Here is a 72,089-nt window from a genome sequence, read left to right on the forward strand (position 1 = left end):
GCATGTGTTACGTGTTTTCACAAAATGTATATCTTTTAAATTACATCAAGATTCAGGCAGGTTAGCGTGATCCACTCAGTCCAGAAACACGCTGCTGCTCCGGTCGCTGGTTCGAATCTTGCCTCGGGCATGGATGTGTGTGATGTCCTTAGGTTAGTTAGGTTTAATTAGTTATAAGTCTAGGGGCCTAATGACCTCAGATGTTAAGTCCCATAGCGATTAGAGCAATTTGAGCCATTGCCGTGATCCACGTCTTCTACCATGAAAGAAACCGTCAGAAGACCATCGGAGAAAAGACAAAAGTGCTAAAGGGCTCGCAAGACAATAGACTAATGAAATCACGTGAACGATTGTAGCTCATTAATTAATTACGAAATGGATCGCTTTTTGCGAATTCCGATTGACGTCGGCTGTTGGTGACACTTGAAAATTCGTGCCGGATCGGGAATCGAACCCGGTTTTCCTGCTCGACGCTAGCGTTCGCCTTAAATACTGTATTTCTCAACCAGTTCTTATGAACGCTTGTCTTAATCACGTTTTTTCCTTAATAACATAGCTTGTGTAACAGTCACTGCCATTACGGCTGTCATCAGGAAGATATCAGCCAGGTACGGTATTGTGGTTTCCACGTGGGTGTTAATGAAGTTGATTGGTTTGACCGTATCTAATGCTCGTAAAAAGTGCCTCCTGACACCCTTTTAGACTCCCTGTAGAAGGCGTGGGTGAAGAGAAAGCCCTCCTGGAGGCCTTTACCAATGTTCATCACCTCAGACTTGTCCGTCTTTGTACAATTACCCGCCGCCATGCCATATCGCGCGATTCATTCTAATGCCGACTTCACCTCATGGCCTGAACGGGCCAGAAAGACCAGATCAGTTGCGTATGCTGTGCAATGAAATGTGTGCCCCAGCAGCGTTATCTCCGATAGACAACGCTTCAACCCACAGATAAGCGGTTCAAGAGCAATTGCACATAAGATCACGGGGAGCGGACAACCCTGACGGACCGATCGCTAAACTGAAAGGGGGCCCGCCGCACGTCCATTAACCAGCACTGTGCATGAGACACCACGGAGAAGTCGTAGGATGACACTGATAAAGGGCAGGGAGAAAGCCATGTGAGCCATCACCGCTCCGAGGAAATCGTGGCCCACCCTGCCACAAGCGTAGTCAGAGTCCACTGTGATCAGGGTACCCCGAAGGCGACCAACTGGTGCGAGGACTATCAGATCCTCATAGTCACTAACTGCCTTCTGCACATTATTGTCTCCTCCTATGAAATTTTGTTCTGTAGAAAGTACTGGGAGCAAGACGCTGTTAAGGTGTGGCGCCACAAGCTCTGTGAAAATCGTTGGTGAGCAAGGTCAGCAGTGATAATACTCAATCCCTCGTCCCGCTGTTGGCTTGGGGTTGGGATAATCAGGCCCTGAACAAAGAATAGAGGCAGTGCACAGTATGTGTCAGCAGTTCTTGATACATCGACGTCAATATAAAAATCACCAGTTCTTGAAAGGCTTGGTAGAATTCCAAGGGAACACCGTCGGAAACAGGGCCTCATTGCTTGCATATTTTGCTATGGCTTCCTCGTTATCTGCACAGGTAATCGCCACCATAAGAGATTCTGATGACGAGCCGTCGAGGGTACCCGAGATCGACTGTGACTTTCACCAAAAGCTGCACAATCATAATGCTCAGAGGCTAACGAATACATTCACAGTGGCTGCCTGTGCTATCAAACAGCGAATATCAGGCACGTCAAGAACGTGGATCATCGTTCGTAGTCGCCTTTGTCATTCGCAAAGAATTTGGTCCATAGATGGAGGTTCACTATCAACTCGTTCTTTACACAAGTGTTCGCACCACGATACCTTCGAGACGACGCCGCGTCTGTGAGATGTTCGCCTCGACACGACAAATCTCTGCCTGTCGGTCGGAGGACGGTGGGCTTGCTATGATTTCTCGGAGCAACGTAAAATAACATTCCGTCATGTGGCGATACCAAAGGGACTGTTCTCTACCGCACTACATCATCGGGCGCCTTAGTGACGGTTTCACACATGCGAGCCAACATTTCAGCGTGCAGGGATACCTCAGCAGTCAACCTTCGCAAGCAGTCCATGTGTCTACTAAGAATCGACGACATTCCGGCTCCTGAAGGTGCACTAAATTCATTTTACAACTCCTTTGTACCTTCTGACGACGGAAGAAGACCATGAAAATGTATGCACTATGATAGGAAAACGCTAACGGCCATTTTTCTGCGCCCATTGTCGCTGCCGCTAGGTCAGGGGAGACATAAATGCCATCGAGGCGACTCTTAGAGTGAGTGATGAAGTATGTTTATCCTGGATGGCCGCCATACAGCCTTTCTCAGAAGGTGTTCTTCTTGCACCGACGGACAGAGTTGAGGACACGTGATGTAATGGGGGTATGATCGTTCGGATAAAGCACGCTGTTCAAGTCCCCACCAAAGATGCAGTTGTCAAATCGTCCCAGGAGCGGAGGCATGATCTCCTTCGAAAAGACACGCGACCCGTCGCATCTCTTTTCCGTGACAGAGGGGGCATAGATATTTAAAATCCGTGTAACTTTTATGGTTATCGCCAATCCTCTTGCCGGCAAATACGTCACCTCGTTAACTTCTATGCTATCTCGCTCCAGTATAGCTGTACCGCTACCTGGTATGCAACAGACGTAATGTACGAAGCATAACCATCGAAGTCTGTAAAGGTCTTCAAACGAACTTCTTGCACAGGTTTAATGCCCATATCTGTTATTCGTAATACTTCTTGCAGCAATTGAAGCTTTATCGATAGTATTGTCACAGCTGGAACCAATGAGCTAGGCCTTGTAGTGTCCTGCGGTTGGCAGGAAAGAACTAACAGTCAATAAGAACACACTTTATTACAATTAAAGAAAAACGCCTTCTTGGCATCCAGTACTTTTTAAACGCAGATCAAACAAGGAAAAATTCCCACAACTCTGTGGTAGCAAAACAGATAAGGAAACAACACGATGGAAGAAAATACGGACCAAAACTACCATACAAAATACAACGTGCTACTACAAGACTACGGCGAATGAATACAAGGCTAGGCCCGGCGTAAGTATTGACCGGAGATGTTCCTAGCGATTGGTAAACACTGCCGGTCTGATGGTCTAGGCATGCTATAAAGCCACGTGGGCAGAGTGCTACAGCAGTCATATGAGTTCCGATTGATGGAACACTGTCACATGTCGTCTGGCGAAGTAGTTGTTTGAAATGTCTGTTACTGCTTCTGTCCGCTGGCGATGTTTCTCTCCGCGCTGCTGAAAGTTGTTAGCAACCCATCTTGCGTGTCGATTGTACGGGCCCTCTAACAATTAGGGGCCGTTTCGACAGGCCTGCTACATCTTCACATGCTTCAGATATAAGACAATGTAATGTGAAGGTACAGGCGTAAGACACAGTGATGTGAAGATACAGGCACTGTGTGAACACAGACATTATAACCATCACCATCATGATGAATCGTTAATTGATTTGAATAGAGTGTTCTGATAGATTATGTAGAAATGGCAGTGATATTTACTTAAAACTAGCGTCTTATACATTTTTGACATTGCATGGCACAACGTGACTAAAACAAGTTTGGTTTTGAAGGGAAGCGAAAGGGGTAAAAAATTTAGATGGAGATCTAGGCATGAATACAATTAGCAGGTCTGGATGAATATAGGCTGCACTAGTTATTCAGAGATGATGCCAATCTTCGGAATAAAAACAAGAACAACAACAAAGCTTAGATGTCAGACGTATATGAATAGTCATGCATAACTGCCATGAAAAGACGAGTTAGTAGTAGTTTGCTACAGAACACCCATGAGATAAATATAATTAACTTAAGTGTTTTCATGTATCTGTCTTGTTAGGATGGAGAGTGAAATGTAGGTGAATATAAAGCAGTGGAAGACCACTGAGGAGATAATATTATTGTAGCATAGTATTTGAAAATAACTTAATAAGAAACTTCACTGCATCTAAGTTGAGAATATGTGCTCTGTGCAAGAAGTTGAGTGATTTTTATATAAGTAGTATAAGAAGAACTTAAGATGCTGAGTAAGCTTGGTTGATATTGTATAGCAGGAGAAGGGTCAAGAGATAGTAAAGGTGACGTTTATATACCAAACTAGGTCATTTTTTGGGGTTTCTAGGATAAAATGAGATGAGAAGGAATGCCGGGGAAGAAATTTTTTCTGTAATATAATGGGATTCATTTCATTGTAATTTGATGAGATGGATGATATAGAGCAGGTGGAAGGCGATAAGAGTAAGAGAGAGAGAGAGAGAGAGAGAGAGAGAGAGAGAGAGAGAGGGAGAGAGACGGGGGAAGGGGGGAAGGTAGTACAAGGGTTCTCTAAAAAGTAAGTTTCGATTGGTCGCGAAATGGACACCACAGTGAAAACCCGATGAAGCTTTGCACAGATGTCTTGCGTAGTGTCTCTAGCATGACCGTCGATCGGATCAAGACGCTCTTTTCAGTTATGAGCGCACTGTGAGCGAGTAAAGGTGTCCAGAACAACGATGTCTCCCGCCAAGTAGGAGGGCCCGCTGAGAGGCTTCGCCTTAATGAATGCAGCCCACCTAACACAACTGCCACGCACTTCCTTCTACATGGCAATTCTCAGCCGCACTCTGCAGGGGCACTGAAGACGCTCCTGCAGCCTTTTCGATGGGAAGTGTTCGACCACCCACACCGCAGCCCTAACTGGCTCGTCCTGAGTATCATCTCTGTTCACATGAAACGCTGGATACGAAGACAACACTTGGGCGCAGGCTACGTGCTGTAGACGAGCGTAGAGAATTATCGGAAAGCACAGGCGGCGGCCTTCTATGACGATGGTGTTGGAAATTTGTTATAACGCACTGACAAATGTCGAAGTCGGAGCTGTGACTATGTAGAGAAGTATCTGGAAAGTGTAGATAACTATTGAAAATAAAATGTTTCTGGTTTTCACTGTGGTTTCAATTTAGCAACCGATCCCTGCCGCCGTTGGATAAGCAGCTGCAGCAGCAAGTCGTATACTCCTAACTCACTCATTTGTTACATAGTTTAATTCTTAATTTCTTTGCGTGTTTTTGGCACTTGCATTGTTTAATTCATAAATTTCGGGCGTATTATAGTATTTGAGAGTTGTAGCATCGCGTTTTAGTACCTGAATAGTGTAAATTCACGTAGTCGTCTGTCTTCTGTTTTTGTTTTGAACGGCCACTGTCGGTTGGTCACAGTCAGTGTGCTCCCTGCCGCCATTGGATAAGCAGCTGCAGCAGCAAGTCGTATACTCCTAGCTCACTCATTTGTTACATACACTCCTGGAAATTGAAATAAGAACACCGTGAATTCATTGTCCCAGGAAGGGGAAACTTTATTGACACATTCCTGGGGTCAGATACATCACATGATCACACTGACAGAACCACAGGCACATAGACACAGGCAACAGAGCATGCACAATGTCGGCACTAGTACAGTGTATATCCACCTTTCGCAGCAATGCAGGCTGCTATTCTCCCATGGAGACGATCGTAGAGATGCTGGATGTAGTCCTGTGGAACGGCTTGCCATGCCATTTCCACCTGGCGCCTCAGTTGGACCAGCGTTCGTGCTGGACGTGCAGACCGCGTGAGACGACGCTTCATCCAGTCCCAAACATGCTCAATGGGGGACAGATCCGGAGATCTTGCTGGCCAGGGTAGTTGACTTACACCTTCTAGAGCACGTTGGGTGGCACGGGATACATGCGGACGTGCATTGTCCTGTTGGAACAGCAAGTTCCCTTGCCGGTCTAGGAATGGTAGAACGATGGGTTCGATGACGGTTTGGATGTACCGTGCACTATTCAGTGTCCCCTCGACGATCACCAGTGGTGTACGGCCAGTGTAGGAGATCGCTCCCCACACCATGATGCCGGGTGTTGGCCCTGTGTGCCTCGGTCGTATGCAGTCCTGATTGTGGCGCTCACCTGCACGGCGCCAAACACGCATACGACCATCATTGGCACCAAGGCAGAAGCGACTCTCATCGCTGAAGACGACACGTCTCCATTCGTCCCTCCATTCACGCCTGTCGCGACACCACTGGAGGCGGGCTGCACGATGTTGGGGCGTGAGCGGAAGACGGCCTAACGGTGTGCGGGACCGTAGCCCAGCTTCGTGGAGACGGTTGCGAATGGTCCTCGCCGATACCCCAGGAGCAACAGTGTCCCTAATTTGCTGGGAAGTGGCGGTGCGGTCCCCTACGGCACTGCGTAGGATCCTACGGTCTTGGCGTGCATCCGTGCGTCGCTGCGGTCCGGTGCCAGGTCGACGGGCACGTGCACCTTCCGCCGACCACTGGCGACAACATCGATGTACTGTGGAGACCTCACGCCCCACGTGTTGAGCAATTCGGCGGTACGTCCACCCGGCCTCCCGCATGCCCACTATACGCCCTCGCTCAAAGTCCGTCAACTGCACATACGGTTCACGTCCACGCTGTCGCGGCATGCTACCAGTGTTAAAGACTGCGATGGAGCTCCGTATGCCACGGCAAACTGGCTGACACTGACGGCGGCGGTGCACAAATGCTGCGCAGCTAGCGCCATTCGACGGCCAACACCGCGGTTCCTGGCGTGTCCGCTGTGCCGTGCGTGTGATCATTGCTTGTACAAACCTCTCGCAGTGTCCAGAGCAAGTATGGTGGGTCTGACACACCGGTGTCAATGTGTTCTTTTTTCCATTTCCAGGAGTGTAGTTTAATTCTTAATTTCTTTGCGTGTTTTTGGTACTTGCATTGTTTAATTCATAAATTTCGGGCGTATTATAGCATTTGAGAGTTGTAGCATCGCGTTTTAGTACCTGAATAGTGTTAAATCGCGCTGTCTCCTTCCGTCACCGAGCAGTGTGTCAGCAGTGCACAAGTGGCTGCAATACTGCATTTACTAGGCAATCTTGTATTTTAATAACCGTTTAAATTTTGTGTCGATTTGTTTGCGCTCTATGTAGATTAGTTCAGACGTTCTTTGCACAACAGTTTTTAGCATCGATAGGGACTGCAACTGCTGTGTTCGGATGCAGGCTGAGTTGGCATCCCTTCGCTCCCAGCTTCAGGCAGTGTTGGCTTCGGTCACACAGCTTGAGGCTGTTGCCAATGGGCATCACTGTGGGGGTCCGGATGGGGGTTTGTCGGGGACGGCCAGCTCGTCCCACGCATCCCCCGATCGGACTACGACTGTGGTTGCCCGGGATACTGCCCGCATTGATGCTGATCCCTCACCTGTGGTAGAGTGGGAGGTCGTCTCAAGGTGTGGCAGGGGGCGAAAGACATTCCGGAGGGCTGAACGGAAGGCCTCTCCAGTTTGTCTGACGAACCGGTTTCAGGCTCTGTCTCAGGATGATACTGATCTTCGGCCTGACATGGCTGCTTGTCCTGTTCCAGAGGTTGCCCCTCAGTCTGCAAGATCCGGGCGGTCGCAGAGGGTGGGCTTACTGGTAGTTGGGAGCTCCAACGTCAGGTGCGTAATGGGGCCCCTTAGGGATATGGCAGCAAGGGAGAGGAAGAAAACCAAAGTGCAAGCCGTGTGCATACCGGGGGGAGTCATTCCAGATGTGGAAAGGGTCCTACCGCATGCCATGAAGGGTACAGGGTGCACCCATCTGCAGGTGGTCGCTCATGTCGGCACCAATGATGTGTGTCGCTATGGATCGGAGGAAATCCTCTCTGGCGTCCGGCGGCTATCTGATTTGGTGAAGACTGCCAGTCTCGCTAGCAGGATGAAAGCAGAGCTCACCATCTGCAGCATCGTCGACAGGACTGACTGCGGACCTTTGGTACAGAGCCGAGTGGAGGGTCTGAATCAGAGGCTGAGACGATTCTGCGACCGTGTGGGCTGTAGATTCCTCGACTTGCGCCATAGGGTGGTGGGGTTTCGGGTTCCGCTGGATAGGTCAGGAGTCCACTACACGCAACAAGCGGCTACACGGGTAGCAGCGGTTGTGTGGCGTGGGCTGGGCGGTTTTTTAGGTTAGATGGCCTCGGGCAAGTACAGAAAGGGCAACAGCCTCAACGGGTGCGGGGCAAAGTCAGGACATGCGGGGACCAAGCAGCGATCGGTATTGTAATTGTAAACTGTCGAAGCTGCGTTGGTAAAGTACCGGAACTTCAAGCGCTGATAGAAAGCACCGAAGCTGAAATCGTTATAGGTACAGAAATCTGGCTGAAGCCAGAGATAAATTCTGCCGAAATTTTTACAAAGGTACAGACGGTGTTTAGAAAGGATAGATTGCATGCAACCGGTGGTGGAGTGTTCGTCGCTGTTAGTAGTAGTTTATCCTGTAGTGAAGTAGAAGTGGATAGTTCCTGTGAATTATTATGGGTGGAGGTTACACTCAACAACCGAGCTAGGTTAATAATTGGCTCCTTTTACCGACCCCCCGACTCAGCAGCATTAGTGGCAGAACAACTGAGAGAAAATTTGGAATACATTTCACATAAATTTTCTCAGCATGTTATAGTCTTAGGTGGAGATTTCAATTTACCAGATATAGACTGAGACACTCAGATGTTTAGGACGGGTGGTAGGGACAGAGCATCGAGTGACATTATACTAAGTGCACTATCCGAAAATTACCTCGAGCAATTAAAGAGAGAACCGACTCGTGGAGATAACATCTTGGACCTACTGATAACAAACAGACCCGAACTTTTCGACTCTGTAAGTGCAGAACAGGGAATCAGTGATCATAACGCCGTTGCAGCATCCCTGAATATAGAAGTTAATAGGAATATAAAAAAAGGGAGGAAGGTTTATCTGTTCAGCAAGAGTAATAGAAGGCAGATTTCAGACTACCTAACAGATCAAAACGAAAATTTCTGTTGCGACACTGACAATGTTGAGTGTTTATGGAAAAAGTTCAAGGCAATCGTAACATGCGTTTTAGACAGGTACGTGCCGAGTAAAACTGTGAGGGACGGGAAAAACCCACCGTGGTACAACAACAAAGTTAGGAAACTACTTCGAAAACAAAGAGAGCTTCACTCCAAGTTTAAATGCAGCCAAAACCTCTCAGACAAACAGAAGCTAAACGATGTCAAAGTTAGCGTAAGGAGGGCTATGCATGAAGCATTCAGTGAATTCGAAAGTAAAATTCTAGGTACCGACTTGACAGAAAATCCTAGGAAGTTCTGGTCTTACGTTAAATCAGTAAGTGGCTCGAAACAGCATGTCCAGACACTCCGGGATGATGATGGCATTGAAACAGAGGATGACAAGCGTAAAGCTAAAATACTAAACACCTTTTTCCAAAGCTGTTTCACAGAGGAAGACCGCACTGCAGTTCCTTCCCTAAATCCTCGCACAAACGAAAAAATGGCTGACATCGAAATAAGTGTCCAAGGAATAGAAAAGCAACTGGAATCACTCAACACAGGAAAGTCCACTAGACCTGACGGGATACCAATTCGATTCTACACAGAGTACGCGAAAGAACTTGCCCCCCTTCTAACAGCCGTGTACCGCAAGTCTCTAGAGGAACGGAAGGTTCCAAATGATTGGAAAAGAGCACAGGTAGTCCCAGTCTTCAAGAAGGGTCGTCGAGCAGATGCCCAAAACTATAGACCTATATCTCTGACGTCGATCTGTTGTAGAATTTTAGAACATGTTTTTTGCTCGAGTATCATGTCGTTTTTGGAAACTCAGAATCTACTATGTAGGAATCAACATGGATTCCGGAAACAGCGATCGTGTGAGACCCAACTCGCTTTATTTGTTCATGAGACTCAGAAAATATTAGATACAGGCACCCAGGTAGATGCTATTTTTCTTGACTTCCGGAAGGCGTTCGATACAGTTCCGCACTGATAAACAAAGTAAGAGCCTACGGAATATCAGACCAGCTGTGTGGCTGGATTGAAGAATTTTTAGCAAACAGAACACAGCATGTTGTTATCAACTGAGAGATGTCTACAGACGTTAAAGTAACCTCTGGCGTGCCACAGGGGAGTGTTATGGGACCATTGCTTTTCACAATATATATAAATGACCTAGTAGATAGTGTCGGAAGTTCCATGCGGCTTTTCGCGGATGATGCTGTAGTATACAGAGAAGTTGCAGCATTAGAAAATTGTAGCGAAATGCAGGAAGATCTGCAGCGGATAGGCACTTGGTGCAGGGAGTGGCAACTGACCCTTAACATAGACAAATGTAATGTATTGCGAATACATAGAAAGAAGGATCCTTTATTGTATTATTATATGATAGCGGAACAAACACTGGTAGCAGTTACTTCTGTAAAATATCTGGGAATATGCGTGCGGAACGATTTGAAGTGGAATGATCATATAAAATTAATTGTTGGTAAGGCGGGTACCAGGTTGAGATTCATTGGGAGAGTCCTTAGAAAATGTAGTCCATCAACAGAGGAGGTGGCTTACAAAACACTCGTTCGACCTATACTTGAGTATTGCTCATCAGAGTGGGATCCGTACCACGTCGGGTTTACAGAAAGAGATAGAGAAGATCCAAGGAAGAGCGGCGCGTTTCGTCACAGGGTTATTTGGTAAGCGTGATAGCATTACGGAGATGTTTAGCAAAACTCAAGTGGCAGATTCCGCAAGAGAGGCGCTCTGCATCGCGGTGTAGTTCGCTGTCCAGGTTTCGAGAGGGTGCGTTTCTGGATGAGGTATCGAATATATTGCTTCCCCCTACTTATACCTCCCGAGGAGATGACGAATGTAAAATTAGAGAGATTAGAGCGCGCACAGAGGCTTTCCGCCAGTCGTTCTTCCCGCGAACCATACGCGACTGGAACAGGAAAGGGAGGTAATGACAGTGGCACGTAAAGTGCCCTCCGCCACGCACCGTTGGGTGGCTTGCGGAGTATAAATGTAGATGTAGATGTAGACTTTCTGGACAATCCTCGTAGGAAGTACTTACGACAAGGTGGTTTTTGCACCTATATTATGTTATGGTGGTAACAGACCTAGTCTTCACAATATTTAAAAGGTGACTGATGAATGTTAGATAAGGCAAGCCATATACTCTCAGTGTGTTAACGCTTAATAAGAAATAGGAATAATGAAGGCATAATATGAGAAAAGATCAAACATGTTACCTTGCCATTCATTAATCATTCATTTGACTATCAGTATCATACATTGGTTAGGTAACATAATCCTTGAGCTTGTACAGAAATATGCTAGTACTCGCTCCCAAGTGGAGGACGAAAAGAATCACCACATATCGTACTTGTAATGTATAATAACTATTGTTGGTAATTTCATTTCTGAACTTTTAGGATACCAGTTAATCATAGTGCAAATGAAGACAGCGCTGTAATATTTCTATAAATTATGAATTTTTCGAAAATAGTAATAAGATTTAAATAATCAGCCCGTTGGAGGCAAGGGTTGCTGCGTTTGTGTATGTAAAGGCATTACAAGAGAACGCCTGTGATTAGTCCGCAGGCGTGGCGAATGTGAAAAACCACTACAGTTTGCTCACATTTATTTGACCTATTTTTTATTTACTTTTCTTTGTGCTTGCAGGATACGGCTTACCATACTAAATGTTTAAAACGATTTAGTTGTAAGGTAATTCATGTATCTTTGTCCTGTGTAAGAACTATAATAAGATATGGAGTTGGTATACTGAAGGGCCAAAGAAATTGGTACAGGCATGAATATTCAAATACAGAGATATGTAAACAGGCAGAATACGGTGCTGCCGTCGCCAACGCCTATGTAAGACAAAAAGTGTCTGGCTCAGTTGTTAGAGCGGTTACTGCTGCTATAATGGCAGGCTATCAAGATTTAAGTGAGTTTGAACGTGGTGTTACAGTCTGCGCACGAGCTATGGGACACAGAGTCTCCGAGGTAGCACAGGAGTGGGGATTTTCCCGTACGACCATTACACTAGCCCCTCTCCTCACGTTCGGTCTGTGGAATCGATTCGTCAGTATTTGACGTGGTTTACGAAATATATCCAGCGGTAACATTAGGTGACTCACCCTGTATATACACTCCTGGAAATTGAAATAAGAACACCGTGAATTCATTGTCCCAGGAAGGGGAACTTTATTGACACATTCCTGGGGTCAGATACATCACATGATCACACTGACAGAACCACAGGCACATAGACACAGGCAACAGAGCATGCACAATGTCGGCACTAGTACAGTGTATATCCACCTTTCGCAGCAATGCAGGCTGCTATTCTCCCATGGAGACGATCGTAGAGATGCTGGATGCAGTCCTGTGGAACGGCTTGCCATGCCATTTCCACCTGGCGCCTCAGTTGGACCAGCGTTCGTGCTGGACGTGCAGACCGCGTGAGACGACGCTTCATCCAGTCCCAAACATGCTCAATGGGGGACAGATCCGGAGATCTTGCTGGCCAGGGTAGTTGACTTACACCTTCTAGAGCACGTTGGGTGGCACGGGATACATGCGGACGTGCATTGTCCTGTTGGAACAGCAAGTTCCCTTGCCGGTCTAGGAATGGTAGAACGATGGGTTCGATGACGGTTCGGATGTACCGTGCACTATTCAGTGTCCCCTCGACGATCACCAGTGGTGTACGGCCAGTGTAGGAGATCGCTCCCCACACCATGATGCCGGGTGTTGGCCCTGTGTGCCTCGGTCGTATGCAGTCCTGATTGTGGCGCTCACCTGCACGGCGCCAAACACGCATACGACCATCATTGGCACCAAGGCAGAAGCGACTCTCATCGCTGAAGACGACACGTCTCCATTCGTCCCTCCATTCACGCCTGTCGCGACACCACTGGAGGCGGGCTGCACGATGTTGGGGCGTGAGCGGAAGACGGCCTAACGGTGTGCGGGACCGTAGCCCAGCTTCATGGAGACTGTTGCGAATGGTCCTCGCCGATACCCCAGGAGCAACAGTGTCCCTAATTTGCTGGGAAGTGGCGGTGCGGTCCCCTACGGCACTGCGTAGGATCCTACGGTCTTGGCGTGCATCCGTGCGTCGCTGCGGTCCGGTGCCAGGTCGACGGGCACGTGCACCTTCCGCCGACCACTGGCGACAACATCGATGTACTGTGGAGACCTGACGCCCCACGTGTTGAGCAATTCGGCGGTACGTCCACCCGGCCTCCCGCATGCCCACTATACGCCCTCGCTCAAAGTCCGTCACCTGCACATACAGTTCACGTCCACGCTGTCGCGGCATGCTACCAGTGTTAAAGACTGCGATGGAGCTCCGTATGCCACGGCAAACTGGCTGACACTGACGGCGGCGGTGCACAAATGCTGCGCAGCTAGCGCCATTCGACGGCCAACACCGCGGTTCCTGGTGTGTCCGCTGTGCCGTGCGTGTGATCATTGCTTGTACAGCCCTCTCGCAGTGTCCAGAGCAAGTATGGTGGGTCTGACACACCGGTGTCAATGTGTTCTTTTTTCCATTTCCAGGAGTGTATATACAGGGCTATTACAAATGATTGAAGCGATTTCATAAATTCACTGTAGCTCCATTCATTGACATATGTTCACGTCACACTACAAATACGTAGAAAAACTCATAAAGTTTTGTTCGGCTGAAGCCGCACTTCAGGTTTCTGCCGCCCGAGCGGTCGAGAGCCCAGTGAGACAAAATGGCTCTAGGAGCCGAGAAAGCGTATGTCGTGATTGAAATGCACTCACATCAGTCAGTCATAACAGTGCAACGACACTTCAGGACGAAGTTCAACAAAGATCCACCAACTGCTAACTCCATTCGGCGATGGTATGCGCAGTTTAAAGCTTCTGGATGCCTCTGTAAGGGGAAATCAACGGGTCGGCCTGCAGTGAGCGAAGAAACGGTTGAACGCGTGCGGGCAAGTTTCACTCGTAGCCCGCGGAAGTCGACGAATAAAGCAAGCAGGGAGCTAAGTGTACCACAGCCGATGGTTTGGAAAATCTTACGGAAAAGGCTAAAGCAGAAGCCTTACCGTTTACAATTGTTACAAGCCCTGACACCCGATGACAAAGTCAAACGCTTTGAATTTTTGGCGCGGTTGCAACAGCTCATGGAAGAGGATGCGTTCAGAGCGAAACTTGTTTTCAGTGATGAGGCAACATTTTTTCTTAATGGTGAAGTGAACAGACACAATGTGCGAATCTGGGCGGTAGAGAATCCTCACGTATTCGTGCAGCAAATTCGCAATTCACCAAAAGTTAACGTGTTATGTGCAATCTCACGGTTTAAAGTTTACGGCCCCTTTTTCTTCTGCGAAAAAAACGTTACAGGACTCGTGTATCTGGACATGCTGGAAAATTGGCTCATGCCACAACTGGAGACCGACAGCGCCCACTTCATCTTTCAGTAGGATGGTGCTCCACCGCACTTCCATCATGATGTTCGGCATTTCTTAAACAGGAGATTGGAAAACCGATGGATCGGTCGTGGTGGAGATCATGATCAGCAATTCATGTCACGGCCTCCACGCTCTCCCGACTTAACTCCATGCGATTTCTTTCTGTGGGGTTATGTGAAAGATTCAGTGATTAAACCTCCTCTGCCAAGAAACGTGCCAGAACTGCGAGCTCGCATCAACAATGCTTTCGAACTCATTGATGGGGACATGCTGCGCCGAGTGGGGGAGGAACTTGATTATAGGCTTGATGCCTGCCGAATCACTAAAGCGGCACATATCGAACATTTGTGAATGCCTAAAAAAACTTTTTGGGTTTTTCTATGTGTGTGCAAAGCATTGTGAAAATATCTTAAATAATAAAGTTATTGTAGAGCTGTGAAATCGCTTCAATCATTTGTAATAACCCTGTATATTAAAAAAGTTTTGGATCACCTCGGTTCTGAGCCTTCCGCAACCTGTAAAGAGAGTTGGAATAGAGATCAACATAAACATTTACCCCCTTTTTATTGCTCATGAAAACTACACATTGCATGTTGTACCACCATACAGCGAGACATTCAGAGGTGGTGGTCCAGATTGCTGTACACACCGGTACCTCTAATACCTAGTATCACGTCCTCTTGCACTGACGCATGCCTGTATTCGTCGTCGCATACTATCCACAAGTTCATCAAGGCAATGTTGGTCCAGATTGTCCCACTCCTCAACGGAGATTGGGCGTATATCCCTCAGAGTGGTTGGCGGGCCACGTCGTCCATAAACAGCCCCTTTCAATCTATCCCAGACATGATCGATAGGGTTCAGGCCTGGAGAACATGCTGGTCACTCTAGTCGAGCGATGTCGTTATCCTGAAGGAAGTCATTCACAAGATGTGTGCGATGGGGACGCGAATTGTCGTCCATGAAGACGAATGTCTCGCCAATATGCTGCCGATATGGTTGCACTATCGGTCGGAGGATGGCACTGACGTATCGTACAGCCGTTACGGTGCCTTCCATGGCCAGCAGCGGCGTACGTCGGCCCCACATAATGCCACCCTAAAACAGCAGGGAACCTCCACCTTGCTGCACTCCTGGACAACGTGTCTAAGGCGTTCAGCCTGACCATGTTGCCTCCAAACGCGTCTACGACGATTGTCTGGTTGAAAGCATAAGCGACACTCATCGGTGAAGATAACGTGATGCCAATCCTGAGCGGTCCATTCGGCATGTTGATGGGCTCATCTGTACCAGGCTGCATGGCGTCGGTGGTTGCAAAGATGGACCTCGCTATGGACGTCGGGAGTGAAGATGCGCATCATGCAGCCTATTGCGCACAGTTTGAGCCGTAACACGACGTCCTGTGGCTGCACGAAAAGCATTAATCAACATGGTGCCTTTGTCGTCAGTGTTCCTCCGAGCCATAATGCTAGGTAGCGGTCATCCACTGCAGTAGTAGCCCTTGGTCGGCCTGAGCGAGGCATGTTATCGACAGTTCCTGTCTCTCTGTATCTCCTTCATGTCCGAACAACATCGCTTTGGTTCACTCGAAACGCCTGGACATGTCCCTTGTAGAGAGCCCTTCCTGGCACAAAGTGACAACGCGGGCGCTTTCGAAGCGCGGTATTGACCATCTAGGTATGGTTGAACTACAGACAACACGAGCCGTGTACCTCCTTCCTGGTGGAATGACTGGAACTGATCGGCTGTCGGACCCCCTCCGTCTAATAGGTGTTGCTCATGCATGGTTGTTTACATCTTTGGGCGGGCTTAGTGACATCTCTGAACAGTGAAAGGGACTGTGTCAGTGATACAAATCCACAGTCAACGTCTATTTTCAGAAGTTCTGGGAGCCGGGGTGACGCAAAACTTTTTTTGAGATTATATATATATATATATATATATATATATATATATATATATATATAATCTCAGGCAACAATCGCTGCATGGCTAAGAATCACCTACCTATTATAGCTCAGGAGATACGAAGTCACAAAAAATGAGATCTCATGCGGTAACCGTAAGTGCCACTAAATGCACCTACATCATGCATGATGTTTTAATACATTTATTGTTTATTGCTCAGACACTCCTACAGTCGAGTCAACATACGAAATCCGTGACACCTGGCAGCGCTCTTGACGGCTTTCAACTGCGAAGCGCGAACGACTGTAGGCGAGAACAGTAGACATCCGTAGAGTTATGAAGACACGATGCCGTAGCAAGGTTTACAAAATGGCGTTTTAGACACGCGAAACAGCTGTAGTTATACAGTTGTGCACTAAGCGTATTTCTTTGTACTATTGTTTCAGAATTTCAAACGTGTTTTGACGAATAAATAGAAATGAAACTTTTTCGACACTTAACCATAGACGCAACTGATTTGTTATTTTCGTTTCTGATAGAAAACTGTCAAAATGGATATCCGGGAAATACCTGGTTTATCATCTAGTTGGAATTTATGAGAAGCCAGTATTCACTGATATAATTATTGGCTCCATTCACCGCACTTACAACAAGAAAAAAAGCTTTCTTACAGTCAGTGGGTCATCGATTACTGCGTCTGCCATTACAACAGGTTGGAATCGGTAAAGAAATTGCTATCCTTAAACAAACTGTTTTTGCCAATGGTTATAAAATGTCGGAAGCTACAAACTGTTACAATAAAACAAAATAAAGTAACCAGAAAATTACGTATTATAATAATAAACCTGCTCTAACAGTAATAGCATTCATTAAACAAAAACTAAAATACATCTGTGGCCTTCAGTTTCAGGTGACGCAAAAAATCGCGCTATTTTTCCGTAAGACTGACGTTAGGATTGGTTTTCAGACAACACAGTCGCTTAGGACACGCTAGCGAGACGGAATAGGTCCAAAACCTAATGTTTAATAAGACGGGTGTTTACAGCATCAATTGTAATTACTGTGACTGCCACAGCATCGGCCAGATGGACCGCTCCTTTGATTTACGCTTTACAGAACATACTTATCCCCAAAACAGAGCGGCCTCTTGTACGCACATCGCTGCGAAGAGACAACCGCTGCGTGACATTGGACACTATCTAGAGGTGTTGCACAGTAGACGTAAAGGAAGGAAGGTAGAGTTACTCGAGGACCTGGACACACACAGCTGTATAAAGAGGGCCCCTGATCGAGAAGCTAATGAGCAGCAAGAGATTAACCAGAATTATTTCTTTAGATTTTTTGGCAAGTTATCCTGATGAAAGACCGCAATATCTCCAGTCACACGACTGCGAGCTTTTGCTGCTGCCTTCCATAATCTGTCTTCGGCCTACGATTACGACCGCAAGACGGATCGCATTTACGTCGCTGGAGATTGCGCTCCATCGGCATCAGCTGTCTTATCGCCGTGGTTGATAACTTGATTATGTAATACGATATGTTGGCAATGTAATGATTGTAAAATCTTGTTATATTGTCCTTCCTGTACACAAATGTAACTATGTTATGTCTTGTTGCTTTTTACCTGTCGATCTATGTAACTGGATGTACTTGCGCGCCGCCTGCCGGTTCCTCTGTCCACTTTTGCTTCGGCCTGTGCGAGTGCCTGCAGAGGTCAGTTATGTTATGGCTTTGAATTGGTATTAGTCAAGTTAACCCAATTGGATACAAAAACTTATTATTTTGCTGTCGACGAATTACGTGGTGTAACGATGACACTTACTCATTTTACGTTTGACCAAGATTTTATTACCCATGATATGTTCTTCCTTTTCATTTTGTTACAGCTGTCAACTTCAAATTTGATGTTTTAGTTTTTACTATATATTTGTCTGGTTCGAGTGTAATCCGAGAAGAATATAACCACCGTCATTTTTGTTATGGTGTTACAACTAAAAATTTTTTCACTGAGATTTCTTCTTATACAAGTGCAACTTATTGTATGATATGGTTTTTACTGGTTCATCTGTTTTTTTTTTTCAACATGGCTCCTATACAATTAAGGTAAGTTCAGTATGGAGCCGCGCGACCGCTACGGTCGCAGGTTCGAATCCTGCTTCGGGCATGGATGTGCGTGACGTCCTTAGGTTAGTTAGGTTTAAGTAGTTCTAAGTTCTAGGGGACTGATGACCTCAGATGTTAAGTCCCATAGTACTCAGAGCCATTTGAACCATTTTTTCATTGCCTACGCTACACGCTGACATTGTTACAGTGAGTGTTAGGTTACCATCATTGTATTTGTTTCCTTCAGACATTCTAAGCTTGGAGATCACACTTTAAAAAAGGTCTTTCTAAGCAGTTTATTTGTACTTGTTCGTAGATCTGAGAATGGCTGATTGACAGCTGAAACTAGGCATATTTTAATTTTTGTATAGGGTCGCGATCTAGGCAATTAAAAGATTTTTGAAAAACACTTTTCCATTTTAGTAAGTTTTGTAAGTTCGTTTCTCGTTCCTTGGAAACGTCAGACATTACTAAACTTTACATTACTTAAATGGATTATGTAGCAGTTTCAACAGTTCAGTGTTCACTGGCACTGATCTGAGTTTAACTCTGGTCTAGCCCTGAATGCATTGAATAATAGTTACGATCACTTGAAGAACGTCCAGTTTACGTTTTATTGGCGGCAACTGTAGACAAGCTCCTGATGCTTCTTCAGGTACGGCTGATACTGTGTTTATACTCTCTTGAGTGGAGTCGTGTGTCTGCTTATATCCAAGTTTGGCGGATGGATGGCTACTTGTGAACTGTTTGTGTACCTTAAGGCAGAAGCATAAAATCGGTCTTGCCTTGTGCGCCCGCTGTTGGAGGCTGATCTTTACTCAGTGGCCCTGAGTATTAGGTAGCCCAGTGCTCTTCTATGTAGGCTGTGTTCCGTAACTTCCGGAGGATATAGCAATGACATTGTTGTGGTTCACACTCTAGATAGAAAGGGTGTCCAGAAATTCCAGTTAAAGATTCCTATGGGGCAGTAAGTACATAACATTCTGAATAGCAACCCAAGTCCGGAAACGTCATCCAAAGACGCTACAGAGAGTCGTAATTATAGGCGCCGGCACCTGAAAATGTTTGTATACACAGGATGATTCTGTGATGATGCTACAAACTTTCAAGGATGATGGAGACAAATAAATGTATGACTTTGAGGTAAGGGTTCCTGGTTCGGAAACGAACGAGTCGAAAATTACAAGCGTAAATCATTCTGATACCTCTAGGGGTGGAACACATGCACTGGTACTGTTGTTGCTAGGGATGTAGGGTATGCAACTTTCAGGGGTGGTGGTATGGTCCAAAACAAGAAAAATTGTCTAGTAAACATAGGCCCTAAAATGCATACCTGAGGAGGTATGAGCACTTGCTCGTCTTCGCTAATGTGAAACAGATCTCCTCTATTGAACAAATGCTCATAGCTCTTAAGGTACACATTTTAGAGCCCATGTTTACCATTCATTTTTTCTTATTTTGTTCGACAGTACCTCCTCTGAAAGTTGCGTTCCCTATAATCTTAGCAACAACATTACCGGTATGGTAATCGGAACGGTTTTAGCTTATAACTCTCGACTCGTTTGTTTCTTGTCCAAGGACCCTTATCTCAAATTGATACATTTATCCGTTTCCATCATCCTTGAAAATCTGCAACGCCATAGCGCAATCACCCTGAATAAGCACACGTCTATAGCTTTGACGCTATGTAGACGTTTCCGGTTATGGGTTTTTAGTCAAAATATTATGTACTGACTCACCTCTACAGGGCCTAGAAGTTTGTAAAGGGAATTTCCGAATTCCCTGTATAGAGATCGAACCCGCGACTCTCGTATGGCATTCTGCCACCCTGGCCACTCAGCTACGAAGGCTGCTTTATAAGCGGTAGAAGAAAGGTATAAGGTATATTTAGTTTTTCTTTTCGTGTTGTTGGCCAAAGCCGCACTTGAAAATGTACAGAAACAGATACATTTTTTGTACTTATCCATTACGGATATTTTAGAACCGTGACTGTATATTGAATGTAAATAAGTTATACAAAACTGCAACCAGTCACTTTTTTGAATAATTATGTTTTCTTCCATGAATTCCATGAACCGGTTTCCGAACCTTTTCAGGTTCATCTTCAAATGGTTTAAGGAGGTTACATCATTATTGCTAGCATGATGCTGGGTGCTGGTTCTATGACAAAAAGATGGAACACACTTAAATGTATCGCCATGGCTGTAGCTTATCTGTCGATATGGATGTAAATTTAGTTTTTTAATTACTGCGACAGTATAGGCAGCTTTTTCCGGTTAGTGTCCATCTGTCTACCTCCATTTTGATGCACAGTTCTTATATCACTACACACACTTCCACACATATTATTTTACACTCTGACAACGAGACTTTTCCAGCATCCAGCATGCGCTTTACAATTGTTGCTTGTAACAAAGATCTTGACAGAAAGATATGGCGTAGTCCGACTTTGCACAGAGATGTAATTTGTTCTTCTTGACATGTATTAAAGTCGATATAAGGGCAAATATTTTAATCAGACTGACGATAACATGAGAGCACAAAATAAAATAAATAAATAAATTACTACAAGAACAAACTTCAGGTGATCTGATATCTTATATCTATTTGTATATTACGTATAATACAGGCACTTTATAGCATTCCTTTTTTATCATTATTGGCATTAACATGAATACCCAGTAATCAATGATACAGAGTTATTGTATCTTTAATCGACTGTGACGTATATGACATTCCAGTCTGGAGCCAAGGCAAACATATAGAATCAAAGCGTCTGGTCTCACAACATTCTCAAAGTATTTGGTAATACAAACCTGGTCAATTTATTCTGGGTGAGCTAGACAGCCTCAATAAATTTTAAAATAGGACATTATTCCACCATACTGTTGTTTTAAAAAATGCTTTAGTTCGACTACTAATTTCGGACACTGTCCATTCTCAAGTGCATCTAAAAAACACAACAGCACATAGATCTGGTCGCTACAGTCAATGAAAGGCAAGTACCAGTGAATAATTACAAAGCATTGTCAAAATAAACAGAAAAATAAATGTGGTACTATGATTACTACTTAGTTGTTCTCTTTTCGATTGTGACTATCACTGAATACGACTAATGGCGACCAGTCTTATTTCTAATACTACTTTGTAGTTAATTGTCCTGACGACGAATTTTAGAGTACTAAATTTACGCTGTAGACTGTGAGCCGCTTTTAAGTAAGGGAATAATTAAAACATGGGAAAATAACAAAGCGTTGTCGGTTGGTTCCGTAACATCCAAACGTCTGTAGTCGTAACAGACAAAGAAATATGGACAGCAGAAAAGATTTCCAAACGATGGAAAGTCACGCTAACAAACCAACTGGACAAGAAACGTGACAACAATAACGTCAATAACTACAGAGGAATTCATATCCCACTAGATGCGTATAAAATATTTTAAAAAACGCTGATAAGTACTCAAAAGAGCTCTAGACAGGCTGCAATGAGTATTTTACTCTGTTCCTGTATCAACGTCTAAGATTTTTCTCTGTTCTCTGAGTTATATTCAGGCACATAGTACGAGAACAGTATCGGTCGCTGATAAGCGGTGACGTGATTCATCTGCGCGGCCATCGAACGAGACAGTCATCAAGAGGAATGGCGATACTACATTCTATCAGGTACGTGTGTATCACACAATTGGTAGAGTTGGCAGAAGTGTGAGTGCTTTTTACAGTCTAAGCACCTCTGCGTACTTACTCAGATACCCATCAAGTAAATGCCAAACAAATAAGCTGTTTTATCTGTGCCGACGAACGTTTCCTGAGCGCGTTTGTCAGTCTGCACCTGTAGTTATAAAAAACATTGGAGCAGAAATCTGAGGTTGGATGCTCTGTCCATACGAACACAGGTTTTTAATTATTAACCTCTCGGCGTTAGCAGAGTTACTTCTGCACTGGCTGAAAAGCGGGCTGTTTAATACAGAAACAGGATTGCCGCAGGAAGTTTTAATTACATTTGGAAAAATGAGACAATTGCCGCCGAGGAAATTTCAATTAAAGCATGTCGCGTCCCGAGTCCAGTGCTCCCGTAGCCAACGTCAGATTCCGGAGAGCAAGTATTCGCAATTACTGTCGGAAGCGTCGGCCAGCCTGTTTAACAACACGGCTTGCTCCGCAAAACCGTTACCGGCTTTCGCCCTCTCCGTGTTGCTCTGGCCGCTGCCGAAGTTGGACGACTCTCAGGAGGTAAAAGTGATAGTAGAAACAAAGGGGGCTCGGAACGTAACATCTCAGTATATGAAACCACTGACTTGATTATCCAAATAGACTGTGTTTTGCTGGTACGACTGTGCAGTGCCTCATCGTACGTGTCATGGTGTTTGTACAGGATGAGGCAAATATACACTATGTGATGGAAAGTATCCGGACACCCCAAAAAACATACGATTTTCATATTAGGTGCATTGTGCTGCCACCTACTGCCAGGTACTCCATATCAGCGACCTCAGTAGTCATTAGACATCGTGAGAGAGCAGAATGGGGCGCTCCGCGGATCTCACGGACTTCGAAGTGGTCAGGTGATTGGGTGTCACTTGTGTCACACGTCTGTACGCGAGATTTACACACTCCTAAACATCTCTAGGTCCACTGTTTCCGGTGGGATGGTAAAGCGGAAACGTGAAAGGCCACGTACGGCACAAAAGCGTACAGGCCGACCTCGTCCGTTGACTGACCGAGACCGCCGACAGTTGAAGAGGGTCGTGATGTGTAATAGGCAGCCATCAATCCAGTCCATCACACAGGAGTCTCAAACTGCTTCAAGATCCACTACAAGTTCAATGATAGTTAGGCGGGAGGTGAGAAAACTTGGATTTCATGGTCGAGCGGCTGCTGATAAGCCACACATCACGCCGGTAAATGCCAAACGACGCATCGCTTGGTGTATGGAGCGTAAAGAATGGATGACTGAACAGCGGTAAAACGTTGTATAGAGTGACGAATCACGGTACACAATGTGGCGATCCGACGGCAGAGTGTGGGTACGGCGAATGCCTGGTGAACGTCATCTGTCAGCGCGTGTAGTGCCAACAGTAAAATTCTGAGGCGGTGGTGTTATGGTGTGGTCGTGTTTTTTAGGGAGGGGGTTGCACACCTTGTTGTTTTGCGTAGCACTATCACAGCACAGACCTACATTGATGTTTTAAGCACCTTCTCGTTTCTCACTGTTGAAGAGCAATCTGAGGATGGCGATTGCATCTTTCAACACGATCAAGGACCTGTTCATAAGGCACGGCTTGTGGCGGAGTGTTTACACGACAATAACATCCCTGTAATGGACTGCCTGCAGTGAGTCCTATAGAACACCTTTGGGATGTTTTGGAACGCCGACTTCGTGCCAGACCTCACCGACCGACATCGATACCTCTCCTCAGTGCAGCACTCCGTCAAGAATGGCCTGCCATTCCCCAGGAGACCTTCCAGCACCTGATTGAACGTATGCCTGCTAGAGTGGAATGTGTCATCAAGGCTAAGGGTGGGCCAACACCATACTGAATTCCAGCATTACCGATGGAGGGTGCCACTAACTTGCAAGTCATTTTCAGCCAGGTGCCCGGATACTTTTGATCACATAGTGTAAGTCGTCCGCACGAGTGGTTACGATTGGGCGTGCACACCGGCTCAGAGCGTAGTGCGGGTTGTGTCAGTGTGAATGGAGCAGTGCAAAGGGGACGATGGTACTCGCAGAGGAGCTGCGGGCGTTCGTTGTGGAAAGTTACGTGACAACAAAGTCGTGGAAATGGTGTGGTCAGTTTTTTGCTGAGAAGTTTAATGGTGTCAAAGTGACAGCAAAGACTGCCGTGCAACGCTTTGTCCGAAAATAGCGTCAGCCAGAATCTGTTTTGTACAAGTCAAGAAACAATCCGAAACGTGCCCGCACACCAGAAACTGCTTTATCCCTACCAAAGCAACCCGAAGCTTGTCACAAGAGACCAGCATATTACGTCGACCATGCCGACGAATACTCCACTTAAACCTGCACAGGCATCACTACCGAGAGTCTGGTGTTGATACGTCAAAACCAGCAGATGCTCCTTAGGGCCTTCAGTTTCTTGTGTGCTGTTCACTGAGATAACAATGAATAGCTTGTACATTGGTCTGTTCTTTACGTCTGATAAAGCCTGGTTTCATCTGAGTGCTTGTGTCAACTCACAGAATCACAGGTTCTGGGCAGCCGAGAATGGGCGGAACTACCACGAAACACCACTGGATGATCAGTAGGCTGGAGTTCGGTGTGCAGTGTTTGTAAGCCGCGTTACTGGTTCCATCTTCTTTCGTCAGACTCTGACTTCGCCGCTTTACATTGCCAACGTTATGAAACCATTTGCGGCAGCATTAATGGAGGAGGAAAAGAGATACAGTTGCACTCTTAACGCCTGTCAGAGTTGTTAGCAGAGGCAAGACCACCTACAATACGTTTATTGTAGGTGGTCTTGGCAGAGGCCAGTCTGGTAGTGGCCCTAGCTGACCACCCAGGTCACCTGATCTGTCAGTGAGGGGTCACTTTATGTAGAGAGCCCTCAAGTCTAAGGTGCATCGCAACAACCCTCGTATTCTTCAAACATATAGCAGAACATTTCGGATTAGACTGCAGCAATTCCAACAGTCCAGTTTCAATCCGCCTTCATCAACTTGCTGATCAGGACCCAAAAGTGCCAAGAGATGAATGGTGGTCACTTTCACCATCTACTATAGTCAGGTTTTTACTTTATTTCCTTTTATCTACTGTGTTTCTTTCTACCCTGTTCTCTGGGCCACTTTTATTTGCCCGACACTGTATAAGGGCAGTCATAACAGACAATCTGCGCGATCGGTGGCCCTACTGTTGTTACGCTTCGATACTGTCACCACTGTGGTAGGGGAACGGCATAGTGCCACATCACAGGTGCACGCAGTTGTCGGATTATGACATTCGTTATTGGCGTTGTGGTCTTGTGTGTTCGCCCAACTGTGTTAGTAGAATATGGTAGAGCTAACGCCTACGATTAGGCTTGGCTACATACACCTGTGTACCACACGTGGCCTGTATTCCTCGTCCGCTCGCTGCACCGACTGGCTCAAATGACTCTGACCACTATGGGACTTAACATCTGAGGTCATCAGTCCCCTAGAACTTAGAACTACTTAAACCTAACTAATCTAAGGACATCACACACATCCTTGTCCAAGGCAGGATTCGAACCTACGACCGAAGCGGTCGCGCGGGTCCAGGCTGCAGCGCTTAGAACCACTCGGCCACCACGGCCGGCACTGCACGGACTCTGACGATAAGATGGAAACAATTTCCTCGGGAGTGGAACCACAATCGGACGAAGATATTCTTCAGCGATTTGGTTGGGAAACACAGCAACATCCTCCGCCCAGCCCTCGTCTTTCACTGTGTCATTTCCCATCTTTCGCGACCTGAGGAAAGACATGCGTCCACGTCGGTTTCTGTCGGACGAGAAGTACAGGAGTAGGAGCAGTCGTGGATCCGTCCGCTGCCGATCGCGTTCTACGAAAGAGGAATTGATCTTCTCGTCTCCCAGTCCGTGTGTGGTGATTCGTGATCCCGTTGTGGCGAGTGATCGGTTTTCACTTGACTGCCCCTCGTAGAAGGAATATTTGTGTTTATCATCAAGGCCTCTCCGAGGCAACTGCTAACGCAACACTAACTCAAGTTGACAAGGAGAGGGAAGGAAGTGTCGTAGACTGTTTCAAGAAACAGAAACACCTGAAAACGAGACAGATGAAAAGAAGTAAGTAAGCTGTTTATTATTTAAAATGTAATCTCCATATCTGTGATTACATATATTCGACTGTGAGACAAGACTCCGGTGCCTTCATGAAAAAAAAAATGTTTGCTGTTGCCTCTGGAGCCATGATTGTTCCCACGCGTGCACCTCTTTGTCCGAAGCAAATCGGAGGCCACGAATCTCTTCAGGGCTCCAAAAATACAGAAATTGCATTAAGTGAGATTGCGACTGTGCGGAGGATGTGTGAGAGCTTCCCAGCGAAACTTCTGTAGCGTACCCGAATACGTGGATGGGCCGATACGTTGCCAGTACTGTTTCCACTACGCTACAAAAGTTTCGCTGGTAAGCCATTACAAATCTTCCACACAGTGCCGGCCTCTCTTCATGGGATCTACATATTTTGGGAGCCCTGAAGAAAGATATTCGCAGCCATCGATTCGCCTTGGACGAAGAGATGCACGCCTGGGTACAGTATTGGTTCCATACGCAACAGAAAACATTTTTCCATCAATGCCTTGACCATCTAGTCCTACATCAAACTATTCACTTAGTTTTTCTATCTGTCCCGTTTTTATTTGACTGTCCCTTGTACATAAGCACATCTGGCGATGTGCAGACACCCGTAGCAGACATCATGCTAATACCGTGTAACGCCAACTTTACCACTGATAATGCTTTGAAGACGGCGAGGACGTGTGTCTAGGAGTTTGATCTGGTATGCTATATCCAGTTGTAAACACTTACTCATGACTAGCTGTTCCCGACCACACGCTGCTGTGCCTTTCTCTGGTTAAATGGAATAGGAAGAAAAGAGAGAGCACCTATAACACACATGCGGCAGTATAAGAAGAACGCTGAAGGGTAACTAGGAGAGAAACCCAAATGAAATTTTATATAGTCATGACCTTACCTACAGTAGTAAATGGAGCAGCAAGTTGGGCATTATGGTCAAAATATATAAGACAACTTGAAACATCAGAAATGAATTTCCATAGATCAGTGAAAGGCTACACAAGAAAAGACAAATTCAGAAAGTAAGAAATAAGGAAAGAACTGGAGGTACAGCTGTTAACTGAAAAAGTAATCCAACGAAAGCAGGATTGGAAAGAGTTTGTATTGCGTGTCACCTCGGAGAATCTCTCGACAAGCAATGGAATACAGTCGTATTGGAAGAAGGAGTGAGGAAAGGCCTAGGAAGAGATGGTGAAGTCGGAACAGGCCATAAGGCCTACTCGTGTATTCGCTGAAGAGAAAATGATAAGGTCACGTTTCTGATATGTTTGGGAAATGGATATACGTTCTTATCTCATTCTCCACGCCCCACCCCCTTTCCGTCTCTGTAAGTCATCTCCTTCCCCCTCTCTGTCCATCCCCTCCTTTCCGCTTTCTATGTCCATTTTCTCCCAACCCTTGTCCGTATCATCCCTCACACCCCTCCCTCTCACCCTCCGACATAGAGCCTTTCTTATTGTTACTACATATTCAGAATCTGTAATAGAATTCTAATCATAAGCCGATAAGCCAAAAATACAATTATTCTGTTTGCTGTATCTATTTACGTATTATATATATTAACAATAGATAGCCTATGTTCGTCCGAATGTTCACTAGAGTGTTCTGTAATAATTTAAAACAAATCGGTAAAGAAATTTTCGAGATTTTTGGTACTGTTTCCCCAGCATATATTACATATTTATTGATATGTTAAGAAATAAATATACAAAAAACATGAGCGTATTCAAACGCTGTATCAGAATTTCAAAACAATCGGTGAAGAACTTTCGGAGATAAAGGATTCTGAACAAACGAACTTTTCCTTTTTTATTTATGTTCATGATTAGAGAACCCGGCAATGACTCCCAATTGCTAAATATGTGTTCTAAACTGCTGTATAGCTGCGAATTGTGTCAGGGCGCAAATTTTGGCTCCTCGTTGCGAACTATTTTTCTAAAATCATTTGGTAGACACGATTTGTGTAATAGTTGAAATGACCTGCTACTGCAGTTAAAACAGACAGCGAGAAAGAAAACGAAAAAAACGTGTAAATTATTCCATCATTTTTCTGGCGTACATTTTGGATAAGACAAATGTATTGCGAAGAGTACTCCGTTGTCATACATTGTTAGAGTTTCTACCTGGTTAAGCCGTTTGCATGAATTTATTTAGTCTCTTCGTCTGAATGTTGAGTTAACATATCCTATAAAAATTTCGTTTAAGTCGGTCGAGTACTTTTCAATGTTTTGGTTTCTAATGTTTCTCATTTATACGTTAGGTACAGTAGTACTATTTTCCCATAGAGCTTGGGATGTTGGTTGTTGTGATATGGTAGATATCACTTTTATTGAACACGTGGCACAAAAACAGTTTTCACAAAGTCTAAGTCCAATGTGCAGAACGTAAGTGTCACAAACAGCCAGCAAGAATCCAGTCACCATAGCAAACCGTAAGAAGTCTGTTGAATACGAGAAAGTCGTCGTTAGCGATGCGGCCGGAGCGTAGTGTAATAACACGTAGCGAACACACACTAGGATCTGCTTTAGCTTCACAGTGTGGGTCTACTAATCACAACACGGAGATCGTTGGTTGGCGCCACGTGGATTCAAGGGATGCGTCCGCTGCCTGAAGTATCGCCCTCGATGTAAGCCAGCTAACGGAGCAATCTCACAAACCTTGCCATCTGCGTCGCCAACACCGTCGTGGGCAGACGCAGCATTCTCCCCCACATCCTAACCCCCTTTAGATGACATCCGGGGACAGAATCGGCCCGACTTTTACTGGCTCCGATATTTTATGTTCCACCCGCTCTTCCAAATACTCATCCACATCTGCATCTACATGGATACTCTGCAAATCACATTTAAGTGCCTGGCAGAGGGTTCATCGAACCACCTTCACAATTCTCTATTATTTCAATCTCGTATAGCGCTCGGAAAGAATGAACACCTATATCTTTCCGTACAAGCTCTGATTTCCCTTATTTTATCGTGGTGATCGTTCCTCCCTATGTAGGTCGGTGTCAACAAAATATTTTCTCATTCGGAGCAGAAAGTTGGTGATTGGAGTTTCGTGAGAAGATTCCGTCGCAACGAAAAACGCCTTTCTTTTAATGACTTCCAGCCCACATCCTGTATCATTTCTGTGACACACTCTCTCATCTTTCGCGATAATACAAAACGTGCTGCCCTTCTTTGAACTTTTTCGATGTACTCCGTCAGTCCTGTCTGGTAAGAATCCCACACCGCGCAGCAGTATTCTAAAAGAGCGTAGTGTAGTCAGTCTCTTTAGTAGGTCTGTTACATTTTCTAAGTGTCCTGCCAATAAAACGCAGTCTTTGGTTAGCCTTCCCCACAACATTTTCTATGTGTACCTTCCAATTTAAGATGTTCGTAATTGTAATACCTAGGTATTTAGTTGAATTTACGGGTTTTAGATTAGACTGATTTATCGTGTAACCGAAGTTTAACGAGTTCCTTTTAGCACTCATGTAGGTGACCTCACACTTTTCGTTATTTAGGGTCAACTGCCGCTTTTCGCACCATTCCGATATTTCTTCTCAATCGTTTTGCAGTTTGCTTTGATAGTCTGATGACTTTATTTGTCGATAAACGACAGAGTCATCTGCAAACAACCGAAGACGGCTGCTCAGATTATTTCCCAAAGCGTTTATATAGAAAAGGAACACTACTTTGGGGAACGCCAGATATCACTTCTGTTTTACTCAACGACTTTCCGTCAGTTACTACGAACTGTGACCTCTCTGACTGGAGATCACAAATCCAGTCACATAACTGAGGCGATATTCCATAAGCACGCAATTTTACTACGAGTCGCTTGTGTGATACAGTGCCAAAAGCCTACCGGAAATCCAGTAATACGGAATCGATCTGAAATCCCTTGTCAATAGCACTCAACACTTCATGTGAATAAAGAGATAGTTGTGTTTCACATGAACGATGTTTTCTAAACCCATGATGACTCTTTGTCAATAGACGGTTTTCTTCGAGGTAGTTCACAATGTTCGAATAGAGTATATCTTCTAAAGTCCTGCTGCATATCGACGTTAACGATATGGGCATGTAATTTATTGGTTTACTCCTACTACCTTTCTTGAATATTGGTGTCACCTGTGCAACTTTGCAGTCTTTGGGTACGGTTCTTTCGTCGAGCGAACGGTTGTATATGATTGTTAACTATGGAGATAAATCCCTGCAGTCACGCTATCCTCTGTGTCCTCGGTGGCTCACATGGATGCCGGCACGGTAGCTCAGCGTGTTCGGTGAGAGAGCCGGTTGGCCTCTGTAATAAAAAAACTGAGTGGAAGGATCAACCACCGAACTTGAACAGGATGTCTTGCGACGTCCGCAACGACCAATACAACGATCAATAAAAAAAAAGATGGATAGAGCGTCTGCCATGTAAACAGGAGATCCCGGGTTCGAGTCCCGGTCGGGGCACACATTTTCATCTGTCCCCGTTGACGTATGTCAACGCCTGTAAGCAACTAAGGGTGTTCATTTCATTGTAAAGGCTTTGATTGTTTCTTGCCGCTAACATACTTAACATACGACCAGAATCTCTTTGAATTTTCTGCCAGGTTTCGAGACAAAGTTACGTTGTGAAAGCTGTTATCAGCATCTCGCATTGAAGTCCGCACTCGCAGTGGCCGAGCGGTTCTAGGCGCTACAGTCTGGAACCGCGCGACCGCTACGGTGGCAGGTTCGAATCCTGCCTCGGGCATGGATGCGTGTAATATCCTTGGGTTAGTTAGGTTTAAGGAGTTCTATGTTCTAGGGGACTGATGACCTCAGAAGTTAAGTCCCATAGTGCTCAGAGCCATTTGAACCATTTTTTTGAAGTCGGTGCTAAATTTCGAGCTTCTGTAGAAGGTCGCCAATCTTGGGGATTTTGCGCCTGTTTAAATTTGGCATGTTTGTTTCGTTGTTTCTGCAACAGTGTTCTAACCCGTTTTGTGTACCAAGGACGATCGGCTCCGTCATTTGTTAATTTATTTGGTATAAATCTCTGAATTTCTGCCGATACTATTTCTTTGAATTTAAGCCACATCTGGTCTACACTTACATTATTAATTTGGAATGAGTGGAGATTGACTCTCAGGAAGGCGTCAAGTGAATTTTTATCTGCGTTTTTGAATAGGTGTATTTTTTGCTTATTTTTCGAAGATTTGGGAATATTCAGTCTCGCTACGACAACCCTATGTTGACTTATCCTTGAATCGGTTTTATTGCTGGTTATTAACTCAGGATTATTTGTTGCTCAGAGGTCAAATGTGTTTTCCCAACCGTTTACTATTCGCGTGGGCTCCTGAACTAACTGCTCGAAATAATTTGCAGAGAATGCGTTTAGCACAATTTCGGATGATATTTTATGCGTACCTCCGGAATTAAACATGTATTTTCGCCAACATATCGAGGGTAAATAAAAATCACCACCAACTATTATCGTATGAGTCGGGTATGTGTTTGAAATCAAACTCAAGTTTTCATTGAACCTTTCAGCAATTGTATCATCTGAATTGGTAGGTCGGTAAAAGGATCTAATTATTATTTTATTCCGGTTGCCAACAATGACCTCTGCCCATACTATCTCACAGGAAGTATCTACTTCAATTTCGCGACAAGTTAAACTACTTCTGACAGCAACAAACACGCCACCGCCAACCGTGTTTAGCCTATCTTTTCGGAACACCGTTAGGTTCATCGCAAAAATTTCTGCTGAGCTTATGTTCGGCTTTAGCCAGCTTTCAGTGCCTATAACGATTTTAGCATAAGTGCTTTCTATTAGCCTTGGAGCTCTAGTACTTTCCCAACACAGCTACGGCAATTTACAACTGTTATACCAATGGTTCATGTATCTACGTTCTTCCTGTGTTCAGCCTGCACCCTTAGTGACTGAAGCCCTTCTTGTGTTTTCCCGAGACCCTCTAACCTAAAAAACCGCCCAGTCCACGCCACACAGCCCCTGCTAAGTGTAGCTGCCTCCTGCGTATAGTGGACACCTGACCTATTCAGCGGAACCCGAGACCCAACCACCCTTTGGCGCAAATCGAGGAATCTGCAGCCCAACACATTTTCCATGGGATTTAAATCGGACAAATTTTGCGGGGCAGGTGAGTTGTGACACGGTCTCTATCTGTTCACCGAATCATGAAGATGTACAAGAAAGGACAATGCGTAGTCACCGGGAATGCTCAAATAAACATCCTGGCCCATTTTCATGGTAATCTGAATGAGTGGGCCCAAGTCAAGGTACGAAAAAGTCCCTGGAATCATCACAGAATCAACTCTGGTCTTTCCTACTCTCTCCTCGCACTAAGGGTTAAACGTTGCGCTCGACTGTATTTGAAAAGAGTCAAAATTGCTATTCGTCTGGAGATAGAACACCCCACCACTCAACTACTGCCAGTGCTGATACTGTTTGGCCCATTGACGTCATGTGACCTGAGGTGCGTAACGTTTCTAGCTTGTTTTTGGTATTCAATGAAAGTGACATGAGATACCTTTTTATTATTTTTTCAAACAGAAGCTTCAATAGTCGACATGCACAAATAATAGTCGAGTACAAACAATAATAGCATTGTCGTTACCAATATTCGAACCTGAACTGAATACTTTCTCAGGATACCTTCATTTAGGAAAGTGGGTGCATTCAGCGACTGTTATGTAATTTATTAATGAGAGAGCGGAGCAATCAGTGGTCCTTTTCTTTGCAGGTTTTATTATGCAAATCCAGATTTCGGCTAGCTCCTAGCCATGATCAGTTCACTATTTTTGAATCTCGATGCATGTTAGTATTCAAAGAAGTGTGACTGACGCCACAGCAACAGGGAAATTACGTAATAAAACCTGGAAAAAGAAAAGGACGGCTGATTGCTGCCCTCTATCATTTATAAATACTTTCTGACAGCAGTGCAGATTAGTTAGCCAACGTTAACTGAGTTATGTTAGACCTGAGTTCGCAAATTTTACTGACGAGACTGATTGCAACAGTACAAGCACGCCACCGAAGTACAGAATCTACTTTTCTGTCGTCAGGGGCTCGCCACCTTTTATTTTACGGCCACAAACTTACATGGTGACTGCAACAGGTCTCTGTCTGTTTTCCACAAATGGTAAAAGCCATCCTTGTAGACACCCTAGACAGTCCACGTTGACACACCAATAAATGGACCAATTTAATTAACAATGAAGTCAAGGGGAGGGGGGGGGTTCCAAATATGACATGTTCTTTAGCCATTCTGTTATGTCTCCACGTCGCACTATCTTACTTCGCTAATTGCATACGACCGGCTGGTACAAACGCACAACTTCAGTGTCATGACTTATGTCAGGAATGAAAAGTTATATGGCCACCTGGTAACATTCCTCCACCATCTGCAGCGCTCCAAAGCGACCAGTAAACTCTGTTAGGTGATGGGTAATATTTTCTCCTGTCAGTTTATGATGGAACGTGTGACAGGCATACTTTTGTTTCACTTTATGGACGTCTGGTAGGAAGCTTTACATGGATTACTGCTGTGTACCACCAATGTATGTCGTACATCCTGCCGTCCGTTGTGAAAGCTAGAAGTCCACTACCAAGTGTATCCACATTTTATTCTAAGAGGATAGGTTTTAATGAAATAATATCAGCCATATCACACATATATTTTTTATTACACACCCGGCCTCGGGATCTCGTAGCATTTTCAAGTGTTCATGTAAATGATATGACGGCCAGTAAAATTAAAATCAAGCAGACCACTAATGTGTAGCGTCGTCCGACTGGCAATGTGGAGGCGGGCGTTACTGTGCTATGGGATAATTGCGTCCGACGGCATTCCGGCAGCCCGAGGGCAAACGGCACACCCAACAATGGAAACATCCCACATCTTCCCCACCGAAAAATCAAAAGCTGTTCACACAAGTTCCGGTAGAGCAATGGTGACTGCTTCTTATACGCCGGGAGCTCCTCTGCTTGTAGAGTTCCTCGAGCGTGGAACCAAAATCAATGCACAGCGCTGTGAAAGCAATTCGCAGAAACTGCAACGCGCCATAAAGTCAAAACGCCCGGGATTGTCCTTTTATTTCTTCGGTAGCCAAACAGTTTACCCCTAGGGTTGACTTTACCAATCTTTCCATTCTTCAGTATTATACCGTTTAACTCTTCATCAACTGTATTAACTACGGGCTTTAAAATCGAAAGGTCAACTACGAGGTTCAAGATTTGACTCGACTGAGGAGACCCTGAATTCTCTGCAAGCCTCTTCATCTCTGCGTAACTATCGCACTGTACATCCAATGGAAACAGCTTACTGATGTCAAGTCTTGGTCTCTGGCAACAACTTTATCCTGCGAACGCTTACTACATCACCAAATGACGATTCCTTGATAGACCAAAGTACATCCTATTAGTCGACAAACTCAAGACATGCAGGAAAATCATTTCTCTTGGTCCATGAAGAGATTGCAAATACATGCTGAGAGACCGATCGCGTCAGATGGATCCCTCATTTGAGTAACTAAAGAATCAGTTGTCGTACTCCTTACTTTTTTGAATTTGTGATTGATTTAATCTGCAAACCTATGGACAGCACCGAGCGAGGTGGCGCAGTGGTTAGCACACTGAACTCGCATTCGGGAGGACGACGGTTCAAACCTGGGCCCTGCCATCCTGATTTAGGTTTTCCGTGATTTCCCTAAATCGCTTCAGGCAAATGTCGGGATGGTTCTTTTGAGAGGGCACGTCCGATTTTCTTTCCTATCCTTCCCTAATACGATGGGGCCGATGGTTTCGCTGTCTGGTCCTCTCTCATCTCCCCCTCTCCCCCTCCCTAAATCAACCAACCAACTATGGACAGCATAGTGTACAGTGTGCTTCGGAGACAAGTTGTGCAGAGGACGCCAGTATCTTTGAGACCCTGAGACCAGGAATCCCAGCGAGAGTGGATTGGGAAAGCATTCCTACACGAACAGATCTTATGCACAATGTCTCTAGCATAAGCAGATTTTTCTTTACTGTCCGTAGAAGAATATGTGGGTGTATAAACTGGACAAAAAAGATGTGCAACACTCTCATGAGCTGGACTGGTTGTGTTTTCCTAAGTCAGAATCCTTTTGGCCAGAGGAAATCACTACGTACGTGTAATGGTGGTAACAGTAACCCTGCAGTTCTATAGAGTGCTGTCTCCCTCCAATCGTGAACGACACAATGCGGATTGTGCGTTTTATTCAACTATCAACATGCCTCGAAGGTCATTTCAAGCTTAGATAGCGAGCATATTCTAACTTCATGGCAAAAAGGCTTGTCAACACCGTAAGTGTCCCGCCGAATTGGCCTACACCACAGGAACGTCATTAGAACATTGATCCGCTATCACGAAGCATTTAAGATCTGACAATTAGTCGACGCCCGCGGTAAAAACATAATAAGAAGAACGCTTTTAGGGGTACAACTGCGAAGAAACCATGGATAACTCGAAGTACTTCAGCTGATCGACGAAAAAGGGAAGTATAAAAATGTTCAGTGAAATTCAACCTTACAGAAATACAAGTCTCTTAGGAACGAAATAAATAGGAAATGCTGGACAGTTAAGGTAAATTGGCTGCATGAAGAATGTGAAGAAATCGAAAAAGAAATGGTTATCTGAAGGACAGATTCAGTATACAGAAAAGCCAAAACAGTCTCCTGTGAAACTAAAGGCAAGGGTGGGAACTGTAAGAGCGCAACGGGAATTCCACTACTAAATTCAGTGGAGGGAGCGGATGGATGGAAAGAGTACACTAAATGCCGCTACGACGGGGGAGACTTGTCTGGCGACGTGGTAGAAGAGGAAACAAGAGTCGAGAGGCAAAGAGATAGGGGACCCAGTATTAGCATCAGAGGTTAAAAGTGCTTTGGAAGACTTAAGATCAAATGAGGCAGAAGGGATAGAAAACATTATTCACGTTGGTGTGTAGAATGTATGAGTCTGGCAATATACCGTCAGACTTCCAGAAAAACATCATCCACACAATTCCGAAAATTGCAAGGCCCGACATGCGCGAGAATTATTGCACAATCAGCTTAACAGCTCATGCATCCAAGTTGTTGACAAGAATAATATACAGAAGAACTGAAGAGAAAACTGAATATCTCTTACATAACGATCAGTTTGGCTTCAGGAAAGGTAAACGCACCAGAGAGCCAGTTCTGACATTGCTGTTGATAACAGAAGCAAGAGTGAAGAAAAATCGAAACACGTTCATTGGGTCTATCGTCCTGAAAAAAAGCATTCGACAGTATAAAATGATGCAAGATGTTCGAAATTATGAGAAAACTACGGCTAAGCTATAAGGAAAGACGGGTAATATGCAATATGTACAAAAACCAAGGGAAACAATAACACTCGAAGACCAAGAACGAAGTGCTCGGATTAAAAAGGGTGTAAGGCAGAGATTAGTCTTTGGCCTGTACTGTTCAATCTATGCATCGAAGAAGCAACGACGGGCATCAGGGAAGGTTAGCTGATGACACTGCTATCCTCAGTGAAACTGAAGAAGAATTACTGGATGTGTTGAATGGAATGAACAGTCTAATGAGTACAGAATATGGTTCGAGAGTAAATCGAAGAAAGACGAAAGTATTGAGAAGTAGTAGAAATGAGAAAAGTGACAAACTTAACATCAGAAGGGGGGATCACGAAGAAGACGAAGTTGAGACAACAAAATAACCAATGATGGACGGAGTAAGGACATGAAAAGCATATTAGCACTGGTAGAAAGGGCAGTACTAACTAAGAGAAGTCTGCTAATATTAAACATACGTCTTAATTTGAAGAAGAAATTTCTTAGAATGTACGTTGGGAGCGCATCGTTATATGGTAGTGACGCATGGACTGTAGGAAAACCAGAACAGAAGGGAATCGAAGCCTTTGAGATGCCGTGCCAGAGAAGAATGTTGAAAATAAGGTAAGGCATGAGGAGGTTCACCGCAGGTTTTGGGTGAAAGGAACATATTGAAAACACTGGCAAGAATGTGGGACGAGATGACAGGACATCTGTTAAGACATCAGAGATGAACTTCCGTGGTACTAGAGGGAACTGTAGAGGGTACAAATTGTAGAGGACGACAGAGATTGGGATATAGCCAGCAAATAATTGAGGACGTAGGTGGCAAGTGCTATTCTGGGGTGTAAAGTTTGGCACAGGAGAAGAATCCGTGGCGGGCGGCATCGAACCAATAAGAAAACTGATGACAAAAATTAGAAAAAGATGTCTCAAGGACAAAAAAAAGCAGAATTACTTGCGATCTTTTTGGAGCCAGTTCGATTGGCTGATTCATCTCCGACTGTGTAACCATATCTACACGATGGATTTTATCTCTAGGCGTTTGTTACTAATAACAGAGCAGACCACTAAGCTGGGTGGTGCCCCAGGAAGTTGAGCAAGGTGACAACTGGAATGGAACCTTGATCCTTAACGTCGGATATCGTACAATGTGGTTATCTTTTTTTAGTTCCAACTACGTGAAGTAGCCGTGACCGCTGTTGATAAATACGTCGAGCGATCTACTGATAATTTTGGCCCTGTGTAGCTCTCCTGTAGTGGTATCTGATAACGCCTGTGGGTCATTGGTAATCGTAATACAAATATAATTATTTTCTTACAATATATGGTGAGGGAAATGCGTTCTCGTTAAAATTTGGAATTCCGTGTGATCTTTATGATGAGATACGCTTTGTGCAACACTCCTTCCCCCCCCCCCCCCCCCACCCTAAGTTCTGAGGAAGAAAACATGGTCCAAATAGGCTGTATTCTTTTTATTACCCGTGCAGTTGGCTATTTTCAACCATGGGTCACAAACGTTAAGCTTCCAGCTTCTTTTCACATTCTAATACAACGCTGGAAGCTTCCAGCTTGAAAATGCTTGAAAATGACCCATGGTGGAAGCTTCCAGCTTCTTTTCACTCTAACACATCGGTAAAAGCTTAACATATGTGCCTGAAAATGACCCACGGTTGAAATTGGCCAACCGCACGTTAATAAAAAGTATGTAGTCTATTTGGACCATGTTTCCATTCTCAAAACACGTCGAGACTGTGGACCCCCATAGAAATCAATTTTAAAACTTTAAGTTGATTTATTTAGGTCATAATATTATACTTTTTTAAGCTCAAAAGAACGTTATTTACCGTCGATTAGTAACAGTTTCGTAATACGCGATTACATGTTCTAGCAACATCTTTCAGTGACCATTGAACGAAACAAATAATTTGACTATTTTTCCAAAAAAATACCACGGAACCTATATTTTTAAATTGATACGGATCTAAGTCTGCTGTACTTGCTTGACCTGTTATGGTTTTTGAATCTCTGCCAAATTACACTCAATATAGAGGTAACGAAAGGTCTTTGGTAGTAATATTCATTTCTTTCACTACGACAAATACCGAACACGGGGTAATGACCACTGTTTTTATTTACCAAAATCAGTAGGTTCTTGGGCGAGGTGTTGAGTCAAAATAAGCGTCTAACTATCCGTCTTTCCAGAACTAAGCTTACTCATCACAAAAAAGTAAAACAAAAGTCAGAGATAATTTTATATATCATCGCCACTTTTTAACCAACCAAACAAAAAATAGTGTTCCCTACTACATACCATCACAAATCTTTCAACATGAATCTAAACTACATTCTACCAGTCCTACTTAGATACTATATTTGGCTTGAGAATTTTAAAACACGCTCCTTCATCATCTTCCAGCGCTTTGAGATAAACATATACTTCATGAAAGTCTACTGTTTATCTCCGACTTCATATTTTCAATACAACTTACATAGACTGTTTTACTACCGACTAATCGTAGAGTAAATATCTCTGGAGTGAGCATTGCGTTCTGCGCATGTTGTCAACATTAAACCAGGATTGTCACGTGTTTTCGGGACTTCGCTGTGCGTTTGTGCTTTCCGCAGAGTGTTTGTTGTGTTTTCACAGTTTGTTGATAGTGTAATAGCAATGGTGAATTACTGTTGTTGCTACGAATGCAAAGAAAAATATGTGAAATGAGGGATAGTAACTTTTCATGGGTACTATGTTTAAAAATTTCGAGACGCATTATAATTAAGGCTTGATTCTGTAGACCTATTTTTCTACGACTTTATGACTATATAATAGATATTACGGCTCGTACAAAAGCTTACAAACAATCGCTTCCTCTCGTAAATTTGCTAGTGGAACAGGGGAAAGGGAATGGTTAGTTGTTTCAGCAAATACTATCCTCCATGCATTTATCAGTGACTTGTCGATTATGTATATAGATTTTCAAGACGGGAGAGAGATAAATTCAATAGAGTGGGAGTCTGTAACTGTCTTCGTATAATATGTGTGTCCAAACCTTTTTGTTTACTATAAAGTTACAGTAGGAGACCATGTTAAGTGTGTCTAGGACATGGAGAATGAGTATGTGTGATTTATATTTTAGTTTCCCGAAGGCTGAACAACGAGTAAAGATGTGGCTCCAGAAAATAAGGAGGAGTAAATTTGTCCCCACAAAATATTCCAAAGTATGTTCAAAACACTTTGAAGAGCAATGCTTAGACAGAGAAAAATTTGGACGTGTGTGGCTGACGGTAGATGCTATACCAACTATTTTTAATTTTCCACAGCATTTACCACCAATTTCTGGATTCAGCTTAAATACATTTTCTGCACAGATCAAATAAAAAACCCAATAGTCTAGCTAATCAAAGTACACATTCATCTTCTTCGGTGTATTTTGCCTTCAATTTATTTTCTTCACCATTTGATTAAGAAGGGTAAAATATTAGTAAACATGTCCCCAGCCTCTTTCATTTGTGTCACTTTCCACTTCCCTTAATGGAGTTATATGGGTTGACTGTTACATGACCAACTGTATTTGATTTACAGTACATTTTTTCACCGATCGCCTTTTTCCCCCCTTCTTACTCAGTCTACTATTTATTTAATAAACTGGGAGCAAGTACGTAAAATGCGTTAAATAAACACTTCAAAGTGTCACCAGTAAGAAATATTGTGCTTTAGGTCGCAGAAACGAGAAAATAAATATGCAGAAATAGCAGAAAAAAAGGACGAAGTAGCAGGGATATAATCGCTAATGTGTGGCAAATTCAGTGTTTTCGGACACTTGCAAAAGTACTAGCGTACTGTCGTTTTGCAAGACTATACTGCAAAAATGTACGTCAGGCTCTGTAATACTATAAAGTGCCGTATCATACCGAAAAATACCAAAAATCGAGTGCATCTGAACTGTGACACCTATCGTAAAGAAGCAGAATGCAATATCACTTGCCCTTTAAAGTTACGTAGCTGGTTTATTCCCTGTGTCAAATTGATACTGTTAAAATGTCTATGCAACATATATAAATAATCCACGACACGTACGAAAAGAATCCGACTGTACTAGGGATGTAGTGACATTCGAAATATACAGGGCGCTATACGGACAAACACACGACGTCCCGACAATGTATGTTGACAACACAACATCTGTTCTGCGCCTGTGAATGCTCACTACAGAGATATGTACTCTATGGGACAAATGAGCGTTTTTTAATTATTTGTAATCATTATAAAAACAACAACCTTTGCTGTTCTGGGCCTGATATCCTCTGATTCATGGTGTAGACGCCTGGCAGCTCCTGTGGTTCAGACTATCTCTGGTAGGTGGCTCTGCTGTCTCGACACCTCACCCAGGCAGCGTACAGTACATGGAAGATAATAATTACACTAAAGTTCACACACGTTATAAGATATAAATTTATCTCTTCCTTACTGCTTAAAAATGAATTAGCAGTTCGACATTCTGAATGGTGGAAATGTGTAGCAAGGAAACACTCAGATCAGGATGACAAAGTGGTATCTTACACGAGGTAGCTTCCCCGACTAGAGCAGGGATTTTCTAAAGTCTGATGATCGGCGTAGAAGATCAGGCCTGGCCAAACAGCGCTCCAGGAGTCCGGGAGCTCGGGTCGCGCTTCTGACCAGCGTTCCGAGCAGCGCGGTGATTGGGGATAAGGGCGAGGAGGAAAAGGAGGAAGAGCAAAGCAATCGCCTTGTCACACGCCAAGCAGTTTGTTAACAAATCTACACACTTGTTCATAAAAGGAAATGTGGAGAAGCCACATAGTTCATTGCCAAATGGTAACTACCGTAGTATTCGTACCATCTGAATATCATGCAAAGTGCTCCATATATCATCACACTGTTAAGAGTTGGACAAGCACTTATTGGAACGTCATTACAGTACCACTCACAACGGACGATATGAAACAATTGTCTTTTTACGAGCGACAGTAAATGCTGGCTGCACTGAAGGCGGTCGTTAGGGAAAAAATGAATTAACACTAAATAGTAGAGACAAAATATTTTATAGTCGACACCACCAATTACTTGAATTCATTAAGGGCCTTAGTGGAACAGGAGAATCATTTGGTAACAGGTACGGCGGGGAAGATTGATCTTATTAAACATAAAATCAATCCTCTGGACAAACCAGCTTCAAGATTATGACATGGAACAGTTCCTGAACTCAGGGCGGTCATTTGTGGATCAGACACCACTGACTACGTTTTAGTAACTGGAACATTTTATCATGGATTCTCAAACAGATTCCAAGAATTTGCAAGACTGAAGACTGACTTCGATTTATTTGTCAGACTGTTCTTGATTTTGGCCCCCGGCGTGCTTCATTATTTCCAACTTAAGCTCATAGACATCGGCACCCAGCTCAATGTGCTGCTTGTTCAAGAACCTAGAAGACTTTTATAAAATGTTACTTCAAGAGGAATATCCTCCACTGTACAGAAAAGCCGCTAAAGTTATGTCAAATTTTGGTTCAACATATGTGTCTGAACGTTTCTTCTGTTGTGAAATTGATAAAGTCCCGCCAGAGTTCGAGAGCAACAGATTTTAATATGCAGATTTTAAGATATCCAGGTATATTACACGCTCTAACATTGAAATGTGTATAAATTTACCCGGCAGCGGTGACCGAGCGGTTCTAGGCGCTCAGTCCGGAATCGCACGCCTGCTACGGTCACAGGTTCGAATCCTGCCTCGGGCATGAATGTGAGTGATGTCCTAGGGTTAGTTATGTTTAAATAGTTCTAAGGTCGAGGGGACTGATGACCTCAGAGGTTAAGTCCCATAGTGTCAGAGCCATTTGAGCCATTTTTTGTTATAAACATCACAACTCAACAGTAAATATCTGTGTTTAAAGCTTTTTGTGCTGTTCACTGTATTGGCACTATGTAATGTACATATTTAATTAAGTAATAAAAGTTATTGCTTTGGCAGAAAAATAAAAGTTGAAAATAAATACAGTGATAAAATCCTCCTTAAGAATGCTGCAATATTCGCTGCAAACACATCTTCCTAAGTTTCCTGCGGTTGTATCCTCCGGCATAAAGCGTCTCTCTTACTGGGAAGTCAGAGCACTGAGCAGACTCGACTGCGCTTGCATGGTGCTAGCACACTCTATAAGGTCAAGTCTTGGCCAGGCCTATAGAAAAGTGCGGATGTCTCCAGGTACATTCCCTGTTCCCATTCAGTTTGTTGAAGATATACAGGCAGTCAAAAAATTTCGAGCAATTTGTACCTTAAAGAAAAAAAAAAGGATGCACCACGAAGGATTCACACCAATGGGATGGAAATCGGTAGATGTGATGTAAATGTACAGACAAACAAATGATTAGAGTTTCAGAATAATTTACTCATTAATTCAAAAGAAAGAGCTTCACAAATGAGCAAGTCAATAACGTGTTTGTCCACCTCTGGCCCTTATGCAAGTAGCTATGCAGCTTGGCATTGATTGTCGGAGTTATTGGATGCCCCCATCATGGATATCATGGATATCATGCTAATTCTGTCCAATCGGAACATTTGATGACTAAATTACTGAGCTGGTTGGAGGCCCCTGCCCATAACGTTCCAAACGTTCCCACTTGGGGAGAGATACGGCGACCTTGTTGGCCACGGTAGTGTTTGGCAAGCAGTGCGGGTGGGACTAAGCTACTGAAATGTAAGCCCATGGTGGCTTGCCATGAAGGGCAACAACAGGGGGCGTAGAATATCGTCGAAGTACCGTTGTGCTGTAAGCGTGCTGCGGTTGACAACTGGAGGGCACCTGCTATGAAAAGAAACGGCAACCCATCATTAACGGCTGTCGGGCCGTATGACAGGTGCCAGTCTGGTTGGTACCCCACCGTTGTCCGGGACGTCTCAAGACATGTCTTTGCTTGTCACTGGAGTTCAGTTCGAAGAGAGTCTCGTCGCTAAAGACAATTCTACTCCAATCAATGAGACTCCAGGCCGAAAACGTCTCTGGAAACGGCCTCGACAGCGGCGGGATACCAACCTGACTGTCGCCCCCCCCTCCCCCCATACGGGCCGACAATCTGGAGTAATTGTCTGGGGTTCAATTTCTTCTTCATATAAGGCCTCCAAACCCTACCTTCGCCAACAAGGTCGCCATATCTCTCCACAACTGGGAACTTCGGAGCATTATGGACCGGGCCGTCCAGCCAGCTCGGGATATTGACGATCTAACGCTCCATTTGGGCAGAATTTGGTACGATATCCCTCAGAAGGACATCCAACAACCATATAAATCAATATAAAGACGAATAACTGCTTGCATGAAGGCCAGAGATGGATCAACTCATAACTGACTTGCTCACTTTGCGAAGTTCTTTCTCTTGATTAAATCAGCCAGTTTTTCTGAAATTGTGTAATTATCTGTATATCATTTCTACTGATTTCTGTCCCATTCGGATAATTCCTTCATTATGAGTCGCATTTTTGTCGTAGAGTGTATTTCATTAGAGGCTTTTCAATATATGGGTTAGTATTTAGTCAATAACGAGAAGTAATTGTACGGAAACACCTTACGATACACGAATAACAACTGTATTTCAATAAGGAAGGAAGAAGCTGACATTTATTCTTCAAGTTCCATTCTCGTCAACGAACGGGATGATACGCAGACTGTGGTTGCGTATTTTCTTCCGGGAATGTAAGGCGTGAGGCACTTTTCTGTACCTCTGCGTCCCCAGGCGTACAGAAAAAGTGGTGTAATTTTGTGGCTGGAAACTGGTGGCTGAGGTCAGAGTTCGAAACTACTCTTCTAATGAGTTTATTTAAGAAAAGAAGAAAATCGAGTAGCGCTGTTATGACATTCGGTGTTTCGGAGTCTGAACGCGTTATTAATGAGCAAGCTCTGAACAAGTCAGTAAAATTTGTTGCCCACAGACACACTTAAAAGTCGTTCAGTCTCGCTGTGAAACTAATTTCAGCTGTCACTCACCCTTTCTGGGGCACAGAGAAAACGACGAGGCGGTATCACTTCTTTCTTCTGAACCCTGAGAATGCCTCCCTAATTTTTCCTTAGAATATTACAGGTGGGCACAGTTGATTGAAGCGTATCAATCGAGAACTGCGTGCGGGCAATTGAAGTTGCTTTCCTCAACATTAACTTGAATCAGTCGTGTGTGTGTTCCACATCTCCTCCTAAGCCACTGGACTGATTTCAACCAAACGTGGTACAAACATCTCTTACTGTCAAACACCAAACACTGCGGAGGTAAGAACCACTTACCTAACGTAGTTCTGCAGTTATGACGTCATCACGAGATTCGCGAAAAACTATAGAATTATGCATGAAGTTTAAGTGGATTACTTCTGTGATACTCATTCTATTCGCAATAAATTTCACGTACAGTATCCACATAAACCGCTAAATGCATCTACATAAGTATGACATGGTACCACACAAAGTTTGGGATATACGACGTCATAAACACTGAGATGCGTGAAAAACTGGTGCGTTGTGCATGTCGTTTAAATTTATTACTTCTTTTCTAATAAATCTATTATCAATAAATTTTGCAAACGATATACATATATGCTGCTGAATGTACCTACAAAATTATACCATTGTATGACTCATAGATCAGCAGATATGATGCCATAAACACTGAAAAAAACTGTAGCATCATGCATGACGTTTAAATTTATTACTTGTTTGCTACTAACTTTATTAGCAACATTTTTCGCTGACAGTAACCACGTATGCCGCTTATTGCATCCACAAAAATATTACATTGTTCGACACACAGTTCAAGAGATATGGCGTCATAAACACCGAGATGCTTGAAAAAATGCCGCATCATGCATGAAGTTTGAATATATTTATTCTTAACTACTGAGACGCTTCTACAGTCCAGTCAACGTACAGAAATCCTTCACATCTGGCAGCGATTTTGACAGCTTTCAACTGGGAAGCGCAATCGGCTGCAGGCGAAAACAATAGCCTTTTTACAGATATGAACAGGCGTTGCCATAGAGACGTTTACAAAATCGCATTGCAGACACACGAAGTAGCTGCTCCTAACTATCATGAACTGAGCAGGAGATAAAGAGAATGAGGATGAAACAGTACGGTAGGAGTAGATGGGATCCGAGGAGGAAAGGGGATATGGACAGAGGGGGAAGGAGCAGACGGACAAAGGAGGTTGGAGCAGATGGACAGAGTCAGTCGGGAGTGGCAGGTGGGCAGATAAAGGAACAGGAGGAGACGGAGAGAGAGAGACGGGGGAGAAGAAGATGGACAGAGAAGAGGGCGAAGGAGATAGACAAAGAGAAGGGGAAGGAGGAGCTGAGCTAATGGGATAAATACATACCCAGGCAATAGCTAGTAGCTAAATAAAACTTCTTCACTACCTGCATGTCTGTTGAACAAGTGAGGGCTTAGATTCTAGAGGAGTAGGTAATGACTTAATAAGCCTTATGAAACTAAAATAAAATACTTTGTTGTGAAATAAAAAGAAATCACATTACAGATAGTTAATGCACAAATTGATACAGCTACGAAATTATCACAGAATACTACAGTGGCTGGTTCCTGACCTGGCGAGTCTGAAGTTTAAAGCAGCACGATACTGCTGCTCGCATTGGTCAGAACCAACGGCTGTCATGTGAATGTGGACTGAAGTGTTCAGGACTACTAAGCGCAAAACTGGATTTCAGCAGCCTGGCACGACAAGCGCCCTAGAGCACAGACATGCTGTTCGCTATACTGTGCAGATCTTACAGTCATGAAGCGTACTTCCAGTCAGGAATACGGCTTATTTGCAGCAAGAGCACCACGGATTGTCAACACGGCTTTTATTATTGCGGCTCCCCTTGACACGACAGCAAACAAAGGCGCGCTGACAGTGGAGCGACCAACTTCAACGCTACACATGGGAGCGGCACCAAGTCGTCTCTTGAGCCGAGTCTCGGTTCTGCGACAGCATCACGATGGACGTGTGTGTGTGTGTGTGTGTGTGTGTGTGTGTGTGTGTGTGTGTGGAGGCCCTGAGGAGAACGAACATGGCCAGACTGCATTTATCATCATCATCATATGATACCTGTGGCATGATGGTACGGCACGCCTCTCGTTCACATTGTAAGTAGTCTGTTTAGGTTTTTATGTTGGTAACGCCACGTAGCGCTCTGTATGAAAATCACTGGCTGTGCTGTGTGCAGTCTGTGGCTGGTTGGCATTGTTGGAATATTCGCTATTGTAGTGTTGGGCAGTTGGATGTGAACAGCGCGTAGCGTTGCGCAGTTGGAGGTGAGCCTCCAGCAGTGGTGGATGTGGGGAGTGAGATGGAGGAGTTTTGAGAGCGGACGATCTGGACGTGTGTCCATCAGAAAGAGTAAATTTGTAATATTGGATATCATGAACTGATATATATATATATATATATATATATATATATATATATATATGATGACACGTTTGTTCTCTATCAAAATCTTCCATTTGATAACTATGCCTATCAGTAGTTAGTGCCTTCAGTAGTTAGAATCTTTTATTTAGCTGGCAGTAGTGGCGCTCGCTGTATTGCAGTAATTCGAGTAACCAAGATTTTTGTGAGGTAAGTGATTCATGAAAGGTATAGGTTATTGTTAGTCAGGGCCATTATTTTGTAGGGATTTTTGAAAGTCAGATTGCGTTGCGCTAAAAATACTGTGTGTCAATTTAGTGTTGATCAGAATAGGTAAAGAGCGAAATGTCTGAGTACGTTCAGTTCTGCTCAGCTGTTTGAAAATCAAATAATGTAAGACGTTTATCAGCACAGTCATTCATAAATTTTTTTAAGGGGACGTTACAAAATAGCTGCTAATTTCGATAGCAGTCGTTATATTTCTAATGTGCTGAGACCGATGGCTGTGTTATATCTTTCAGTTCTGCCAAACTATCTCCCAACAAGATGATGCAAGACCACATATCATCTGTGCTGCCCTAACCTAACTCGACACATAGGATGATAGACTGTTGCCACGGCCATCTCCAGATCTCTCACCCATTGAAATCATCTGCCCGACAAACACTACGAGTGATGGATTCTGGCACAGAGTTGAGGCAGCTAGGTCTGACAACTGTATCTGCCATCCAGGCTTAGTCTAGCCTGATGCTGTGCCAGATTAGTGGGTCGTTGCAGCCAGAGGTCGTAGCTCTTTGTACTAAACTTCACATCCTGTATACTACAAAATCATCAAAGAATTTAATGTACTGTTCTTCCTACATTTACATCTACATTTACATACATGTTCCACAAGCCACCGTACTAGGGAAAAACGACTCTCTATATGCCCCCATATGAATCCTAATTTCTCGTATTTTATCTTCATAGTCCCTAAGTGAAATCTATGTTGACGACAGTAGGATCCTAGGATCGTTCTGCAGTCGGTTCTCTAAATTTTCTCAACAGCGCTCCTCGAAAAGAACGTCACCTCCGCTATGGGGATTCCCATTTGAGTTCCCAAAGCATGTTATTCGAACCTACCGGTAACAAATAACCCACATCTGAATTGCTTCCTTTAATCTGACTGAGCCGTGCACTGCTCATGTTCATGCCATTTATTGTTTGTCACCTTCTATTACGGTACTGCTGCCTCGTTTCTCATTTCATTTACTGGCGTCACTAACTTACTGCCTTGCTTGCCCATGAGTGGCTGCAGCAGCGCGTATCAATAAGCGCACTGTCGTACCGTCTCTGGAGCGACCGATAGTATTTCCGGGTCGTCGTGTGTCGGGTAGCCAGTCAGTCGCGACGGAGCAGCAGTCGCGGACGGACCAGCAGTCCAGTCGGACGGTTGGCGTGGAGCAGCAAGCAACAGCGGAGTCGGGCTGGAGCCGCTGGTGGCGTGCACACGCAGTTGGGAGTGCGAGGTGCTGCTTGCGAGTGCTATGAAGTTCGTCGGCCACCGATCTTGGAGATGGAAGTTGAGTCCTCACCTAACTTACTATGGCCGGTCGTTGTGACCGAGTGGTTCTAGGCGCTTCAGTCCGGAACCGCACGACTGCTACAGTCGCAGGTGCGAATCCTACCTCGGCATGGATGTGTGTGATGTCCTTAGGTTTAAGTAGTTCTAAGTTCTATGGGACTGATGACCTCAGCTCTTAACTCCCATAGTGCTCAGAGCCATTTGAACCATTTTTTTAAACTTACTATCGAGCCTCAACTGTTACATTTCTTCGTTTGATCCTGGTTGTCACCTTTGGGACATTCTCGCGAGCAACAACGTGAGTGTATTTAAGTCGGCTAAGATTCCAGCCGTCTTCCTGTGAAATTTAACTGAATTTATTCCCTGTTATTGAAGTTCACCAGCGGTATCTTCTGCCTTGTGGCCGTTGGCGTTCTGGCTACCTGCCCTGGTCGTTGACGTAATTTAGGCAGTGTACTTTCCTCGTCATGTTGTTGCTGTCCAGCGTGGCGTGTAGTTCGACAGCTGAGGTGTTGTTGGTCGTTGTGGGCGTGTGTGTCGTGTATTGAAATCTTGTGGTCGTTTTGCTGGCTGCGTGGAGCAGAACTGATTTGGTTGATTGAACGGTCGGCTGTCTGTTGGTTGATCGGTCGGCTGTCTGTTGGTTGCGTTGCCTCCAGATTAAGAAGTCGTTGGAGAGGCTGCCTGTCTCACCAAAACGAGCGTTAGTGTTACAATCCCAGGCCGACCCTTGGAAATTTCTGAGCGACGTTCCTTGTGTGTTATGCAGTAATTTCCCTGTTTGGATTTTAGTTATTTGGTTAATGTGTGGCTTTCAGCCGCGTATCATATCTCTTAATGTTCTTGTCTTGCCCTTAAGGCATGAGATTGTTATATTTTTAAATGGGGCCTTCAGCCGAATTTTTCTGGAGAGGTTTTAAGATAAGGCTTTCTGCCTTTAAGATTGAAACTCCTTCTAGGCCTTAAGCTGTTAAACATATTTTGTTGATATGTTGCCTTCAGCCGAGTATTAATATCTCTTAAATTAATGTCCTTATCTTGCCCTTAAGGCATCAGATTGTTATTCTTTATTTTATATGAAATGCTTTAAGATACGGCCTTCTGACCTTTAAAATTGAAACTCTTCTTTTAGGGCTTAAGACGTTAAATTATTTGTTGGTGAGCAGCCGAGTTTTAATATCTCTTAAATTAAACTTTTTCTCTTGCCCTTAAGGCATAAAATTGTTATGCTTTTGAATGGGGTCTTCAGCCCAATTTGCATGAAATGTTTTAAGATAAGGCCTTCTGCCTTTTGATTGCTTAATATGCGACCTCCAGCCTAGTGACATTAAAATTAAATTTCTAAGGTCTTCAGATTGAAGATTTACGAAATATTCTTGGGTGAAACCTCCAGAAGGACCTTGTATTTCAATTTTGTTTAAGCCTTGTCTCTTGGATTTTGAATATGGCCTTCAGTCGATCTAAAGTTAATCAAAGGAGGTCGATTAAAGTTTTGAGTGTTTTGCATCCTTGATGTAATATTGTGTGTTGATAAATATAGTTTGTATGTTGAGTGCAATTGACAGGAACTCATTTTGGCCGCTTTGCACAACCTATCCGCTCTGTCCTGCTAGCCTAGGCATTTCACTGACGTGGTGCGGATCCCAAAGAATAGGTCGCACTAGCGTCCCATGTACTGTCTCCTTTACAGATGAACCACACTTTCCTAAAATTCTCCCAATAAACCGAAATCGACCATTCGCCTTCCACACTACAATCCTCAAAAGCTCGTTCCATGTCGTAATGCTCTGCAACGTTACGCCCACATATTTTAACGACACTACTAGCCCTATACTTGATGATTACGCGTTTGTTTTTCCTACTCACTTGCACTAACTTGGACTTTTCTACATTTACAGGCAGCTGACATTCATCACACCAACTAGAAATTTTCTCTAAGTCTCCTTGCATCATCCTACAGTCCCTCATCTTCGACACCTTCCCGTACACCACAGCATCTCCAGCAAACAATTGCAGATTGCTTCCCACCCTGTCCACCAGAACAGCGGTCCATCCAGAAAAAAAGTTCTAATGATCGACAAAGAAAACAAAACAAAAAAAAGAAACAAAATTAAGAAATATTTAATGGAATATTTACATAGACAGCTACCTCTGAACATAGAAACCGCAATTGTTGACGCATTTATCGTAACAGTGCACCACAAGTTGTATGCTCATGTCATGGACGTCTGACTCCAACGTCCGAAGATGCGAAGTCACTACAGTCTGCATCTCAACGTCGTTGTAGAAACGTTTTTCTGCCTTTATCAGACGGAAAGAGATGAAGGTCACTTGGGGCGAGGTCAAAGACCTCTCATCTAAACTGATTCAATACATTTCGTGTGGCGTTGTCTGCATGACGTCTTGCATTCTCCTGTACAAGCGTAATGCCTGTTGTCAACAACCCACGTCTGTTGTTCTTGATCGCCCTCCTCAGATTTTTCAATGTCTGGCAACACCTATCAGCATTTATGGTCTCGCGTCGCGCTAAAAAACTCGCACAGGTGGACACCAAGTCGATCCCAGTAACCGTATACACACGATAAGTAACATTTTATTTACTATTTTAAAGACCAGTAATGTATTCAGTCCGCAGTTCGTGCTCTCGCGGTCGCATTCTCGCTTCCCGAGCACGGGGTCATGGGTTCGATTTTCGGCGGGGTCAGGGACTTTCACCTGCATCGAGATGACTGGCTGTTTGTGTTGTCCTCGTCATTTCATCATCATTCATGAAAGCGGCGAGTTTGGACTGAGCAAAGGTTGCGAATTTGTATGTGCGCTGATAACCGCGCAGTTGAGCGCCCCACATACCAAACATCATCGTCATCATAATATATTCAGCGCTATTCTGTCTTCGAACCTTGCGACTATGTTGATCATAGTCTCGTTCACTGTACATGAAGCTGTGAGGTAATACACAAAAGAGCGTAGACATTGGCTCCGCAAGGCCAGTCCAGCGTTATTTAACTGTTTTTTATAGGAGACATTTTTTTCCAACACCATGGCTGGCCCTACTGAAGACATAAAAACGATATGTTCATTTTATGAAATACAACAGTCTTTCATCATGACTTAGTAACAATCTAGAGCTAAAAATAGTTGTCTAATCTAAAATATTGCAGCACTGAGGAACAGTGAACAGTAAACAATATTCTGGCTTTTTATTGACTCGTCTGGTGATCTATTTTATCATTTAAGAATGAGTTATGAATGAATATGCCACAAAACATGAAAATTTTTGCCTGGACGGGATTGGAACCCAGAAGTACCGCGACTGCACTCCTTAACCGTTCGGCTACTGCCACGTTTTGGTCTTATGTTTTCGAACAAACAAAAGGAAGTTCTTCGTTTCGCAACGGGTCCATCAGAAGAACGGATGAGATGGAGCATCGTGGTTTGCCTACATAATATACCATCCAAATTAAATTCGTTGGATATGAAACGTATGGAGTTAATGGAAATGAAGTGTGAAGTGTAGCAACGTAAAATGATATCTGTGAAATCGGAACGGAAATTTTTAACCTTCAGTGTTATGAATATATAACGTGAAATGAAAATTCATGTCAGACCAGTATCATTTTATATCAGTACATTTAACTGATTTCATCTCCGTTCAATGCATTTCATTCACTTTATGCCAATGAAGTTAACTCAACAGTCATTAATAGTAGCCTTATTCGAGCTGTTCCCAAAATTCTTATTTCAACTATAAACAGATACGAGAGTACATTTATAATTTTGGTAAAAAATTTAATAAGCAATATCTCTACGTAGAAAAACGAAATAATATCTAATCAGAAACCGTACAGAATTTAATGAATTTGGTGCAGAGAGATTACAATATTTTTTTCCCTTTAAAGAAAGAATTCTTTCCAGTTCTATGCGAATACTCATTTACATCCCAAATTACCTATTAATACGAAGAAAATTCTTACGCCTTAGCCATATTTTGTGCATATGAGGCATGAAGATGTCAAATGCGGCTATAAGGGGGGAAAAGCTGTATACGTTGTAGCGGATAATAATAGTAATTTTTTTAATTGTGTTCTGTTTCCATCAATTTAACCTTGCCTCAGGCAGTGGCGTGAGAAGTTACGTAAACTACTCCGCAGTGGTTGTGGGCGGCTCCCACGCTATTGCGCTGAGCTAGGGACGCCACCGCGGTATTGCTGAGTGAGAGATGCCAACTTCCTGCCACAAACCCGCCAATGGGACGACCGGGTGCCGTCACGTGAGGTATGCAAGATGATCGTCGAGGTAGCGGCCGCAACAGCAGGTCGCTCTCTTGCCTGCCAGCTTCCTTATCCTCTGGACGTGTTCACCAGTACTTCCTATTGAGAGCGAAATGCTCTTTCCGGGCTATGTGCGGTTCACTAAGCGGCCTTAGCCTCTTTCGTCGAATGTTGTACCCCTTAGTGAAAGTTATTGGGAATAAAACCCATGTTTCTCTGAATCCTAGCATTTCTGCGCCCCCCCCCCACCCCCTCGCACCTCTCAGGTGGCCGCCTGAGCTCGCTCCTGATGCATACTGACCATGCGGGTGGTCGCGAAACTGTTGAAAGCCCACTTTGGCTCCATTAATATTTTACATTAAGCCAAAGTGCGAACAGTCCTATAAGGGTGGGTTATCCTGTAAGAAACTATCAATCGCGATGGATATCTTCCTCCTCATCTCCCCCCTCCCCACACACAAACAAGTCCTCATTATAAAAGTTTTCAATGGTGCTGAGCCACTATCAGACAGTAGTTTTTGAAGCAATAAACCACCGTTTGACTGTGTTTTTCCTGCGTATCACCTAGATTTAGGTTCCCACTCCATTATCGACTATAGTGTTCCTAGACCACTAACATCGTGTTGCTGTGCACTGTGCATGGCGAAATGTACACAGTTCAAGACATTTGTTTAACATAATATAAATGACACAAAATTAATGTCTTGTAGGAACGCAGTACATTATCGTACAAGCACATCATATCTGGGACAATCAGCCCAAAACAAGTAAACACGAGATTAGCACATACCGTTAAGACGTAACTATGAAAGTGACACAAAGAATTCTTTGAACTGTTATCACTTTCATAGTTACGTGTTAAAGGCATGTGCTAATCTCGTGTTTACCTACTTTGGGTTGAGTTTCCCAGTCATGACGAGCTTGTACGATAAAGTGCTGCATTCCTTCGGGAGCCTAATTTTGTACCATTTATATTATGTTAAGAAAATGTGCTGAATTGTGTATATGTCATCAAGCAAAGGACAGAGCGAAATGATAGTAATGTTCTAAGAACATTGTACTCGATAGTGGCGTGAAACTCGAAATCAAAGTCCACATCACTTTTCGCGACCAAGCTGATTTTTTTTCTTTTTTTGTGTGTGTATGAGCCGTACGTGACTTGTGTTCATGCCATCTCTTATTTGACATCCTGTTTTTGCCGTACTGTCACCTCGTTATGTTAATTTCAATTACTGGTGTCACTGAGCTGCCGCCTTGTCTACCCATGAGCGGCAGCAGCGGCGCTTATCGATATAAGCCCTGGCGTATTATCTTTGCTGACTGCTATTACTTCCCGGTTGTCGTGTGTTCGGAGTTAGTTCGGATCTGCCAGTGAGTTGGGAGGCGCCAGCAGTGCAGTTCGGACCTGGCTGTGTTTGACTTAGGATGCGGCAGAAGTTCAGTCAGGGCGCGCATGCAGTGAGGTCCGGACTCGCCCGACGGTTGCCGATAACATATCACTTGAGTGCGGACCACCTTGGTTGGTCGTCGGTCGGTCGTCTTGTCGGACGACGTGTGTGTTGGCCGGCGATCGCTTATGGGTTGCCTGCGTGTGCCGATTCGTGATTCGCCCTTGTTGTTGCGCAGCCGCTGCCATTAGTATTGTCTAGTCCTTTGTGCAAGTGTTTGTGAAACTGTGTTTAGCTTGTGACGTCGACTGCTCAGTTATTTTAATGTTTTCTCCGTGCTGATGTGTGGCAGTCGGTCCAGTTAATTTAGTGTCGTCTCCGTGTTGATGTGTGGCAGTCGGTTGGTTGGCGTGGAGCCGCGAGGAAATCTCTGTGGGGCGTGGTTTGGCCGGGCCCGCTGGCAGTCCCTACGCAGTGTCGGAGTGTGTGGGGCTGCTCCCACTGGTACGAAGTCTGTGGCTCCCCGACCCAGGACATCAAAGTTGAGTTAGGATTTAATTTATAAGCAAGTCAAGACTGTTCACATTGTGCCATCTGGTTCTCGTTGTTGCCTGCTGGGACATTCCCGCGAGCAACAACGTGTGTATTCGAGTTCGCGAAGGTTTAGCTACCGTCCGGTGGAGTCTAACTGTATTTGGTTATTTCCAACTGAAGTGCGCCAGCGGAATTTTATGCCTTGTGGCCGTTAACGTTCCGGTTACCTGCCCTGGCCTTTGACGTAAATTTAGGCAGTGTCCTTTCCTCACCGTGTTGTCGCTGTCCAGCATGGTGTGTAGTTTGACAGCTTATTGTATGCTTGGTTGTAGACGTTTTGCATTGAACTCCCAGTTGTGTGCTGGTCGAGTGGAGCGCAAGTTACCTTGTCGGTGGGTCCGGAGACTGTCTGTTGGTTGGGTTGTCATTGGATCGAGAATGGCTGGGCCGACTGTCTGCTCACCTAAGTGAACGTTAGCATTTCAAGTACTGGCCGACCCCTGAAACTTCTGAGCGCCGTTAGCTGCACCGCCTTTCTTATTTTCTGTTGTGTGTATTTGTGTGGCTCACAGCCGATGGTTTTGAATTAAAGTTGAATTGTTTTGAGTGGTGTTTTAAGTGATTGGCCTTCAGCCGCTTTAAAATTAAAGTTCCTTGCTTTTCAAAAGTTAGATTGTTTGGGCCTTCAGCCTTATTAAAATATTGTTTAAAGATAAAGCCTTGGGCCTTCTGCCTACTAAAAGTTATTTTAGTTGTGTTTTAAGTCATGGGCCTTCAGCCGTTTTAAAATTAAAATCCCTTGCTTGTCAAGTGTTAGATTGTCTGGGCCCTCAGCCAGATTAATATATTGTTTCAAGATAAAGCCTTGTGCCTTCTGCCTAACGAAAATTATTTTAGTTGAGTTTTAAGTCATGGGCCTTCAGCTATTTTAAAATTAAAGTTCCTTGCTTGTCAAGTATTAGCTTGTTTGGATCCTTCAGCCTAATTTAAGATAAGGCTTTGTTGTTTAAATGTATTGTACCTTGAGTTTTAAGTCATGGGGCCTTCAGCCGTTTTTGAATTAAGGATCTTTGTCTTTCGAGCGTCAGACTGTTTGGGGCCTTTAGCCTAACTGAAGATAAGGCCTTCTACCTTGTGGTTTTTCTATTTAATTTTACCTTGAGTCTTAAATCCTCGGCTTTCAGCCGTCTTTAAATTAAGGTTGTTGCTTTTCAAGTGTTAGATTTTTGGGCCTTCAGCCAAATTATAGAACTTACTTAACGTCAGGCCTTCTGCCTTCTAAATATTCTTTTTGGCGTCCGAATTTTGAGTTAATGACTTTTAGCCGTTATTTTTAAATTAGATAGTGTGGCGTATTCAGCTGATAACTAAGTTCAAGAATTTGTACTGTAATGTTTGGTCCAATAAATAAAGTTGTATGTGTTCGAGTGTAACTGACTGCCGCTCATTTTGGCCCCTTTCCAAAATTCCAACTACCTGTCCTATCCTGCGGGTTGAGCAGGGCGTTTCAGTGTGTTTGTGAGGGAGGGGGGGAGGTTTCCTTTTATCTTTACCTACCCCCTGTTTTACTTTTCTGCCATCGTGTAACGGTAGATACAGGTTTAGAGTGAATTTTCATAAGAATATCTGAAGTCGCTGGGATTACGCTTCAGCTTTGATTTTGCTGTGGGGTTAAAAATGCGGTATCCATTGCGCAACCAGTTACTTTATACGTGCAACTACACTGAGTTGTCCGTCTCCGCAGCTGGGTGGTGAGCGTCGCTAATTGCCGTGCGGACGAATTGTGTCATCTTGACTTTATGAACTTTATCCACCGTTTCAACAGAAGGAACCAATCGTTTTACACTGCGCAGTGATGATTTATTTTTCCTTTTTTTACTGGTGTTTTGTGACCACAGTATTGTAATGGATAGAGTACTAGGCATCGGCCCTTGGAGGTCCCTGGCACAGTCTCGGATAGGGCCTAGCATTTTTCATTGTTCGAGTCCCTCCAGAATGATGCTCAGTCCACTTTGCCTATTGTAATACGGGGCACAGGGTATCTTTCCCAGGAATAAAGGCGGTCGGGGCGATAGACCTGCCACTTTACTTTGCTTTACTGGTGTTTTACAATATTCGCCATTTCTGCATCCACTAAATTAATGGTCTCTATTACACCAAAAGTCTTCATTATGTAAGTCGTCCCACAGCTGCCTGTTCACGGCTCTCTGCGCAACTTGTCCCTATATTGTCTTCAATTTTCCTTTTATTCACGTTTAAACGGAAACCAATTTCATATTTGTACAAGCCACTTACCTTGCTCCATCCTAAGATGTCCACACATCACCCATCTACTTCATTTTCGTATAATTCCAAATATCATCTTCATTCTACACGTTTCTGTTTCTTTTCATTACATGCCCCTACCCCGACACACTGCACCTCCTTCTCATTACATCGATTAGAAGACTGTAAATTCGCCTCAGTTTTAACAAACCCCTTACCCCGCACGACGGGGATTAACAGACTTCGAACGCGGAATGCTAGTTGGAACTAGACACATGGTACATCCCATTTCGGAAGTTGTTAGGGAATTCAATATTCCGAGATCCACAGCGTCAAGAGTGTGCCTAGAATACCAAATTACAGACATTACCTCGCACCACCGACAACGCAATGGCCAACGGAGTTAACGATTGACTGCAGCGGCGTTTGCATATGGCTGACAGTGCTAACAGACTAGCAACATTGAGTGAAATGACTGCAGAAATCAGTGTGGGACGTACGACGAACGAACCCGTTAGGACAGTGCGGCGAAATGTGGCTTTCATGGGCTATGGCAGCAGACGGCCGACGCAAGTGCTAACAGCACGATATTGCCTGCAGCACCTCTCCTGGGCTTGTGACCATATCGGTTGGACCATAGCCTACTGGAAAACAGTGGCCTGGTCAGATGGGTCCCCATTTCAGTTGGTAAGAGCTGATGGTACGGACCCAAGTTGTCAGTAAGGTGCTGTGGAAATTGGTGGTGGCAGTGTTTACATGGAATGGAATGGATTCTCTGGTCCGACTGAACCGATCATTGATTGGAAATGGTTAAGTTCGGCTGCTTGGACGCTATTTGCAACCATTCACACACTTCATGTTCCCAAAAAACGATGGAATTTTGATGAATGACAATGTGCGACACTGGTCTACAACTGCTCGCGATTAATTTGAGGAACATTCTGGACAATTCGAGCGAATGATTTGACCACCCAGATCGCCAGACAGAAAACCCATGTAAGATTTCTGCGACGTAATCAAGAGGTCAGTTCGTCCGCAAAATCCTGCACCAGCAACACTTTCGAAATTGTGGGCAGCTATAGAGTAAGTATGGCTCAATATTTCTGCGTGGGACTTCCAACGACTTGTTGACTCCATGCCACTTCGAGTTGCTGCACTAAGCCGGGAAAAGGAGGGCTGACTCGATATTGGGAAGTATGCCATGAGTTTTGCACCTCAGTGTATGCGGTACGCCAACTAACTTTTACTGAATGCTGCACTGCACTTTATAGTGACAGCGATACATGACACAGTTTTTTCAACATAGTTATCAAGTCCCCGTAAACAACAGTCGGAACGTTCTACCAATAGTTCGTTTCCTCGACAATAGAAATCCGCTCCTTGGTCACGGAGCAATTCGAGAACCGCTTTGTGAAAGTCTCCCATCGCTGGAAAGTCTCATTCCTCCCAGATGTTCTTTCAGCTGGCCGAGATGATGGAACTCGCATGGTGCAACATTTGGACCTACAGATCAGCATAAACCACGTTTGTGCGGCCTTAGTCATATTACTGGCACCATTTCATTATGACTGGACGCGGCATGATATTTGGTCCACATACCGCCAGAATTTCACAGTGAGTCTGTGTGCAACTTTTACGTGTTGTCCATAAGAGACCTACTGTTCCACGTACTTCAGCTCTGGAGTCTGTTTCCAGTTGCCGCGCTATTACACTCAAACTCACCTGTTATCTGTACCGCATCAAAATTATCTCTACAGGAAATGCAGGAGATGTGCTCTCTCCCGAAAATGCGCCACCCTTGTTGCGCTGTGGCCTTAGCGTGGGACGACGTGTGTAACTTACCTTCTGAAGTCTTTAAGTATGAAAAATGGGCCATTCGTTACTGAAATGTTGTTTGAAAGTTTTAGAAAAACTGCAAGCAGACTCGCACTTATCCCATCAACCGAAAAGATTTCGAGACTGGATCAATTAAAAAAAAAAAGAGTTAAGATGATGTTTTTAATGCATAGTCTCTCCCCACTTGAGTACAGAGCACGAGACGTTCATACAACACAGGAACAGAATCAGTTAAGCAGTGAGAAACGCAAAATTCATGCACGGCCATACATTAATCGACCACAGATGTGGTTAAGCTGTCCTATGGAAAAACCTGCATGGTCTTGGCATAGGCAAAGCTGCAGCTGATCCTCTTGTTCCAGTCGAAGAACTAAACCAGTACTTCACATTGCCTTCAATCACGATTGAACCGCAAGCAAAACAGAGACTTCGTGGGTATAAATGACTGCAGTCAAGAAAAATTCTATCTGAAGTATGTTTCTTGCAGTACCGTAAAAAATGCCGTCGCGTATATCAGATCAGCATATACTGGACACGATGGCATCAGAGACCAACTACTGTCTACTATACCAGATATCTTCAACCACTCCGTAATCAAAAGTGTTTTCTCTGAGGGCTGTAAACAGGGATTAGTCAAGCCAATACCTAAAAGGGACGTTGTCACAGCATTCTATTTGCGTTCTTCCCGCTCTGTCCAAGGCCTTAGAATGTAATACAGTCCACGACCAGCCAACAAAGTACCTAACCACCGAGTGAGGTGGCGCAGTGGTTAGAACATAGGATTCGCATTCGGGAGGACGATGGTTCAAACCTCCGTCCGGCCATCCTGATTCAGGTTTTCCGTGATTTCCCTAAACAGCTTCAGGCAGATGCCGAGATGGTTTCTTTGAAAGGGCACGGCCGACTTCTTTCCCCATGCTTCCCTAATCCAATGTGACCGATGACCTCGCTGTTATGTTCCCTCCTCCAAATCAAACAGCCAACCAACCAAACTAGCTAACTACAAACGACGAATTAGGCGAATAACAATCAGGTTTCCGTTAACATCGCAGCACAACATCCGCCTTAATAAAAGTAATAGATGACCTGAGGTTTGCCATGGATGCACAAGACGTTTCTTTGACTTTGGCAAAGCCTTGTACACCGTCGACTTCGTCATTTTACTTGCCAAACTTAGGATCCCAAATTTCTAGTAAAATGCAATAGAATGGTTTCTCTCATACCTGACGTCACTTATACGCCAGAAACAAAACCAGTCTCGAAACGTTTTGGATGGACAGTGTACTAAGAGTCATACTGTTTTACATACTTTTCTGTGGCAAACTTATTTTCGTATAAATAACGGAACCGGATGGCTTAGTGGTTAGAACCCAGTTAGCGGTCCGTTGGTCGAAAGTCAGACAAAAACCATGACAATGTGAGTTTCTACTGGAAACGTTGCATGGGGGCTTAATTACATATAATGCAAATATTTTTAGTTTTAGTAGCTGTATGTACGATTACGAGGTCTCGTAAATGGTTGGCCCTGACTAGTATTAGTACGCAATCTGACTGCATAGAATAACAACAAAGAATGAAACAAAACTTCCGTTAACACAATTAATTAATTAAGTCCCCAGCAACTATAAAACCTACGAAACAACAAACACAAGTGTAGCTGTTCTGTGTGTGAAGTATGACTCAACGTACACATCTGGCACGGTTCTTCTTCAATAAGATAAGAAATTTTAAGTACAATTTATATTGAAGTAATTAAAAAAATAGAAACACTATAATTACGCAAGAAAACCAGAATTACACTCTAACACAAGAACACGAGCCAGATGCTTTGTTGACTGAACCTGTAATGACGCATTATTCAAGACATTGAAATAATGAAAAAAAAGCGAGTTTGTTACCTTCATATATATTGATGAAAAGCACTCTAATCATTACAATATCTCCATTAGAACAACATCTGCTGTCTAGCCCATCAAACAACTGCATAAAACATGGAACAAGCACTCTCCACTACATCTCAACAAAAACCGCCTACCACCGCTTCTCGACAAGAACTGCTAGTAGAGGCGGCTGAATAATACTCTTTGGCGCAATCTTTGGCGCTGTGGCTCAGTGTAGCCACCTTTCATATGCCCTTCCTCCACGGGCCAGAATTTGATGGTATTTTTGCCAGCATTGGTGGTGAAAATACCACCAAATTCGTCCGCAAAAATTCAGACAAAAATAAAAGATAATATTAATACGTAAATATCACATAATTAGAAAAAATTTTGGCTTTGCACTGACCTTTCAATAACCTAAAATATAAAATACAGTAAGCAATACAAATTCTTCATACATGTGACTTTACATAATAGTTTACACAATACACAAAAAATCAGTTTATACAAATGTTCACATAACATGCTTTCCATAGTTCAAGAGACAAGTAGTTGACAGTTCCAGCAGTAGCACCCAGCAATGGTCAACAGGTGCAAACACCAACAAGTGACATCATTTTAGTAGAAACAGTTCCATTAGTGGCACCCAGCAATGTTGAACAGGTGCAGACAGCAACAAGTGACATCATTTCAGTACAAGCAGTCCATCAGTGGCACCCAGCAATGTTGAACAGGTACAGACACCAACAAGTGACATTATTTCAGTAGAAGCAGTCCATTAGTGGCACCCAGCAATGTTGAGCAGGTGCAGACACCAACAAGTGACATTATTTCAGTAGAAGCAGTCCATCAGTGGCACCCAGCAATGTTGAACAGGTGCAGACACCAACAAGTGACATCATTTCAGCAGAAGCAGTTTCATCAGTGGCACCCAGCAATGTTGAGCAGATGCAGACACCAAGAAGTGACTTCATTTCAGTAGAAACAGTTCCATCACTGGCACCCAGCAATGTTGAGCAAGTGCAGACATCAACAGGTGACATCTTTTCAGTAGAAGCAGTCCATTAGTGGCACCCAGCATTGTTGAATAGGTGCAGACAGCAGTCCATAATATTCACTATCACTAATCACACTGTTCATCAGAGTTTATCAGCAGAAATGAAACATGTCCTAGTGGCACCAATCACGTAGAAAAAGTGCAAGTAGCAGTCCATAATATTCACTATCACTAATCACACAGTTCATCAGCAGAAATTAAACATTTCTAAGTGGCACACATTATGTTGAACAAGTGCAGGTAACAGTCCATAATATTCACTATCACTAATCAGACAGTTCAGGCATGAACAATAGTTTGAATGCACACACAATTGCTTTTACAAAATTATTATCAATGCTCTTACACTAAACATACGAATCATAATAAACACACAAATGATATCAGATAATTGTCATATTAACTATTACAATACACAAATAACAGTAAACCTATAATGTTTATGGGTGTCAGTGCACGCCACAACAAACAAGTAAAATAATATTTAGGTGATAGGTCGGTACTAATTTTCTGGGATTATGACAGGAAAACACACAAAACACACTCACTCATCTTTCATCCACATTTAGTGCTACTGTGTAGGTGAATAGTGTTAACTGTGTAAATGCAATTCTGTCAAAATTTTATGTTCAACTTGTGTATCAAGTAGTAGTGGCAGCAATGTATAACAGTCAATAAAAGTTCGTCAACGTCATAGTCATCATGTCAAGACCAATGTTTGCCAAGCCAGATCAAAATGTACGGTTGCTGAACAACTGTCAGTGTGCCAAGATATGCAAATACTTCTCTCTCCAAAAAAAAAGTGTGTACTGCTTATTGATTTAACAAAGTGTGTGTGTAGACAATCTTCCTTCTACTTGAGTGTTCTAGTCTGCCATCTTCATCCTCCTTGTTCCATATAGACCAACAAAAAAAATATGCTCCTCACTTACTTTACCTCTTATCCACCAAAACTCCAATAATCATCAGCATCACATAGTGTCAATACTTCAATAATACCTCTTACTTCGATACATATAAACCTTATCATCAATAATACCTCTTCAATACGTCGATACATATAAACCTTATCATCAATATCATTTATCTTACCTCTTGTCCACGAAAACTCCAATAATCATCAACTTCACATAATCTCAATACCTCAATAATACCTCTTCAATACGTCAATACATATCAACCTTAGCACCAATATCATTTTACTTCCATAAGAACTCTTTCCTCTAGTCAGTCTCCTCGAACAAGTACAGATACAATCCTAATGAAAACTTCATCATCCCATACAATCCGAAGACACAATGTCCACACACAACCTCTGTGTAATCCACCTGGCCCAAATCTTCTACTCATTATGAATTATAAAGTACATTTTGGTTACCTTGTCCATCATTAAATAAAAGAAATGCATACATGACCTCTAACAGACTTCAGTTCGAAGAACTCTCAGTAAGTAGGTACGAGTACGTAGTATGAAGGATCACATAAGACTTTGAATGAATAAATCGTAATATTTCACAGTGTGTACACCACTTCAAGAATCATGGCAAAACAGAAGCAAACATGTGGAGTATTTCTTGTGTCAAGTGTCACTTACTATTTCAATTACTCACGAAGAATGCAGTGTAATAACTGTCAATAGTCTAAACCTAGTGTTGGTATGTCATGTCGTTAGCTTCCTTCCTATTAGCATAAATTTATACAGCTTCCATAAAACCTCCAGCTCATGTGACTAATGTCGTTCGTCGAATTATAGCAGTTCATTTTCTTATCTTAAAAATATAAGGCACTAAGCGTAAGCAAAACATGCCATAGCGAGTAAATATACCAGTAGAGAACAGAATGTCAACAAGTGGATGCAGCACAATCCCTACAACGAGGCTCTGCCAAGCGAAAAATCTATAATTAATACCATAATACCATAGTGTGACCTAAACTCTATGTTCGTACACAGTATATCAGCATTTCTATATACCAAATTAAAGAGTAGTTATGACAACAAACAGAAATGTATAAATATGCAATCCATACGCACAGCAGCAAACATATATCTTACGTAATAAACAGGTCATTAGCATCATATCAGCATAAGCAAATAAATGTTCATATGTAATCTTAATAAGTAAACATGAAGGCGCAAGCAGATAAATCACAAAGTATAACTTACATACATAACCATAGTCAGCACAATTAATCAGGTGACAATTATAATTTAAATAAATAAGCACAGCAGACACATAATAAAAAAAATGTGACATCAGTAAAAGAGCATAGCAGCCAAGCGATGCATAATATACAAATAACAACCCTGTTCATTAATCAATCATTGTCAAAATCAGTTAACGTACGCAAGCACGTCGCTTCACAAGTAAATTCATAGAACATGAAATTAGCACAAAGTATGAATCACGTAATCGCGAGCAGCAAATTACGTCTAAGGTACGTACCTAAGTGGAAATATGTTACCTGAAAAATAAACTCAATTAACAGTTACCTTTTTGGTTTATTACTTTTTTCTTCGAAATTACATTCTACCTGAAATTTTCTCGATAGCAAGTCCTCTTAACGTCGGACACACACAGAATTTACATGAAGGTCTTAAATATTTTATACAACCGTATCCTGAAAAATACTGAACGTTAATAACATAATTCATCAAGTCACTCTAGCTTTATACTGAATTTAATCAGAGAAATTAAACTGTGTATTTGTTTACGGCTGTCAGTGCATTCGCACTGAGCGCTCGATCAGCTGTAGGTACGCGTGACGTAGGAAGTGATTGTTTTCGGTCAACGACTGCCTTGTGCGGCGCGCAGACTTGACTGTTGCTTTGAGTATGTGCCGCCGCCAAAACACAGCGCGGTATCCTTGTATTCTCTGCATGTTTACATCTAGCTGGTAGTTTCTCAAAAGTATGTCATTCCACAAAAATTTTAACGTTAGATATATGATGTATTCCCTTAGAGCGTCGAGATTTAGGAGTTTCTACTTCAACAGTGTTATCATGAATAATTTTGCGAATTCTATATGGACCGTTATATAGCAGAAAAAATTTGCGACACAAGCCTTTTCCTTTGTGAGACAAGCGGTGAGACTTAATTAATACCATTTGACCAACTGACAAAGTTTTTAAACGACCAGGACGTTTAGCTGATTTCTCTCTTCTAGCAGCCGCAGATGCAATATTTCGTAGAGCCAGGTTCACAACTTCAGAATGCTGCAGTTTCCGTGTAGGTGGAAAAGGAACGATTTCAGAAATGCGATTTGTCGGTGCTTTGTTTTTTGATATCAGTATAGGCAGTAAAGAAGTTGAGTCATTAGGAAGTTCATTCAGAATGTTTTGAAAAATATGAAGATACTGATCCCAAGTTCTGTGATTCTGATGACAATAAAGTCGACACAATTTATTGATTTCCTTCATCCATCTCTCTGAAGCGTTAGATTGAGGGTGAAAAAGTGAAATGAAAATTGGTTTAATCTTACGACGCCGTAGAGTATGAAGCCAAATTTTAGAGCGAAACTGTGATCCATTATCTGATATAACCTTATCAACATGACCCACTTCTTTAAGAAAATGTTTGATGAAAGCGTTAGATACTGAACGAGCTGTTGCTTTGCGTAAAGATGTAAAACACACATATTTTGATGTCAGTTCCACTGCTACGAAAATGTACGCAAAACCATTAGTAGAACGAACCACTGGACCGAACAAATCGGCTGCAGCCATGTCCTTTAATTTCGCTGGAATGATAGGAAACTTCGGTGCTCTGTGAGAAATAGTTGGCGGCTTAGCCTTTTGACATAATTTGCATTTGGCAAGAACAGATCAAATACGTTTTTCCATATTACTGAAGTAGCAATTTTCTCGTAATTTATGAAAGCATTTTCTGGGACCAAAGTGTGCATAACTGAAATGTGTGTACCAAATCAATTTATTGACCCACTCATCAGGAATACAAACTAACCAAACAGAGTTGTCGACCGATTTTCGTTTAAAAAGAACTTTCCAGATAGAACGCAAAAACGAGGTGTGACCAAATTGTCCAATCTAACAAAGCGTCTAAGAAAGTTACAGACACCAAGGAAACTACGAACATCACGTTTTGTGGTAGGAACAGCATAATTACGAATTGCGTCTAGTTTCTCTGGATCAGGAAGGATACCTTCTGTAGAAATAATATGACCGAGAAATTTCACCTGAGAACGACCAAATTCAGATTTTTCCAAGTTCACGGTAATGCCAACTCTTGCAAAAATACGTAATAATGAATCCAAAATTTTGTTGTGCTCACTCCAAGAATGTTTAGCAATAAGAATGTCGTCAACATATGAAGTAATATTGTCACGAAGATAAACAGGTAAAATTTCGTTTAAACTACAAATGAATGCTGCTGAAGATACAGTAAGTCCAAACGGTAATTTCCGAAGTCACTTTTGGGTAAAATAGTCATATCCGGTTATTTTTTACACGCTCTCTAGATAGATTGATAGTTGAAGAGTTGTTTCGATAGATGCAAAGAATAGTAAAAGAGTAGGTAGCAGTGCAGAAAACTAAAAGGGAAATAGCACTACTACAGCTCGGGGCCCTGTGAACGCTATGGCACATATTCACTTAGTGTAGTGAATCCCCTGAGGACTTAGTCATATCCGGTTATTTTTTACACGCTCTCTAGATAGATTGATAAAAAAAATGTGCATGGGGGCTTAATTACATATAATGCAAATATTTTTAGTTTTAGTAGCTGTATGTACGATTACGAGGTCTCGTAAACGGTTGGCCCTGACTAGTATTAGTACGCAATCTGACTGCATAGAATAACAACAAAGAATGAAACAAAACTTCCGTTAAAACAATTAATTAATTAAGTCCCCAGCAACTATAAAACCTACGAAACAACAAACACAAGTGTAGCTGTTCTGTGTGTGAAGTATGACTCAACGTACACATCTGACACGGTTCTTCTTCAATAAGATAAGAAATTTTAAGTACAATTTATATTGAAGTAATTAAAAAAATAGAAACACTATAATTACGCAAGAAAACCAGAATTACACTCTAACACAAGAACACGAGCCAGATGCTTTGTTGACTGAACCTGTAATGACGCATTATTCAAGACACTGAAATAATGAAAAAAAAACGAGTTTGCTACCTTCATATATATTGATGAAAAGCACTCTAATCATTACAATATCTCCATTAGAACAACATCTGCTGTCTAGCCCATCAAACAACTGCATAAAACATGGAACAAGCACTCTCCACTACATCTCAACAAGAACCGCCTACCACCGCTTCTCGACAGGAACTGCTAGTGGAGGCGGCTGAATAATACTCTTTGGCGCAATCTTTGACGCTGTGGCTCAGTGTAGCCACCTTTCAACGTCGAATTTATACACTCCAGGAAATTGAAATAAGAACACCGTGAATTTATTGTCCCAGGAAGGGGAAACTTTATTGACACATTCCTGGGGTCAGATACATCACATGATCACACTGACAGAACCACAGGCACATAGACACAGGCAACAGAGCATGTACAATGTCGGCACTAGTACAGTGTACATCCACCTTTCGCAGCAATGCAGGCTGCTATTCTCCCATGGAGACGATCGTAGAGATGCTGGATGTAGTCCTGTGGAACGGCTTGCCATGCCATTTCCACCTGGCGCCTCAGTTGGACCAGCGTTCGTGCTGGACGTGCAGACCGCGTGAGACGACGCTTCATCCAGTCCCAAACATGCTCAATGGGGGACAGATCCGGAGATCTTGCTGGCCAGGGTAGTTGACTTACACCTTCTAGAGCACGTTGGGTGGCACGGGATACATGCGGACGTGCATTGTCCTGTTGGAACAGCAAGTTCCCTTGCCGGTCTAGGAATGGTAGAACGATGGGTTCGATGACGGTTTGGATGTACCGTGCACTATTCAGTGTCCCCTCGACGATCACCAGTGGTGTACGGCCAGTGTAGGAGATCGCTCCCCACACCATGATGCCGGGTGTTGGCCCTGTGTGCCTCGGACGTATGCAGTCCTGATTGTGGCGCTCACCTGCACGGCGCCAAACACGCATACGACCATCATTGGCACCAAGGCAGAAGCGACTCTCATCGCTGAAGACGACACGTCTCCATTCGTCCCTCCATTCACGCCTGTCGCGACACCACTGGAGGCGGGCTGCACGATGTTGGGGCGTGAGCGGAAGACGGCCTAACGGTGTGCGGGACCGTAGCCCAGCTTCATGGAGACGATTGCGAATGGTCCTCGCCGATACCCCAGGAGCAACAGTGTCCCTAATTTGCTGGGAAGTGGCGGTGCGGTCCCCTACGGCACTGCGTAGGATCCTACGGTCTTGGCGTGCATCCGTGCGTCGCTGCGGTCCGGTCCCAGGTCGACGGGCACGTGCACCTTCCGCCGACCACTGGCGACAACATCGATGTACTGTGGAGACCTCACGCCCCACGTGTTGAGCAGTTCGGCGGTACGTCCACCCGGCCTCCCGCATGCCCACTATACGCCCTCGCTCAAAGTCCGTCAACTGCACATACGGTTCACGTCCACGCTGTCGCGGCATGCTACCAGTGTTAAAGACTGCGATGGAGCTCCGTATGCCACGGCAAACTGGCTGACACTGACGGCGGCGGTGCACAAATGCTGCGCAGCTAGTGCCATTCGACGGCCAACACCGCGGTTCCTGGTGTGTCCGCTGTGCCGTGCGTGTGATCATTGCTTGTACAGCCCTCTCGCAGTGTCCGGAGCAAGTATGGTGGGTCTGACACACCGGTGTCAATGTGTTATTTTTTCCATTTCCAGGAGTGTAGTTTTCAGTTTAACCTTTGTAAGTCCGTCTAGTTCGTAAAATACGACAGTCAAAATAGGTAATAGATTCGAAATTAGTTCCCTATACTCTTTTCATTGCATGTCAGTGACGTGTAATCAGTTTTGTCCTACTGCAAATACATGTACGCTGATGACCTACCGAGCGAGGTGGCGCAGTGGTTAGCACACTGGACTCGCATTCGGGAGGACGACGGTTCAATCCCGTCTCCGGCCATCCTGATTTCGGTTTTCCGTGATTTCCCTAAATCGTTTCAGGCAAATGCTGGGATGGTTCCTTTGAAAGGGCACGGCCGATTTCCTTCCCAATCCTTCCCTAACCCGAGCTTGCGCTCCGTCTCTAATGACCTCGTTGTCGACGGGACGTTAAACACTAACCACCACCGCTGATGACCTCCAGTTGTATCTATGTGCAAAACCTATAAACCTGAGGACATCTATCGAGAATCTCAATACCGACCTGTGTGCACTATCGCAATGGGCACAAAATACAGTGTTAAAGCTCAATTCATCCAAATTCCAAGCCCTAACGGCTCCTGGAAATGGTTATGAATGCCTGTATTCGTTTTATCTGTGATGTTCGACTCCGAATATATTTCACCATCATGTTGTTGTTGTTGTGGTCTTCAGCCGAGAGGCTGGTTTGATGGAGCTCTCCATGCTACTCTATCCTGTGCAAGCTACTTCATCTCCCAGTACCTACTGCAACCTAATCCTTCTGAATCTGTTTAGTGTATTCATCTCTTGGTCTCCCTCTACGATTTTTACCCTCCACGCTGCCCTCCAATACTAAATTGATGTTCCCTTGATGCCTCAGAATATGTCCTACCAACCGAGCCCTTCTTCTGGTCAAGTTGTGCCACAAACTTATCTTCTCCCCAATTCTATTCAATAACTCCTCATTAGTTATGTGATCTACCCATCTAATTTTCAGAATCCTTCTGTAGCACCACATTTCGAAAGCTTCTATTATCTTCTTGTCTAAACTATTTATCGTCCACGTTTCACTTCCATTCATGGCTGCACTCCATACAAATACTTTCAGAAACGATTTCCTGACACTTAAATCTATACTCGATGTTAACAAAGTTTTCTTCTTCAGAAACGCTTTCCTTGCCATTGCCAGTCTACTTTTTATATCCACTCTATTTCGACATCATCAGGTATTTTGCTCCTCAAATAGCAGAACTCATTTATTACTTCAAGCGTCTCATTTCCTAATTTAATTCTCTCAGCATCACCCGATTTAATTCGACTACATTCCATTGTCCTCGTTTTGCTTTTGTTGATGTTCATCTTATATCCTCCTTTCAAGACACTGTACATTCTGTTCAGCTGCTCCTCTAGGTCCTTTGCTGCCTCGGACAGAATTACAATGTCATCGACAAACCTCAAAGTTTTTATTTCTTCTCCATGGATTTTAATTCCTACTCCGAAGTTTTCTTTTGTTTCCTTTACTGCTTGCTCAATATACAGATTGAATAACACCGGGGAGAGGCTATAACCCTGTCTCACTCCCTTCCCAACCACTACTTCCCTTTCATGCCCCTCGACTCGTATAACTGCCATCTGGTTTCTGTACAAATTGTAAATAGCCTACCACTCTCTGTATTTTACCCCTACCACCTTCATATGCACAACTATCCTGGCTACGTGCAGACGAGCGCAGAGATTTCCATATCCTCTGTCTTCTCTACTGTCTCATTAACGTACATTGTCCCTCATATCTCCCATCGACCTTAACGCCCTTATCTGAACAACAGGGCAGAAATACCCATTCCAATCAGAGCAAAATTCTTTCGGTTCAACTCCATTGTTCAGCCACTTTCTCGAAGCGCTCCTCAGTACCAGGAAGCAGACTCTGGTATAATCTCCCGCATTATTTGAGATAAATGAATAACATCTCCAGCTTCAGAAAACAGTTGATGATATATCTACTGGTTCAACAATAATGACTATCACTATCCCTCATGCGGCAGTTACTCCTGTAAATCCTTCTTTCCAACCACATCTTCCTCATTTCCCAGTATTCTTAGCTGGTGCAGTCGCCTTGAATTTCCTTTCCTCAGACCTTTCTGCATTAGAAAACATATTTTTTACACCTATAAATCCTTTCTTTATTTGCCACTATCATCATCATCATTATTATTATTATTAGTGGCAGCAGTAGCAGCAGAAGCCTCCCATTATTAACTTCATTAGTTCATAGTATTATTAAGTCTCGTTTTCTGTATAGACATTGAAATCATTTTAATACTATTTGCCGTATTAAAATTGTTGTATCTTGGGCAAATACGATGTGAAACCCTGGTCCGATGTAAGAGAAGCACTTGATGACCGTAATGAGGTCAGATCAAATAAATAAATAAATCAGTCAATCAATAAATAAGCAACTACTTGAAACCGTTTAAAAATTTTTTTCCTTTGGATGTCCTTCAAGTCGGGCATCCCACTGGCGTCACGAGAGGAGGATTCGACAGTATAGATGCGGTGTTGTCAGTAGAGAAGCAGTAGTAGCGGAGTGGGTCGATCAGGAGAGCTGTGACTTCGAACGTGAACTAACCATTGTGTGTCACCTGAGTAACAAATGCACCAGGGGCATTTCAAAGCTTCTGAAGCTGCCCAAGTTGACTGTTTGTGATGTGACTGTGAAGTGAAAACGCGAAGATACCACCACAGGTAAACCGACACCAGTCAGACGTCATGTGCTGACGGATTGGGGCCGCCGAGTATTGTGGAAGGTGCTTGGAAAAATTCACATGAAATCAGCGCAAGGAATCATTCGTGAGTTCCGAAGTGCTACCAGCCAGCACAATGACTGCGCGGAGGGAGTTAAAAAGAATGGGATACAATGATCGAGTAGCTCCTCATAAGTAACACAGCTGTAGTGACTGCTAAGCGACGCTTGAGGTGGCGGAAAGAGCGACGCTACTGGTCGGTGAGCGACTGGAAACAAGTGATTTGGAGTGAGAATCACGCTGTACCCTGTGACAGTCCGATGAAAGGCTCTGGGGTTGGCAAATGTCCGGGGAATTTCACCTCCCAACATGTGTACTGCCAAAGGTGAAGAACTCTTATGTGGTGTTGTGGCATGCGACTGGTTTTAGTGGTTAGGATGTGGTCCCCCTATTACACTTGCAGAAGGATACGAACAGTTTTACAGCTTCGCGTACTGGAGAAAGTAACAGTTAGGAGACGATGATTGTTTATATCAGCAAGACAATACACGCTGCCATGAAGCAGCGTTTGTGACGCAACTGTTTGTGGAAAATACCAAACCTGAAGTGGAATGGTCTGCCAAGAGTCCCAATCGCAACCCAGAGAAAGACCTTTGGGATGAGTTAGAAAGTTGACTTCGCTGGAGACACCAGCGTTCAACGTCACTGCCTTCTCTGGTTTCAGCTCTTGGAAAAGAATGAGCCGCAGTTCCTCAAAGGACACATTGATCCGTCAGACCCATTTCACATGTTTGTATCACTTATTTGTGTTCTTTCTGGGTTTTCGATGCCTTTAACTTCCTATGTGTGACGGAAGTGAGCCTGAACGAAGGAAAAGAACAGTCCCCATTTTTCCTTTCAACCATAGTGTCTGTGTTTTGTTTCCCTAACTCT

The sequence above is a fragment of the Schistocerca cancellata genome, chromosome 8, assembly GCF_023864275.1.
Source record: "Schistocerca cancellata isolate TAMUIC-IGC-003103 chromosome 8, iqSchCanc2.1, whole genome shotgun sequence".
In the NCBI taxonomy this organism is placed as follows: domain Eukaryota; kingdom Metazoa; phylum Arthropoda; class Insecta; order Orthoptera; family Acrididae; genus Schistocerca; species Schistocerca cancellata.